Source organism: Neofelis nebulosa, chromosome 3 (genome assembly GCF_028018385.1).
Source record: "Neofelis nebulosa isolate mNeoNeb1 chromosome 3, mNeoNeb1.pri, whole genome shotgun sequence".
NCBI lineage: Eukaryota > Metazoa > Chordata > Mammalia > Carnivora > Felidae > Neofelis > Neofelis nebulosa.
The window spans coordinates 54,402,111-54,474,199 of NC_080784.1; the positions used below are offsets into that span (position 1 = coordinate 54,402,111).

Here is a 72,089-nt window from a genome sequence, read left to right on the forward strand (position 1 = left end):
TCCAGCCAAAGTTTGTGGTTGTGCACAGCTTCCAGTGGGGCAGGCCACCTGGTTAGTCTAAAGGAAGGATTTCAAAATGTTGCCTGCCAGCTCCAGGATCAGCATAGCAGAAAAATACAGCAAAAATGGCTGCTACCAGTGTCTCAGTCCCCAAGGGAGTCCCAGTCACCTCCTCCCACTTCAGCAGGTGCTCCAAGATTAGTCAGGGGGTCTTCATCACCTATGGTCTATGGGTGTTTCAATATGGTGTTTTAATGCTGGTTTCTAGGTTGAGGGGGTCTGTGCCTGAGTCCTTTAAGAGTGGGGTTTCCTTTCCTTTCAGTTTTATAGTTTGCCTGGATATATTCCCTGTTATTTTTCAAATCCATGTGTTTTGGGTTTTTTTTCCTCTCCTATGCAGAGGCTTAAGGACCCCCTTTCACCTCTCTAGGTGCTTGCTGTCCTTTGTTTGAGAGGCTCTATTGATTCAGTTTCTTAGTTCCCTTCAGAGGGAATTATTCCATATGTAGTTGTGGATTTGTTGGGTCTGTGAGAGGAGATGAGCTCAGGATTTTCCTACACGACCTTCCTGAAACCTGTCCTCATTCACTGAATTCTTCAGCTCCAGAATTTGTTGGGTTCTTTTTACAGTTTCTATATCTTTGGTAATGAGCCCATTTTGGTCATGTATTTTTTTCCTTATATCATTGAGCTGAGTTTTCCTGTAGCTCATTAAGTTTTTTTTTCAAAACAGCTATTTTTTGGTTTGATTTTTCCAGTTTTATTGAACTATAATGTACACACATCATTGTATAAGTTTAAGGCATACCATGTAATAGTTTTGCTTACATATATTGTGAAATTATTACAATAAGTTTAGTTGGTATCCATCATCTCATATAGACACAATAAAAAGAGAAATAAAGAAAAATTCTTTTTCCCTTTTGATGAGAACTCTTAGGGTTTTCTCTCTTAACTTTCCTGTATATTATACAGCAGTGTTAACTGTTGTACATTACATCCCTAGTAATTATTTATCTTGTAACTGGACGTTTGTATCTTTGAACAAGCTTCCTCCTTTCCCTGTCTTCCTAGTTTCCTGCTTCTAGTAGCCACAGATCATATCTTTTTCTGAGTTTGGTGTGTTTTTTCCTTGCTTGTTTGTTTTAGATTCCACATATAAGTGAGATCATACAGTATTTGCCTTTCTCTATTTTACCTAGCATAATGCCCTCAAAGTTCATCCATGTTGTAGCAAATGGCAGGATTTCCTTGTGTGTGTGTGTGTGTGTGTGTGTGTGTATGTTTTATAATGGCTAAATAATATTCGCTTGTGTCTATTTGTACCACAATTTCTTTATCCATTCATCAGTTGATGGACACCTGGGTTGTTTCCATGTCTATGCCTATTGTAAATAATGCTGCTGTGAACATGAGGGTGCAGATATCTTTCTGAGTTAGTGTTTTCTCAAAACAGCTATTTTGAATTCTTTATCACCTAGATCACAATGTTCCATGGATTTGAACTCAGTTGTTGTGAATTATTATTTTCCTTCTGGTGATGGCATACTTCCTTGATTAGTCTTATTCAGATGTGGCACCGTTCCTTGTTGTTGCTTTTCTGGGGCTGTTTAGGATTTGCGTGGGTAGACCTGCTCCACTCCTGTCTGCCTCTTGTAGCAGAATTCTAAATTCTTTATGTATCCTCGCGTTCTTACAATTTACCAGGCTGGCTGCTAGGAAACTTCTTTTTGTTTTCCAGAGGGTGGCACTAAAGCACCAGTTTACTGCAGAGTTTTCCCTTGCTGGGAAACAGACCCTGGTCGGTTTTTCTGAGAGCATTCTAGTTACCAGACCTGCTCACTGCAGTACCTGGGAGCAAGCCTGAGTTGGGGGAAGGTTTGGGTTTAGCACTCAGGTGTTGGGGATGCCTCTTGTGGGGGGTGATCCTCGAGTGACTTACTCCCAGGGTCTCGTGTACAGACTTCCTGTTGAAGTCCTGAAGCAGTCAGCAGGGGCTGTGTCCCTTTAATGCCCTTTGAAATTTTTATTTGCTTCCTTTTTTTTTTTTTTTTGCCCTCTTCTCCTCAGACATGGAGGTCATGCCTCAGTCAGTACTCTGATTGCTGCTGGAGAGAAACAAGAATTCGACTCTAACTATGACCAGCACAGCTGGGAAGACAACCTCAGTATTGGAAAATTATTATTTTCTTTTTGTGATGACACGTTTCCTTTATTTTTCATGTTTCTTGTAGTTTGGTATGACTGTCTTTACATTTGAAGTAGCGGACACCTATTTAAGTCTTTGTTAGTTACCTTTTGACAGGGTATTCTGTTTGATGGTGTTGTTATTGACTGAGGCTTCCTTTTATCATATCAGCACACCTACACCGCTCTTCCTGTGTTCTTTTGGCAGAATTCTTAAGCTTTTATGTCTTCTCTGGTTCTTGCAACTCACCATGTTGGCAACTGGAAGCCTTTCTTTTGTTTCACAGAAGGTGGTGGTCTAGCTCAAGTGTTTGGTTCCTCCCTTGCCCGCAGACCATGGCTCGTTTTCTGAGCACACACCCTGTCCATGCTTCTGTGTTTCGTAAATATATGGGGGAAAAGTGTACACCGAACAGGAAAAATGCACCTCCTTTTCTAACTAAGGGGGTCAGTTAAAGAATTATTGGGAAAGAAGGAAAAAATATAGCCTTTCCACTTAGTGCAAAATTAGTTGCAATAAATACCTAAGCAATGTCACAAAGCAGTGACTTTGAAATTATATGTGATTCCTATCAGAGCTTTAAAATGGCGTTGTGTTTGATTCTAGAAACTACCTGACCGAAGCCTTCTACATCTTCTGCAGCCATTGTTTCGTCTGTTTAAGAAACAGAACCAATGACGAAGCTGAGCCTACAGAAAAGATTGATGTTAGCTCACAGGGATCAAGCCCTGAGTAAGAAACACCTTGACAGTGATAATGTCAGGGGCTCCAGTGGCTTATGCCAAATATGCTTTCAGCAACTTAGAGAGATTTCCTCGTATCTCTATCTGATTAGGATTTTGTTAAAGGAGCATAGGTTGCATTCTATCAATTGCAATTTCAGTATCTATTAAGATGATCAGAGGCTTCTCTCCTTTAATCTGTTGATATTTGTTCGTTAGTTCTTTTTCTTTTTTTTAAAGTTTATTTATTGATTTGTTTATTTATTTGGAGAGTAAGGAGAGGCAGAGAGGGAGAGAGAGAATCCCAAGTAGGCTCTGCTCTATCAGTGTGGAGCCAGGCAAGGGGCTCAATCTCATGAATCATGAGATCATGACCAAGAGTTGGATGCTTAACTGACTGAGCCACCCAGGGGCCCTCCTTAGTAGTTTTCTTAATAAATTGCAGTCTTTTTGCATTTCTAGCACGAAAACTTTCTTGGTCTCAATACCTTAGGCTTTCAATATAGTTCATGGCTCACTTTGCTGATGTTTATATAGGGGTTTTGCCCGTATTTTAAATACCAAATTAACCACTACTTCATGTGTTATTCTTTAGGTTTCTTCTCCTTCTCCTCCTCCTCCTCCTTCTCCTTTTTAAAACTTTTTTTTAATGTGCATTTGTTATTGAGACACAGAGAGAGACAGAGCATGAGCATGGGAGAGGCAGAGAGAGGAGACACAGAATCCGAAGCAGGCTCCAGGCTCCGAGCTGTCAGCACAGAGCCCGATGCAGGGCTGGAACTCACAGACCATGAGATCATGACCTGAGGCCAAGTCGGAAGCTTAACCGACTGAGCCACCCAGGCGCCCCTTCCTCTTCTTATTCTAAATGGAGTTAAAATACACGTAACATAAAATTTACAATCTTAACCATTTTTAAATGTACAGTTCAGTGATGTGAAATATATTCACATTGTTGTGCAACCATCACTACCATCCATTCCCTAATTCTTTTCATCTTGTGAAGTTGAAACGAAGCTGAAACCATACCCAGTCTCCTCTTTCTCCATCCTGGAAACCACCATTGTACTTTTTGTCTTCATGATTTTGATTACTCTAAGTACATCATATAATTTAGGTGTATAAGATATCCCTACCTTATATAAAAAGTGGTTTGTTCTTCATTTGACTCGTTCTCTAAAATGAGTATGACTGTATAACACAATGGCATTACTAGGAAATATTATGTTCATCCTCCAGTAAAATTCTGTATGCACAAATCAATAGTCAGTCTTAATCTGAGAAAAATATGCTCTATAAAAAATGTTCACACCGTACACTAAATTAAATTCAGTTTTGGTAATGTTTTCGTTTCCAAAATGAAGAAACATTTTCTTAATCTAAAAAAAAGAACATTTGGGGTGCCTGGGTGACTCATTTGGTTGGGTGTCCCAACTCTTGATTTTGACTTAGGTCATGATCCCAGGGTTGTGGGATCGAGCTCCATGCTGAGCATGGAGCCTACTTGAGACTCTCTCTCTCTCTCTCTCTCTCTCTCTTTCTCTCACTCCCTTTCTCTCTCTCTCTCCCTTTTCCCTTTTCTTCCACTTTTCCACTCTCTTTAAAATAAAATTTAAAAAATATAAATAAATAACATTCAATATTTATTTTCTTAAGTGTTTAATTTTCTTTAAGTGTAACAAATTTTGAAATTTAGGGAGATTAATGACTTTTCTATCCTACATCATTTAACTTGAGTTTTTAACCTAATATTCTGCTTCTATTATGAATGTTTTAAAAACATTCTTCCATATGGGTGCTTTTATTTAATCTTATTTTGCCTGTCTAGTAAGGGTTTGGGACTTACCAATATGTTTGTAGAAGATACTGCTAGCTGTTTAACAAATTGACATTGGGTTCTTCTTTGGGCTCATAATTAGACTGTATATCCAAGCCCCAAAGCAGGTAGGTGAGGCCATTTCCCTGAGTTCTAGCCAGAGACTGTGAACGAAAGTGGTAGGAATCCCTTTCAGGCCTGGCCATAAGAAAGTTCTATGTCTATACCTTCGCGTTCTTTTTCTCTTCCTATTGAATGGGGGTAACAGTGGCATCTGTTTACATCGAAAGCCACATAATGGAGATGGCAAAGTCTCAGTTAGCTGGGTTCTGGAATGACCACCTGGAGGTAGGCTCAGTCTGCTGGAGTCACCTTTCCTAGACTGTGCATGTCAATATGAGATTAGGTTCTATGCATATGAGAGATTCCACAGCATATTTGTTACTCTCTATTATAACTAGTGTTACTGATTAATACCAGGATTCATAATTTGAGGTAAGACAAAAGGAGAAAGTAGAATAGGGTGGGGACAATAGATTAAGAATTAGGCAAGAAAACCAAAACCAAAAAACACCACACTATTGTAATCTCTATACTTACTATGAGAGTGGTACAGATTTGGTTCTAAGATAACTGGCAATGCATGAGACTAAGGCATTCTGATTAATAAGCAAATTACCATATAAGAAAATTAATGTGAGCAATTTCACAAGATGAAGTATGAAGTATGATAATGTAGGGATTTCTCTTGCCATTCAACCTAAAGTAGTAATTATGTAAAAGTGTTTCCCACAACTTTTGGGTCAATATTCTTAAGTGTTTCAAAGACTGTTTTAATAATCCCCAGTACATGTTGATGTCATGACACTGGAGCTCCTTTTAAGTAAAAATAATTTGGATGGGGTAAAAATGAAATAGTTTGAATTCACATTTCTCGATTGATCTAGACTGATAGAGGAGTCTATACAATATTATCTGGTCCAGTGGGCTAGTCTCTGAAAACTAACTTCATGCAGCTAATGCCAGCTGAATTCACAAGCATATGTCATATATGATGTGTGAGTAGAGTTAACATTCTTTTATGAACGCTGAGAATCCCAGCAATCATGGGTGCCATATCAGAAGGTCTTCCTCTGGTCAAAAGGATGTCAAAAGAGGAACAGATTTTATGTTTTAAGATTTTTTTAAAAGTACAAATCTCTGAACATTTATTGAGCATACATTACATGCTTCACACTGGACCAAGCTTGATATCATAGCAGTTTTTCTTGTTTAGAATTTATAATCTAGATCAGATGTCGTGGGGCCTCTTAAGAGAGGACTCTGTACCACATTGTAACGTCAGGAAGCTACACTCAAGTTAAACTCTAAAAAGTTCAGAGAAGGACACCAGAAAAGGTCATTTCAGGCAGAGAGAAAAGCATAAGAAAAGGCACAGGCAGGAAAGAAATAAGACCTGTTACCTCCTTAAGGAGCTATAAATATCTCCTTAAAACCAAAAGACAAAGTGAGAGGTGGGTTGAAGAGGTGACAGAGGTAAGAAAGGAGTCAGGTTACCAAAGACCAAATATACTACTCCCAAGAGTTAATTTTATCTGAATGAGGAACCACTGAAGATTCTCAGCAGGACAGAGCCACGAAATTTATATTTGAGAAAGAGCAATCTGAAGAGGATGGAGGACAAGAAGGTCAGTAGCCGAGAGATCAATCCTAAGGCTTAATACAATCATCGGTGGAAAATGGTAATAATTAGAATAATGGTGATAATAATAGCTAACCTTTATTAGGCTGAAAGCCTTTATGGATTATTTCATTTTGTCTTGTGACAAACCTTTGAGATAGGTGCTATTATTTCATGTTTATCCTACAAATAAGGAAAATGAACCCTTGTCAAATCACGCTGCCAGCTAACAAGGGGCACTGTGGGTATTTGGTCCCAAAGCCTTTCACTGAGGCCCATAGTGTCTACTGGGCATCTGAGTATGAACCAATCCATCAGTAAGTCATATTAGCTCAACTTCAAAATGTATGCAACCAGCTGCTTCCTCCTTCCTCCAAGCTACCACCCTGGCCCAGCCACCATTATTGTTGGCTTGAATTATCACAGGTGGCTCCTAATTGGGCTTCCTCGCTGTCACCTGTCTCTGTATTGTTCATTGTCACAGAGCAGCTTGAGTAATCTTTTGAGTTTTAAACTGTGTCACTCTCCTGCTTACTGCCCCAGTGGCTTCCTATTGCAAGACCCTAAGTGTGCTGGCCTCCACCTACCTTGAGGCAAGCTTACTTCCCACCCACAGCTTTTACACTGGCCGTTTCCTCTATTTCAGGAATGCTCCTTCCCCTTGTCTTTCTATGGCAGGTTTCCTCTCATCCTTGAGCCCTCTGCTCGAATGACCATTCTCTCTTGACTAACTTCCTACATGGAACCTAGAAGGGATGAAGATGTGCGTGTATTTATATGTGTGAAAAGGCAACTTATTTTTGCATTTCTCAGTTTACACTTTCTTACCTTACATATTTTATTCTTCCTTAAGACTGGTCATTTCTGACTTCATCTGTTATTTTTGAATTTTTCATAAGTTCAGTCTCTGAATATAGTTTCCGAGTCTCGCAGCACTATTTCCATCATAATTCCTACGCTTTGATAATAAAGCCGAAATTAAAAGAAATGAAGTGAACTGGCCTATCACTGAGGAGCAGGGCTAGATTTTAACCAATTTCTAGTGCTTTTCCCATAGGCATGGATATGCTTTTCATGAAAAGCAAGTACATAGTTGTTGGTCAGTGGTTTAGTAGGGGGCAAGTTATGTGTTAACTTCAAATTCAGACTAACTGGTATTTATATTTATGAGCACCATTCAAAATAATCTTTTAAAAGCAATTTTATATTTATTTTCCCATTTTTCCCTTAAAACTGTCAAGGTAGGCAAGAGGTCACATCAGCCCCATTTTATAGATGAAGGAGACGTAGAACTAGGTAATTGCTTGAAATGGCAGTGTTGCATTCTAGGGGTAATACTTTTTCCATTAAACTGCTGTCTAGTTAACAAAATAACAATATTTAATTAAAGTATTGGTATCCAAAGGACCTGTGGCCAAATTAAGAACAGTTAAGAGTAGAATAACTATATTTTTCAATGAGGTGGGGTTTGTTTAAAGGCTGTCATAGAGCTATCACATTTATGGGAATTCCTCTGTCTAAAAAGGTCAAGAACATGGCACAATTACAGAATTACAAAAGGTGTGGCTAAAGGAAAACCTGAACCAATGAAACACTGAAAATTTGAACATGGCAGTTCTTTGTATAGGATGTAATACATTTATAGACTTAGTATTCAAGGATGGTTATAGAAACACAGGTGTTTTTGAAAGCTGGCATAGATAAATTTTTGAATGTCCCAGACACATTGATATTAATAGAGCTATTAATAATTGGGATATATTTAATCTTCAAAATGTTAAGGAGGCCACCAGTTTCTTCCATAATGATGGAATCCTGGAAAAGATGGAGTACATGTGTGATCATCAATTCCATATCCCTAAGATCAAGGCAGAAGTCTTAAACATTTATCCAATAATTCAGGGTAAACTAATCCCTTTTATTTTTATATCCTGAAGGATTTTTTTTACCCTAGTAAAAGATTACACTTCGGAAACTGCACCTGTCCTATGAGTATGCTTCATCCATTTCCTTGGGATTGATTTTGACTTACAGAAAACAATCATTAAAGTTTCTTTCTTATGGAAGTATTGAATCACTATAAGTGAAACTAATATAAAGTAAAATAACACTATGTTAACTAACTGGAATTAACATAAAAAACTTAAGAAAAAAACTCTTTTTCTGTTCCCAAGATTTAAAAAGATAGTCAAGCATTAAATGAAGATACAGAAAGGCCTATATCAAGTAACAAATGAAAAATATAACTCCAGACCATGTATGCACACCGATAGTAAGTGCGTCGGTATGTTCTCTACAGTGTGATGCTAGAGAGTTTACAGTTGGTGATGTCAAACAGTGGTTTCCAAGGAACTTATTTAATCAGTCCTTTAGAGAGCTCTAGAAACCTTCATTTTTAACAATTGCCCCTGAGGATTCTAGGCTTTGATTAAAAGTGTGGTTTGGGGAAGCACTTTTTAACCTTCATTGTGTGTCAGATTATGTACACAGTAAAATTAAAGTGTAAATCATGTAGTTGAACAAAAAATAATTTTCTTATAAACTATTAATAGACACCTAAATGCACTGTGATTTAAAAATGAAATCATGTATATTTTGCTGTATTCATAAAGAGAGTATGCTAATGAAAAACTTGTAACAATGAAAAGCAAAACAGCAAATCCAAATCCAAATGAAGGTATTTCTCTGAATTCCATGTTTTGTTGAGAATCAAAAGCCACCAATCTTTTAATTCTTTTTTTTGTACGTTATTCTGTATGCATGTTCTCTGCATCCAACTGCATCCCAGGATTTTATGTCATTTTCTGTGTGACATTTCCCAGAGATATGTGTTGTTGGCTGCTGCTTTGGGGTTGAATATCCTTCTGAGTGTCCATTGTCCATCCCCATGTAGCATGGAGACACTTCTCACTTGGCACTTACAAACAGATTCTGGCTTATCACGGTGTGGCCACGATCCTCTCTTTTTACCACTATTGCAAAATTGTCTTCCCATCACATTTCTCATAGAAATGCAAATCCAGATATTTTCACCATGACTTTTGTCATGTTCATGCAATTCCAAACAATAAAGGTAAATCAGGTATTTCAGTATAATAGTAAAAATCCAGTGAAATTCTCTGGTTTTGTTTATGCTTCTTATAGTCTCAGTCGAAATAGAAAACATTGTTTTTAAATATAAGTTGATAAAATCCCAGGACTTTTGGACATTGAGGTAATGGAAAAAAGCCTATATATCAGATACTCCTCTATAAAGTCTATAATAGGCAAATTATGTAGCAGCTTATAGTTCAAAGCAGACAGAACAAATCCTTTTCTTTTTTATGTCAATTGGTTAGTTGCTAAGGAAACTGGTTGAAAATTATTTATTTCCTTTATCTCACCTATTTTGATGTTCTGCAGTAAGTTATCATTGTCAATTCATTGTGTTTCTTGAAAAATGCCTACCCTTCTATATACACAAAACATTAGTCAACTCAGATCAGTTATTTGTATATTTGGTTATAGTAGAGTATACTTAAATTGAGTAAACATTTGCACTGTGACAACTTCTGTTTTTTTTTTTTTTTCTTCTTCTTGATGTTGAACAGTTTTGACTGCTTTTAAAGGGCACACAGCTCTAGCTGTCTTCATTTGGGCTACGTCAAAGTCATCACTGTCAGGGTCATTACTGCATTTTATGTGTTGGAATAGTTTGTTTGCGGATTTGGCACTGTGTCGAGCACAGACTTGGAGTTCTAATTCTGTTGAAAACAACATGCTGTGAATGCCCAAACCCCAAAAAGACAAAATGTGACTTGGAGTTTGGCCACATGCTGAAATCTCAGCATTCATGTATTTACAGCTGATATCAAACATTCACAACACGGACTTTGGTATAAAATGTAGAATGACTGACGATCAAAATATGATGTTTAATATTATTAAATAATTTAAAAATTTCTTCTTTAAATTCAGAGGTGGTGGCCTCCAAGTAAGATAATACTTTTAATGTTTGAAATTGCCATTTGACACATGTCACATTTATATAATCCAATCTCTCTTCACAGGAAATAGAATATTAAGCCTGGGTTTTAGCTGTCAAAGAATATTTCCCTATGATAACTTCTGTCTCTAGAAGTGAAAAGAGATGTGGGAATATGAAGTCAAGAATAGCTCCATGACTTTGAATTCTAAAAATGTAACAAAGAAAATGAATTTAAAAATAACCTTTATATTTTTTTAAACGTGTTGCTATAATCCTGTCTGAGAAAAAGGCATGTAGTAAGGTCAGCTAAACCCATCAGAGGCAAAATTTGAATTTCCTGTATCTACATGTAGAGTTGGTTGGCCTAACCGCCTCATGTTAGTTAAAGTAAGAGATAGCCATTTATTTCTCTAGTAGGCATAAAAGCTCCTATATGATAAGGCACTTGTATAATATTATCACTTTAAAAAATAATTCTAAGTATACTTGTTCTATAAAAACCAAACTGAATTTATGAAGGATAAAGAGTCATTTAATAATAGAGGGAAGTCCTCTTTTATTATACTTGAAGAAAATGCTCTTGGATGTTAAGTTCTTGATCAAAGTTTATATGATGATGCATTTTTTAGGGGCTGAGGGTGTTTGGAAGGCTTTGCTTATTGTTCATACCAGTATAATGTTTCAGAAATTCTTGGAATCATAGCAGGCACTATTTCACAGTATGTTTCTTATTTTTTTGTTGTATGTAAGGAAAACGATCTCAATGTGAATTTTATTTCGTATTTACCTGTAAAGAATATACTCATGTTTCCTTTATAAATACTTCTGTTTTATTAATTAAATATACCACCAAATTGAACAAAAGTTATGGAGGCTGATAATGTTCATATGTATGTAGCAAATTCTAATTAGGATATAATGGCCCAGAAATGCGGTTAGAAAAAAGCTAAGGATAAGCTACTCTTTTTTTTTTAACTTTTTAATTTTACTATTTTTAAAAATTTGTTTATTTAAATTCAAGTAAGCTAACATACAGTGTAGTATTGGTTTCAGAAGCAGAACCCAGTGATTTATCATTCACATATAACACCCTGTGCTCATCCCAACAAGTACTTTCCTTAATGCCCATCACCCATTTAGCCCATCCACCCACCCACTGCCCCTCCAGCAACCCTCAATTTGTTCTCTGTATTTAAGAGTCCCTTATGGTTTACCTCCCTCTCTCTGTCTTATTTTTCCTTCCTTTCCCTTATTTTCATCTGTTTTGTTTCTTAAATTCCACATATGAATGAAATCATATGATATTTGTCTTTCTCTGACTGACTTATTTCACTTAGCATAATACACTCGAGTTCCATCTGCATTGTTGTAAATGGCAGGATTTAATTCTACTAGTCATTAAAGAAGAGTTAATACCTATTCTTCTCAAAATGTTACAATAAAATAAAATAAAATTGGAAGGAAAGCTTCCAAACTCATTCTTTGAAGCCAGTGTTACCTTGATTCCAAAATCAGACAAAGACCCCACTAAAAAGGAGAATTACAGGCTAATATTCCTGATGAACCTGGATGCAAAAATTCTCAACAAGATACTAGCAAATCGAATTCAACAGTACATTAAAAGAATTACTTACCACGATCAAGTGGGATTTACTCCTGGGTTGCAGGGTTGGTTCAATATTCACAAATCAATCAGCGTGATACACCACATTAATAAAAGAAAGGATAAGAACCATCTGATTTTCACAATTGATGCAGAAAAAGCATTTGACAAAGTTAGTTTTTTAAAAAAATAATAATGTAGTAGAGCAATTTACTTATCACTGAGCTTCTTGGAATCTAAGGCAAAACAATGAGTAAATGTAAATCTATAATACTTTTTTTTTCAAGCAATCTGCACATTATTTTTCCACATTTCATAAGCTAATAGTAAACCCTCATAAATAGTAAATACATTTTACCAACTCAGAGTTTAAACAGTAAGGGAAAAAGGTTAAAGCAAGTTGTAAAGCATATGTCAGATCTGTCTAAACCAGAAGCCTTGCTAGATAGAAAAGCACGTGGAAATTTCATCCTGACTCCATAATTTCAGCAAAAATATTTTAGACAATACACTTGTCAGAAATCTCCCATTTTTCTCTAACTAGTGAAAAACTGAACAGGAAATTCAGAATTAGGTCATTAAAAGGAAGGTTATTGTTAATTGTAGGGGATCCCAAACTCCAGCCATTATTTTTCAGATTTAAAGAAAAAAGGCAAGCCAGAATTGATCCTAGATGTGCATGAGAAAGAAAGAAAGAAAGAAAACCTAACAGATTTATCAAAGGAGTCCACAGAATAAAGGAGATAGGAATAGGATAAGAAGATAATTTGGAAAAGATCTCTATAGAAAGGAAACAAGCAAGACATACTTACTTGACATCTATTTTTAATTCTCATGAAAATGAAAGTAATATAAATTCTGAAAACTGCTTATGACTTAAAAGACAGTAAGTCTGGAATATTTTAAGGAAAAATTTTACAGAAATAACTATAGTTAACACTATAAAAATGTAGATAATTTGTGGATAATTTTGTAATATTTAGGGCAGTAACAAAGATGTAGCTGTAGGTCCCTTGTGCTATAGGAAACAGATTCTTTAAGGTTACACAAATAATTGTAAGGTTAATCTATTTTTTTTGAATTTTTTTTAACGTTTATTCATCTTTGAGAGACAGAGACAGAGCATGAGTGGGGAAGGGGCACAGAGAGGTAGACACAGAATCTGAAGCAGGCTCCAGGCTCTGAGCTGTCAGCACAGAGAGCGACGCGCTCGCACTCATGAACTGTGAGATCATGACCTGAGCCGAAGTTGGACGCTCAACTGACTGACCTACCCAGGCACCCCAGGCTAATCTTATTATCAAAGTATATGTGAAAAGGAAGTCAGGCTTCTTGGGAAAAGAATAGACACAAATCAGTCCTAATGAATAAAAGAGGAACCTCAGTGCAAGTGGACTTTGCAAAAACTAGGAAGTAATTTTGTCATCTGATCAACAAGATTTAATTTGTACTTAACTATATGAATAGGGTTCTCCAGAAAAACAGAGTCAATAGAGTGTGTGTGTGCGTGTGTGTAAAGAGATTTATTATAAGGAATTGGCTTACATAATTATGGAAGAGAGCAAGTACCATCATACGTAGTGTGAGTTGTTGGCAAGCTGGAGACCTAGCAGAACTAAAGGTTTAATTCTAGTTGGAGTTGGAAGTCCTGAGAACCAAGAAGAGCCAATGGTTCAATTTAAGTTTGAAGGCAAAAAGAAAACTAATGTTCCAGTTCAAAAGAAGTCAGGCACTTGGGGAAGAGAGTCATCCTTTTTGCTTATTTAGGCCTTCAACTGATTGGATGACGCCCACCCACAGTAGGGAGGACAATCTGCTTTACTTGGTCTATTGATTCACATGTTAATTTTGTTTAAAAACACTCTCACAGAAACACCCAGAAAAATATCAGGAGCTATTATTGTGCAAATGGCTTTTATAGAGGTGAAATATTGAAAGTCCATTTGAAAAATATTTTTGTATTATATACATTTTTCCTTTTTATTATATAAGTAATAAAAATTCATAATACAGTAATTTTATGTATCAGCTTGACTGGGCCACAGGGTGCACAGCTTTTTGATCAAACATTATTCTATGCTCCTTTCATGAGTTTAAAACTTATGTCCACACAAAACCTGTAAAACCCAGCTTTATCCATAATTGCCAAAATCTGGAATTAAATAAAATATCCTTTGATATGTGAATTGGTTAATGTGATATATCTATACAAGGTAATATTATTTGGTGATGAAAGGAAATGAGCTATCAATCCACACAAACACATGTAAGAATCTGTAGCCTTAGAGTAAATCTTGAAATCAGATAGTATGAATTCTCAGACTTTGTTATTCTTAAATATTGCATTGGCTATTCTGGGTCCTTTGCCATTCCATATAAACTTAAAATCAGTTTGTTGATATTCACAAAACAACTTACTGGGATTTTGTTGCACCTATAGATCAAGTTGAGGAGAACTGACATCTTAACAATAATGAGTCTTCCTCTCCATGAATGTGGAATATCTCTTCTTTTTTTAAAAGTCTTCTTTGTTGTGTTTTTAATTTCAGGTTCCAATGGCTCATTGCTGGCATATAGGAAAGCAATTAACTTTAGTATATTAATCTTGTATTATGCAACATTACTATAATTGTTTACTAGTTCTAGAGTTGGTCTACTTTTTATCCATTTTTGAACCATATTAAATTACTATACAAATGTTAACTGGGGCTCCTGGGTGGCTCAGTCGGTTGAGCGTTCGACTTCGGCTCAGGTCATGATCTTGTGGTCTGTGAGTTCGAGCCCCGCGTCGGGCTCTGTGCTGACAGCTCAGAGCCTGGAGCCTGCTTTGGATTCTGTGTATCCCTCTCTCTGCCCCTCCCTCACTCATGCTCTGACTCTCTCTGTCAAAAATAAATAAAACATTAAAAAAAAAGTTAACTGATATTCCTATTATTTTAAAATAGGGATTAAAAATCTCTCATGCTAACCTAGATTTATAATGAGTTTAACATTATTACATATTAAATTAGATATTTATTTAATATACATAGTTAATAAAGAACTATGCTCAGTATTGTTCAACAAAGTAAAACCACGTCGAATCCATTTAAAGCATTTTCAATCCAGTGGAAAAGAAAAACATACTGTTTCAGGTATCTCTCAAATGCATAACAATCCACCTGAAATCTTAGTGACTTAAAACAATGGCTTATTTTGCATGATTTTGTGAGTTGAGCAGATCATTGTTTTGCCCTGGGTGGTAGGAAACTGGTGAATGGGCTGGGCTAAAAGGTTGAAGAGGCTGTATCTCATGTGTTTGGGTCTTGGTGATGACCATAAGTTAGAGCACTTCATTTTTCTTTAAGTGGTCCCATTTTATGACCAGCGATGTTGCCAGGGGCATTGTAGGAGAACATGAATATAACATAAGACATGAAGAGTGTGAATATGCCTTTAGTAAGGCAGCATTCATTGGACTGCAATGTAGCAGTTAACCATATACCTGTAACTACAATAAAAAGGGAGAGTGGATTATTGTTTTCTAGTGGGATTAAAAAGTCAGGAGGGATTATCTCTAATAGGGAATAATGTAGGCCCATGATGAACATGAGACTTGAGATTGATAAGATTTTAAATTATAGACTCAATAAGTAGTTTTGCAAGTGTTGATTTCAAGTGTTCATTTCAAGTAGAAAAGCTTAAAAAAAAAGCATGAAAACCCAGGCCTGCTAACGGATTTGCAAGCAGTCTGGTTTGAATGCAATATAAAAGCAATGAGAGAGGACAGTAAAAGTTAAGATCTGGAGGTAGGTGGAGCCCAGATGTCTGAGAACCATGAGTGTGATCTTGAAGAGTTTGAATTTTATTGTGTAATACTTCTTGTGCAGAAGAGAAACAGGATCAGATTTATTAATTCGAAGATTATTCTAAAAGCAGAGGAAATAACTGAATGGTGTTACTTGGTTGTGGTGGAGTTGGAGGAAGAAGGATTCAGAAGTTCCTGAGAGGAAGTAAGAGCTATTGCATACTACCTATGTTGTCTCCATACTTGATCAAATTTTAGCAAATCTGACCAGGGAAAAGTAAGCAAGATTTTTTGGGAGGCATGCATTTGGAAAGAAGGGAAGTCGTGGTAGATGGATCTCCAATTCCAATTGGGGCTCCTCAGTACTTATTCAACACAGTTTAGGACTGTTTCTCTTAATTTGTCTAGTATGATCATATGGATGAGTTTATACTTGGGGCTTAATGAGAAAGAAATGACTAACGTGTTTTTTTTCAAGTATAGCAAGAAGGGACAAGGGACATCTTATGGTGGACTCTATCCATGTGGGGGAAAAAAGACCTTACATAAAAATGACCTTACATAAATGTGGAGTACTTTTCCATGTTGTTTGATACAGAGACCCTAGAGGGAGAGATTAAATTTGTAGGACAAATATCCAATATTATTTTCCCCTAAGAAATAGGAGAATGGGCAGTGGTAGTGTGGCAAGATGCTAACAGAAGAAGAAAAATGACAACAGGGGTTACTGGGTCACCAGCATGATTTCCTTTGAGATGTAAGAAGGATGTTTATATTTCCAAGATAGTTACAAATCTAGTTCCTAGGTTTTCATGATGACAATTAAGCTAAGGTGGACAAAAACATCCTAAAGCCTTCAGAGTTGAGTTAAGCCTAACTCTATAGGGAAAGAGAATAGGGGAGAGGATTTGACCATGAACTTTAAGATGGTAGAGAAGCCACAAAATAGTGCTTCTTTCTTCGTATGTGATTGTCACTTATTTTCCTAGTAGAAGAAGGTTATAGGTGGATAATGATAAGCGGGAACAGTTGACCCTTGAACAATGAGGGCATTAAGGACACCAACCCTGACTCAGTAAAAAACCCTCACATAAAATTTGATTCCTCCACAACTTAATTAATGATAGACTATTGTTGACTAGAAACCTTATCAAAGACATAAACAGTCAAACCGTTTGTATGTTATAAACTGTATTCTTATAATAAAGCAAGTTGGAGAAAATAAGATGTTATCAGGGAAATCACAAGAAAGAGAAAACAAATTTATAGCACTGGACTGTAAAAAAATCTATGGGTAAGTAGACCTGAGCAATTCAACCCTGTGTTGTTCAAAGGTCAACTGTGTATGCACCTGCTAATTCTTCAGGGGAGAGTAATCCCTTAAAATGATTTGATTTGTTAACTGTGATAATGAGTGAAAATTCCAGAAAATGAGAGAAGGAATGCTTCTTGTAAATAACTGAGAAAGACCAACTAACAGCAACTCTATGGTCATTGGGGAGGGCGTAGAAGCATATTTGAATAGAGGAAGATATAAGGGAAAGAACAAGTGAGAGGGAAGAGAGGGAAGGAAGGTTGAAGGAGGAAGACTTGAGAGAAGACAAAAAAACAAGGTGAGATATTTTACTTGAGAGAGCGAAAAAGGAGAAAAGTCACAATTGGCATAGTGAATATAATTATGGGATAAAAAAGTTCTTGTAGAGCAATTATAGAAATATTCTGGTGTGATGTAACACATATCATTCTCCTCAACCTCTCCTGGACATTTAAAAAAACTACATTTGAATGAATAAGTATTCCTACTTTTATTTTCCCTTTCCTTTTAATGAAGTCACACAAAAATCTGGTGGTTTAACCGTGGCAAGACTTGGACTTCATCTCACATCCAGGAAAGTCAGTATATACTATTCCAGTCTTGATATAGTGAAACAAAGATGGGTTCTACTAGGATTTTAAAAGACTTGTATATAAAAAAATATTTTAAGTCAAAACAAGGGTCCCTACTTTGAAAACAGAGAAAAAAGAGAAACACCAAAGGAAAGTAGGCCATATGGCAAAATTAAAAAAAAAACAAGATACATTCCTGTGCATAAACTATACAAAAGAATTAAGTCATATAACACTTACTAAGCTAGATATAAAAGCTAAATTCACTGGTAGAAAAATGGAAATGCCAAGATTTGCCAAACATAATATAAAAATAAAAATTATGTCAATATGAAGTGGATATGTTCTCCATCTTCCTAAAAACGTGAGAAATAAAATACATGATAGAAGTGTAATAGGAAAATTCAAACAAAAGACAAAAACAAAATGCAAAGGTCCCAACATTAATATGAGAAGCAGGATAAATTTAGTTAAAAAAACAGTAAGAGAAAAATCATATCTTATAATAGTGATAAATCACACATTTTACAATAAAGATTTAAAAGACACAGCTTGTCACGTGAGTTTTGGGTCTCCAATAATAGAGCAGAAAAAATTACAAATTGAGATTTGGTTAAAGTATAAGAATATATTGGTGAAAAGCTAATAATAAAATCAGAATGTATCTCATGTAAATTAGGTAGAAAAAATACCAGCATAACTATTCTGACTCCTGTATTTTAAAATTTTTCCTTGAAATATTAGATAATACAATAGGAGATATTGAAAACTGGGAAAGATGTATATAGCAGGTATATATCAAATAAAAAAATAACATAATTCAATAAATGAAAATGTCATGAGAATCAATTAACTATTAGGAAACCATTTAAAAATTAAAAAAAATGTTTATTTACTTTTGAGACAGACAGAGACAGAGCACGAATGGGGGAGGGGCAGAGAGAGAGGGAGACACAGAATCCAAAGCAGGCTCCAGGCTCCGAGCTGTCCGCACAGAGCCCAGCACGGGGCTCGAACTCACAAACTGAGAGATCATGACCTGAGCTGAAGTTGTACGCTTAACTGACTGAGCCGCCCAGGAGCCCCTAGGAAATCATTTTAAATAATTACATAATTAATTTAATATCAAAAGCAAAATACTTTGGAAAAGCATGCTTGACTTTTATAAAACAAGTATTATAAGAAATACAAAAGAAGCCTGGAGAACTATTTTCCTTGTTACAGTGACTTTCATAAAGATGTGTATTTCCCACCAAATTCCCCAAGATTTAAAAAATATGCTATTATTTATATTAATTAAGGGGTTTTAAAGCAATTATCTATCATAATTACGATGACCATCAGAAAGAGTTTCAAGTTGGAAGGGGGCAGAAACTAGGAAAAACCACCTTTGAAGCAGAAAGGCAATTGGGATGAGTTTGAAAAAGATAATCCAAAATCCACCCCGGAGAGATACTCAGGGCAGTGGCTCTGAGGGTGTTTCAAGCTTGGATGTGGGGGTGGGGGGGCACTGGAGTGATATAGGAATCTGGACTATTAGCTAGGTGTTGTTGGGGATAGCATGAAATAAACTCTCTTGCTCTGCAATACTGATACTGACCAAGTATTTGTCTGTAAACAAAATTATTTTTGTACAATACTCTCTATTGCCCCAGAGAGAAGCAGTAAGCATCTGCACTATAGCTGGAGACACAGATTGAGACTTCCCTGAAATCTGGTGACATGCAGGAGGAATGGGGCGCTCAGTGCTCCGCTCAGGCTGGTTCGCCTTTCCCCAGTAGCCTATCGTGCTCCTCACCATCACTAGAAAGACACAGACTTTACAAAAACATAAATGGGAATTAAAATTTATAGGTAAGAATACCATCAAGAATTATATCCCCCCAAATGAAATAGAAAGATATAGCACTAAACTTATAAATGGAAAGATTTTACAACTACGTATTGATAGAACAAATATAAAAAGATATGAGAATGTTCTTTGAGTTGAGAAAAATGGAATCCATATTGGCATACTTACCAGATTTATGAGTTATTAACTTAAACTGGAGATACTTGGAGATCATAGCTAGTATGTTGGGAAAATGCTACATGGCACAATCAAGGGGCACCAGGGCTTTGGGGGTGCCTGGGTGGCTCAGTTGGTTAAGCATTTGACTTTGGCTTAGGTCATGATCTCATGGTTCATGAGTTCCAGCCCTGCATTGGGCTCTGTGCTGACAGTTCAGAGCCTGAAGCCTGCTTCAGATTCTTCGTCTCCCTCTCTGCTCCTTCCCTGCTCACACTCTGTGTCTCTCTCAAAAATAAATAAATATTAAAAAAAAAAAAAGGAACACAGGGCTTTTTGGTATTTCTGTCTATGAGATATTTTTGGCCTGAGTAAAGCCAGCAAGGCAAATTCTAAATTATGACAGGATGCCACTCAGGCATCAGAGTTTTTGTGGGAAACTTAGTTTCATTTGGAAAAACAAGCAGAACCCTCCAAAGTCACACTTTTAAGATCCAGAAATCTGAATAATTATCCTTCAGTATTTTCATAAATTGCCCTTAAAAGGGATCCTTTTGCATTTTATTAAAGACAGATTCATAATCTCAAAAATGGATTAATTAAGATACAGATTTGGTTGTTATAACAAAAACTCAACTCATAACAAAGAAGTTAGAATGGATAACACAGAAAAGTGAAAGAAGTTACATAAAAATCATACATGAATTTCTTCTCCCAAGGATGATCACTGTTTTCATTCTAATGCATTTTCTTCTGTTCATTTTTCTGTGTGTGCATGTGAGCATGAAGTGTAAATTAGAAACTTTATACTTTTTATAGAAAAGGATTATACTGCATGTACAATTTTGTATCATAGATTTTTCAATCTTGAGCACATCCATGGAATTAATGTTTTTAGTAAAATTTTGAAATCTTTATAATTGTTTTCTTTACATACATATCTCAATTTACTAGGGTATTTTCACAATATAATTTTCTTCCAGTGTCTCACTATTTTAATTAGTGGCAGAATTAATATTTTGATTCATAAGTCAATTTACATTTGAAATTCTGGCAGCAGTATTTAGCAGCATTCTTCTTGGAAATAGAGTTATTGATGAGGAAGATTTTTATGGCTCCTGATTTCTATTGCCAATTTGCTGTTCTGAATGTTTGTTGCAGTTTACACAGCCACAAGTGCCTAGGTTCTTATATTCTTTGCAGGCCATGAGTTTTATAGTATTTTTAGAATTTGTTTTTTGAAAATTTTATTTTTATTATTATTATTTTTAAATGTTTATTTATTTTTGAGGGAGAGAGAGAGAGAGAGAGAGCATGAACAGGGGAGGGGCAGAGAGACATGCACACACAGAATCCAAAGCAGGCTCCAGGCTCTGAGCTGTCAGCACAGAGCCCGACATGGGGCTTGAACCCATGAACTCTGAGATCATGACCTGAGTTAAAGGTGGATGCTTAACCAACTGAGCCACCCAGGTGCCCCTGAAAATTTTAAGTAGCTCCCTTAATCCTTGCCTATTTTATGCTTTACAGTCCTTTATAAGCTAACTAGAAAATTTATATTGTTTCAGAAAGTAGTAGAGTTGTAAATGAGTTTTCTATTTTTAACTGGTCTTGAATTTGTTCTCATTATCTTTTTTTTATCAAGATGGATTCATGACTTAAGTATAAAAATAAAACCTCTGACACTGTAACACAATAAGTCAATATTTTTCTGACAACTAGATGAGAAGGGAAATTAGAACTATGAATAAAATAAATCCCAAAGGAAAATCCACATTTATGATTAGAAAACTTGTATATTACAAAATAAATAATAATTGGGGAAACATGCCTCTAATATGTTTGTATATTAATGTATATGTGTGAGTATGTAATCAATAAAATGTGTATACACCCATACGCACCAATACTACGATGTATTTGACATTCTATATGTTAGTATTTTCTCATTTTCTCACTTCTAGTTTTATTTATATTATTTTAGCTATTTATTTCTACTTATTTAATATTTTAAACAATATTACACGGCATATTTCCATTTGAGTTGGGTAGACTTTTTTATGCTTGTCACCAATTAATACTTATTACCAATATTTTTCCTCAAAACTTTAGTGCAGCTTAAAAGATACAGGTAAATCTTGGTCTTGGTTTTCAGAGATAATGTGTTATAACTGTAATAATATGATGAATGATGAGTCTTGACAGCTATCACTGAATCTCTAGTTACTCAACAAAAGGCAAGTGAAGAAAAAAAAAAGCACTTATAAAGTTTAAAAATTGCTTATTGAATTATTATATTTTTTTCTGCTAACAGTATTGAGTAATTCTATTGCAAAAAAATCTCATGATGTTAAAAATATTTAATATTTTAAATTCCATACTGAAGGATTAAATTCCAGCAATAAGATTTTGCCATACTTAATATTTCCTTAACCTACTAAATTATTTTGAGTGTTAATGAGAAATTTAATATGTTAAGTGAGAGGGGCTTGTTTATAACACAACTGACTTTGAAATAGCACAATAATAGACTTGAAAGATATTTTGGACATAATCTAGTTCAGCATGAGGAAAAAAGTTTTAGCAGATGATTTGTACTCGGTTCCAGTAACCTAGGGCTCTTGGGGGAAAATGACCTGATCAAATCACCTTGTAAACATGCTTCCTGATGCTATTTATTGATGGAAAGATAAAGGACAGCTCTTATTTGTAGAATGTTTTCAGCAGGATGTAGATGTTTGCTTGGATTGTTCACAGCAAACAAACCAGGAGTCTGTGGATTGATGAGTCCTGATTCACTGGAAAATGTCAGTGTGAACTGCGTAGTTATAGGATTACAAAATAGAGATATTTCATGATTAAAAGAGCTTTCATTGTACATATGAGGCCCTCTTTGGTTTACTTAGAGACCTCATATATTAAATCTGGAGTATATTCTAGAGTATATTCTAATATATCAAGAGTATATTCTAGATAGATGTATATTCTAATACATCAAGAAAAGACCCAGACAGCTAGTTTGATAATGCCAGAAGTTTCCACATTTGCCTAAGTTTCACAGCCACCACTATCCATTGATTTATCAATACAAAATGACACTGGATAAGAGATGTGACTCATGTAAGTGGTGATTTAAAATCCAACCTTCTGTATTATCTTCAACCTCTTTATTCACAGTTGACAACAGAGGCAGAAATGGGGTAAATAACTTTCCCAGGGGTGCTCTATCTGTGGAGCTCTGACACTCATTAGATGTGTGACCCTGAAGAAGTTACTTAATATTTTTATGCTCAGTTTTTTCACTTGTTAACTGGAAATAATAATAATATCCATCTCATAGGTTATTGTTTAGATTAAATGAGCTAATTTAAGGCAATGCAATTAGAATATTTCTTGGAACTATCATAAAAATGATGTGTTTATTGTATTATTATTTAGTACATTAGAATTGTATGAATTGGAGTTTAATTTTTGGTTTCTGGTCAAGCACTCTGTTTTTATCTTCTAGGCTTCATGAATTTCTCTATTACTGAAGAAGAAAATCTTTTCATTTTTTAAATGTTTATTTGTTCTTGAGAGAGAGAGAGACAGAGACAGAGCTTGAGTGGGGGAGAGTCAGAGAGAGTGGGAGACACAGAATCCGAAGCAGGCTCCAGGCTCCGAGCTGTCAACACAGAGCCTGACATGGGGCTTGAACCCACGAACAGTGAGATCATGACCTGAACCGAAGTTGGACGCTCAACCGATGGAGCCACCCAGGCACCCCACTGAAGGGGAAAATCTTAATGAAACAAATATTTCAAAATGTTCTCTTAGTTCTATAAAACAATAAATAATTAGAATTCTCTCTTTCAGGACTGTATAGGCAATGCTTTTGAAGATCAAATTATTAGTGCCTAGAAAAAGGATTAGTAGATTCTATAATTTAGAATAGAAACCATCACTCTAACCATAGTCAAATTTACTTTTCCTTCTGAACAAGTACAATGCAAATTAATAATAGGTGAGAGAGGGATATCTCTATTATAGATGGTTCGTAACTTTAGAAATTTATATGAGTGATACATTTTGGGGGAGGTCCTGTGTCTAACTATTAAGGTTTGCTTATTATGTGACAAATACTCTGCTAAATGTGTTCACATAAACTCATCTCACTTAATAAGCATGATAATTTAATGAGATAGGTATCTTTATTGCCCTTATTGTAAAGAGGGTGATATTGAGCAAGAAATGTTTAATAAGTTATTCAACTTCCTATACCTGACTAGTGGTTGCCCGGCTATTAAAGACCAACAATCTTATCTAGTGTCAGACTTCTTACTCATTCCTTTTTTTTTTTTTTTTAAGTTTTTTTTTTTTCAACGTTTTTTATTTATTTTTGGGAGAGAGAGAGACAGAGCATGAACGGGGGAGGGGCAGAGAGAGAGGGAGACACAGAATCGGAAACAGGCTCCAGGCTCTGAGCCATCAGCCCAGAGCCTGACGCGGGGCTCGAACTCACGGACCGCGAGATCGTGACCTGGCTGAAGTCGGACGCTTAACTGACTGCGCCACCCAGGCGCCCCTACTTCTTATTCATTCTACCATACTGGGCAAATGAGTTCTCTGAGTCTCCATTTTCTTTTCAGTAAAATAGTATAAAAATGAGATAAAATATTCAAGGCAGTTAGTGGAGTGCCTGACATATCATCATAGCCTACTAAATTAATAAAAAATAATTGGTGGTCGCACAGATAATGAACAACAGAATTAGAATCAATCCTGATCTATCAAAGATCATTGTTGCTTACAGAATTGAAGGGAATACTTATAAAGATGGCAATTATTTGGCTAATTTGTTAATTTTGATGGATTTATTTTGCTTTAACTCTTGTTGAACATAGTTCTTAAAAACAAAACCTCTTGCCATCACAATATTAATGATTTTCCTTAAGAACTGAGTGGTAGAGTTGGGGAAAGCTAGGGTAAATAAAAGGAAATGGAGAAAGGAGGCAAAGAAATTTAAAAGGCACTCTAGTTCATTTGTTCCCATTTAATTTTACAGTAAAAGATAACTCCATTGAAAATAATAAGATAATATACTCCCTTATGTAAGAAGATGTCATTTTACTCTTTTTTAAAAAAGTAATCTCTACACCTAACATGGGGGTCAAACTCACAACCCTGCGATCAAGAGTCAGATGCCCTACTGACTGAGCCAGTCAGGTGCCCCAGAAGATGTTATTTTAATGTATTATACATATGTATCTTTTTATATGAATGGGATAACAAAATACAAGATTACAGATATTAGTGTTTTTATTAAGAATATGTACTTCTGCATGAGATAGGAAGAAAGTGGAGTTAGGCAAAATCAGTAATCGGAGACAGAAATATAATTTGTAAAACAATTTTTTTTTTCACCAGACTAAGTACCTTTCAGTTTTTGCGTGTTGGTGTTGTATGATTCATTACTCATTGCTTTGAACATTTCATTTTCTTGTCATATATGTTAAATAAGAAATTACATCTTTAATTATAGTTCAAGAAAGCACAACTTTGAGAACAGCGTTTGTATTTCAAACACACACTACTTTCCAGTGCTTTCAATTTACAACAGAAGTATCAGTTCTTGTCAAGTATATATCAGTGAGTCTCATAGATTAGGTGTTGTACAGAGTTGATAACATCTATCTTCACAGAATTTATGGTTTAGAAAAGTAGAAGAGCCATAACACAACCTGCATAAAAGTAGTCTATAAATGCTTCATATCTCAGTACATTTTACTGTGACTTGTTTCCTTGAGTATCAAGAAAATATTTTTATGAAGACTTACAGAGTTTGATTCAAGTGAGCAAATATATATTGCTGGTAAAAGTCAGCGAGAACTTAAAATCCGATCTTCAAATAGCAAATTCTGCCTCCTTTCCTTAGATGATATTGTTTTTTTTCCTAATAAGTACTGTTAGAGGTAATATAAGCAAAATAAAAAAATATTATTTTCTTGGATCACTTTAAACATTGTTTACAAGATTTTAATTTAGTTTAATTAATTAATTAGTTAATAATTTTTTTCAATATATGAAGTTTATTGTCAAATTGGTTTCCATACAACACCCACTGCTCATCCCAAAAGGTGCCCTCCTCCATACCCATCCCCCACCCTCCCCTCCCTCCCACCCCCCATCAACCCTCAGTTTGTTCTCAGTTTTTAAGAGTCTCTTAATAATTTTTTTTTGAGAGAGATTGAGATTGGAGCCTGGTGTGGGCTTGATCCCACCACCAGGAGATCATGAAGTGAGCCAAAATCAAGAGTATGGTGCTCAGCTGATTGAGCCACCCAGGCACCCCAAATTTAAAAAAAAATGTTTTAACGTTTATTCATTTTTGAGACAGAGAGAGACAGAGAATTAATGGGGGAAGATCAGAGAGAGAGGGAGACACAGAATCTGAAACAGGCTTCAGGCTCTGAGCTGTCAGCACAGAGCCCAACGCAAGGCTTGAACTCATGGACCACGAGATCATGACCTGAGCCGAAGTCGGACGCTCAACCGACTGAGCCACCCAGGCGCCCCTACCCCAAATTTAGTATAACTTAAATTCTAGTGTTATGTTGGTTTCAGGTGTACCGTACAGTGATTCAACAGTTGTACAAGGTTTTTTTTCTTGTTTACATTATTTTGCATATTTAAAATTTTTGATAGATTTGCATTGTATTGCAAGTGGAATGGTAGCTACATATTACTTATGAAGGAGTTTATCAGTTCATGAATAAAGCCAAGTTAAATGTTTAAAAAAATTTTTAAAAATGTTTATTAATCAGAGAGAGAGAGAGAGAGAGAGAGAGAAGCGCGAGCAGGAGAGGGGCAGAGAGAGCTCTAGGTTCTGAGCTGTCAACACAGAACCTGACATGGGGCTCTAACTCACGAACTTTGAGATCATGACCTGGGCCGAAGTTGGACACTTAATGGACTAAGCCCTTCAGGCACCCCAAAGTTAAATGATTTTTAAAGATTTCTACATAGAAGTTATTAACCAGGATCAATTAAAAAAACATTAATACTGAATTTCACTCAGTCCACCTGTCTGTTCTTGGATCCCGGTGGTTGTTATTCTTTTTGCTCTTAGATTTGGCTTTAAATGCTAGAATTTTGGGGGCACTTTGAAAAATTAAAAGTATCTAAAGGATGCAAAACATAGGCCACAGTTGTGTCAATCACTGTTACGATGTATAAGTATCTTTTAAGCCATAAAAATTCAGTCAAAGCATTATTTACTCAGTTGCTTAATTTTTTTCCTTATCACTTTCAAGATTTTCTCCTTGATTTTGGTTTTTGGCATTTTTATTATGATGTGCTTGACGTGCTGTCTTCCCATTTATTTCTTAAGATTCTGCTTCTTGGATATGTAGATTCATGTTTTCATAAAATTTTGGAACTTTTTAGTCTTTATTTATCTCAGTCTTTTATCTTCTCTCTTTCTCTCTTCCTGCACTACTATTGTGCATATATTGGTACACTTGTTGGTTTTTATACTGAAGTCTTTTTTTTTTTTTAATATTTTTTCTTTCTGCTTTTCAGATTACATAATCCCTATCAATCTATCTTCAAGTTTACTGATTTTTTTTTCAGTTATTATACTTTCCAACTCCAGAACTTCTATTGGATTCTTTTTATAATTTCCATCTCTTTATTGATATTCTCTAGTGGATTAGATATTGTCATCATACCTTCTTTTATTTCTTCTATTTATTTATTTATTATTTTTTTGATTAATTTTTTTTAACCTTTATTTCTTTAAGCACTCCTTCAGTTCTCTGAACAGATTTATAATGGCTGCTTTGAAGTTTTTGTTAAGTTTGACTTCTGGGCCCTGTCACAGGCGGTTTTTGTTGTTTTTTTCCCCCCTGTATAAGGGACACATTTCCTGTTTCTTCTCATGACTTACAGTTCTTTGTTCAAAATTAGACATTTTAAATAATGTATGGTATCAAACCTGGGTACTGATTCTCCCACAAGAGTTTTTTTTTAAAGTTTATTTATTTATTTTGAGAGAGAGAGACAGACAGAATGCAAATGAGCAGGGGAGGGACAGAGAGAGAGGGAGAGAGAGAATCCCAAGCAGGCTCTGCACTGTCAGTGTGGAGCCTGACGTGGGGCTTGAACTCCTGAGCCATGAGATCATGACCTGAGCCGAAATCAAGAATTGGATGCTTAACCGACGGAGCCAGCCAGGCACCCCTGTGATCACTGATTTTTGATGTTACTGTTGTAATTGTTTTGGGGTGCTATGAACTGCACCTATATAAGACAACAAACTTAGTAAGTGTTGTGTGTGTTCTGACTGCTCCACTTGCCATTTTGTTTTCTCTCTCTCTCCTTCTCCTTGGGCTAGTCCCTGAGACACAACAAGTCAATTAATAGCCCTACGATGGCCTCTAAGTGTTCAAGTGAAAAGAAGAGTCACACACCTCTCACTTTGGATCAAAAATTAGAAATGATTAACCTTAGTGAGGGAGGCATGTCAAAAGCCCAGGTATGCCAAAAGCTGAGCCTTTTGCACCAGTTAGCCAAGTTGTGAATGCAAAGGGAAAGTTTTTTTTTTTTTTAATGTTTATTTATATTTGAGAAAGAGAGAGAGACAGAGTGCAAGCAGGGGAGGGACAGAGAGAGAGGGAGACACAGAATCTGAAGCAGGCTCCAGGCTCCCAGCTGTCAGCACAGAGCCCGATGCAGGCTCGAACCCACGAACTGTGAGATCATGACCCAAGCCAAAGTTGGATGCTTAACCAACTGAGCCACCCAGGTGCCCCAACAAAGGAAAAGTTCTTGAAGCAAATGTTAATTGCTACTCCAGTGAATACACAAATGATAAGAAAATGAAACACCTTATTCTGATATGGAGACAGTATGAGTGGTCTGGAGAGAGGATCAAACAAGCCATAATATTCTCCTAAGCCAAAGAATCATCCAGAGCAAGGCCCTAACTTTCTTCAATTCTATGAAGATTGGGAGAGGTAAGGTAGCTGCAGAAGGTTGGTCCTTGAGGTTTAAGGAAAGAAGCCATCTCCATAATAAAAAAGTACAAGATGAAGCAGCAAATGCTGATGTAGAAGCTACAGCAAGTTATCCAGAAGATCTAATTAAGATAATTAATGAAGTTGGCTATGCTAAACAACAAATTTTCAATGTAGACTAAACAGCCTTCTACTGGAAGAAGATGCTATCTAGGACTTTCATAGCTGCAGAGGAGAAGTCAGTATCTGGCTTCAAAGCTTCAAAAGATAGGGGCACCTTGGGTGGCTCAGTTTTTGGAAAAACTCAGACAACTACATATTTCCAGGAAACCCAAGACAAATATGGATACTAAATTTACTTAACATATCCGATATTAAATCATATTAATTTACAAGGTTCAGAACTATAAGGGAGGTACACTGAGAAACTTAACTCTGGTGCTATTAATCTCTATTAAAGTCCTTACAGAAAGACTATGTGAAGGCAGAGTGTAGAGAATTTGGCCACAGTACTCCATGGTATTGTTGTCTTGGCACCCATTTTGAATGGCTAAATGGCCTGCAGGAATGTCAAACTGACTCCAGCTTCTCCCGCAAGCTCAGAGAAGAGTCACAAGCAAATTTAAGTTACTGGTAAGACTTCCCCAGCAGCCCATGGAAACAATAGTCTCCCCTACTTCTCAGGGCCTTCCCCTTCGGTATCCCTTTCATAAGACCCCCTAGAAGCTTACCAATGCGCCACCCTTTGAATTGAATACCTTTGAATACCAACGTGCCAGATTTGAATTGGCCAATCTGGTCTTAGCTGGGGAACCCAAAGCACTTTACCCATAGGCCCTAATAAAGGCATGTGCCCCAGGTCCTGACTGTCTGTCTGCACTCTGCCTTGACTTCCCAAAGTGACCCCCCAAGGCATGTTGTATACTTCTTCCAAGACCTGTGATCGATAAACTTCGTTATTTCATTTTGTCTCTCCATCTTTTGGTCTTTTGTTGAACCATGGCTAGCCATTCAATGCCATAGTCTCTGCTTAACAAATGTTAATTTACAAAGTCACAACACTGAGAGAAGATAACCAAGTGAAGGTGGGCCACAACAAGTTGGAAGAGGCAAGGAAGGATCCTTTTCCCAAGGCTTCAGACGGAGCATGATCTGTGAAAGGAATCTATTCAAAATACTGCCATACCCCAGCCAAGCTTTCAGTAAAAACTCACAGGTGTCTGAACTTGGCCCTAACTCTTTATTTTTCTAGGTCACAGTGCCTTCCATTCTTGGAAGGTAGACCACAACTACAAAACATATCCTTCTCTGGCTTGGATGACAACCCACATCCTGGACGAGCCCTGGACAGAGCTCCTTGAAAAACCTTCCACGTACTGCTGTACCTGGCCAAGAGTCGACCCCCTCCCCAGGTCCTTATCCCTCCACCATGGGCACATCTGCAACCCTCTCACATCCTTCAAAACCCCTTAAAAGGCCCAGCCTGACAGAAACTCGGTGCTGACATCTCTCTTGATATCTGGCCCGTCTCCTCCCTTGGAGAGTGAATAAACTCCGTCCTGCTTGTTGCTTTCATTTGTGCAGTTCTTTGCTGCCTTCATCACTGGCCACCCTAGCAATATGTGACTTCTTTGATTTCAATCGTAGAGCCTCCAGAATGGGAGAGAATAATTTTCTGTTTATTTATTGGTTTAAGACCCAATTTGTGATACCTTGTTATCAGCCCTGGGAAGTGAATATAGGTAAGCTATTTCTTTTGGTTTTGGCGAGCCTGGAAACCACTGCTTCATCTTATGCTTTTATTTGGGCCACCCTGCACGAAGTTGAGAAAGTGACATTGCTAGGAAAATAGATTTATAGAATTTAAGGAATGTAAGTACTTAAAAGTAACTTCAAACCTGAATATCAAACCATTCACAGACCAAGAGGGGAAAAACATTTTCATAAAACCATTTCTATTTCACTTCAGGAGAATTGACTGAGACAAATGTTGCTTTGTTGTCTAAAGCTAGAAGAGATGTTTTCAGTATCTAGACACTGGACAGACAGTGAAATCTATCAATCATGTTAAATATGCTGTGTATCTCTGAGCAATTTCTGTAAATGGAAAAAAGTATAAGATATAACCTTGCTTCTCCAAGAAATGATGAATGATTCTACTTGTTCTCATTCTAATCTAAAATATTAATTTTTGGGTGCCTGGGTGGCTCAGTTGATTAAATGTCCAATTCTTGATTTCAACTCAGGTCATGAGCTCACGGTTGTTTGGCTCTTCCCTGACAGTGTGGAGTCTGCTTGGGATTCTCTCTCTCCCCCTCTCAAAAATACATAAACATTAAAAAATAATAAAATATTAATTTTTACATATTTGTCTCCCTATTACATTTAAAAATATATTTAGCATTCCAAAACTATTACCCAAAATATATCATTTGAAAAGCAATAAATATCTACTCAGATTAATGATTTCTTGAATCATAGATTTAATAATAAATCCTTTATAAGTCTAATTAAATGGATTAACCCAAACAGACTAAAATAACAAAAGCCACTCCATCCTTCACTAACCAGCCAAAATGGATCAAGACAGAAAAGAGAAGGCCCAGTCATGAAAAATAGGAGCAGATAACATCCCTTAGACACATCCTTCCTTCTTCCCAAAGACCTTAAAATCACAAATCTCTGCTACAAATTAGCTTAGGAGCTCACAGCATCTAGAGAAAATACTCTGGATGTTGTTTTCTTTTGCATTGAAATGTGGGGTCATCTAGCAATGCAAACATTTCTACACCGGCCTTTCTTTGCTTTCCTTCTTTTATTTTCATCCACTGGTACAATTTATCAATCAGATGTGAGCTTGATGTAAATATCATGTAAAAAAAAAGTTCTGATTTAGGGGAAGACTTGCCATTTTGACATTTCTTATGCTACCCTTTCCTAGTTTGGCTCTATGATTTTCTTCTCAACTTCTTTAAGCATTCAGGTTTTAGTAAGATTTTCTGGTGAGCATCTGAAAGCATAGCCAGTGATATACAGTAGTTGTTAAAGTCAATTGAGTAAGCAAAGTATTCAGGCTTCATTTTCCTTTATATATAGAAGTCATTGGGATCACCCATCTGCAAGAGATAGTTTTCATTTCCTTTGGTTCCAAAACCCTAAAATGAATTGTTTTTAAATGTTATATAAAAAATAATGGACTTTGCAGCACTGTAATTCTCTGCCATAAAAAAGCAATCAAATTGGTGTAGATAACACTGGTGCCTGAACAATGCAAGCTATTATGTAAAATTGGAAGGAAATGTACAATAAATTATGCACTATGCACTCATGCTTGCTAGAGGCAGAATCTCTCTTACTCTCTCCTTTTGAAGCAAGCCCTTGCATGGCTATAGTTTTCCTTTATGCATTTTACTTTCTATATGTGTATTATCTTGAATATTGTGTGTGTCTGTGTGTAGATAATAGATCAATAATAGATGATAGATAGATAGATGATAGATAGATAGGTAGATAGATAGATAGATAGGTAGAAAAACACCTAATATAGGATGGAAGCTTAGAAATCATGACACCACTTCTACACCCTACACCAAATAAAAAAAAATTCTTAGCACAAGATCTTTCAAAAGTGCTCATGAATGCTTTAATACATTCATTTATTTCCATAAAAGTAACATTCATTGAAGGTTGTACCAATTTATATGACCATCAACAGTGCACAAGAGTAACTGATTCAAGGAACTATTTTCAAGTTTTAAAAATTTGACAATTTGATAACATGTGAATAGTGCTTTATTGTTGCTTTATTTTGTGTCGTTGATAACAAGTTTCATTATTTTACTGCATACTTAATAATCATTTATGTTCCCTTTTTTAGGGAGTAACTGTTAGAATTGCCTTTTATGTTTTACAATCAGATTTTTATTATTTTCTTTAACTTATTTGGTAGAATACTCTTACCAAATGTTTTCTTTTTTGTATATATTTTAAATATATTTCAGTTTTCAGGTTATTTTTAAATTATTTTTGTGATTTCTGCCATATTGACATAACTTTTTATATTTAAATCTATCAATTTATCCATTTCTCATTTCTTATATATAAACAATACCCAACTCAAGATCAGATAAGTATCCATGTATATATTTTACAGTTGTCTCATTTAAACAGATTAACTATTAAATCTTTCTGTAATTCATTATATACATAGGAATATTTTCTAATATATGTTTGTCCATTTGCTAACTAATCCTCTTACCAGTGATTTAAATCTTATCATTGCACGTATTTCCTTCTAATAAGGTTTATTTTGTGATTTTATGTTATGTTACAATGATTTACGTAGTCTAATTATAGAATAGTATTACTAATTATGTGTTCCATAATAACTGGTGGTAAAATCAATCTCTATTATTCTTCTGAATCAAAACATTGTTGAAGATTCTTAAAATATAATTTACACTTAGTTTTTTTTTTTTTTTTTTTTTTTTTTATTATTTTTTTTTTTTTTTTATTTTTATTTTTTATTTTTTATTTTTTATTTTTTATTTTTTAATATATGAAATTTACTGTCAAATTGGTTTCCATACAACACCCAGTGCTCATCCCAAAAGGTGCCCTACTCAATACCCATCACCCACCCTGCCCTCCCTCCCACCCCCCATCAACCCTCAGTTTGTTCTCAGTTTTTAACAGTCTCTTACGCTTTGGCTCTCTCCCACTCTAACATCTTTTTTTTTTTTTTTTCCCTTCCCCTCCCCCATGGGTTTCTGTTACGTTTCTCAGGATCCACATAAGAGTGAAACCATATGGTATCTGTCTTTCTCTGTATGGCTTATTTCACTTAGCATCACACTCTCCAGTTCCATCCACGTTGCTACAAAAGGCCATATTTCATTCTTTCTCATTGCCACGTAGTATTCCATTGTGTATATAAACCACAATTTCTTTATCCATTCATCAGTTGATGGACATTTAGGCTCTTTCCATAATTTGGCGATTGTTGAGAGTGCTGCTATAAACATTGGGGTACAAGTGCCCCTATGCATCAGTACTCCTGTATCCCTTGGATAAATTCCTAGCAGTGCTATTGCTGGGTCATAGGGTAGGTCTATTTTTAATTTTTTTTTTTTTTTTTTTTTGAGGCACCTCCACACTGCTTTCCAGAGCGGCTGCACCAATTTGCATTCCCACCAACAGTGCAAGAGGGTTCCCGTCTCTCCACATCCTCTCCAGCATCTATAGTCTCCTGATTTCTTCATTTTGGCCACTCTGACTGGCGTGAGGTGGTATCTGAGTGTGGTTTTGATTTGTATTTCCCTGATGAGGAGCGACGTTGAACATCTTTTCATGTGCCTGTTGGCCATCCGGATGTCTTCTTTAGAGAAGTGTCTATTCATGTTTTCTGCCCATTTCTTCACTGGGTTATTTGTTTTTCGGGTGTGGAGTTTGATGAGCTCTTTATAGATTTTGGATACTAGCCCTTTGTCCGATGTGTCATTTGCAAATATCTTTTCCCATTCCGTTGGTTGCCTTTTAGTTTTGTTGGTTGTTTCCTTTGCTGTGCAGAAGCTTTTTATCTTCATAAGGTCCCAGTAATTCACTTTTGCTTTTAATTCCCTTGCCTTTGGGGATGTGCCGAGTAAGAGATTGCTACGGCTGAGGTCAGAGAGGTCTTTTCCTGCTTTCTCCTCTAAGGTTTTGATGGTTTCCTGTCTCACATTCAGGTCCTTTATCCATTTTGAGTTTATTTTTGTGAATGGTGTGAGAAAGTGGTCTAGTTTCAACCTTCTGCATGTTGCTGTCCAGTTCTCCCAGCACCATTTGTTAAAGAGACTGTCTTTTTTCCATTGGATGTTCTTTCCTGCTTTGTCAAAAATGAGTTGGCCATACGTTTGTGGGTCTAGTTCTGGGGTTTCTATTCGATTCCATTGGTCTATGTGTCTGTTTTTATGCCAATACCATGCTGTCTTGATGATGACAGCTTTGTAGTAGAGGCTAAAGTCTGGGATTGTGATGCCTCCTGCTTTGGTCTTCTTCTTCAAAATTACTTTGGCTATTCGGGGCCTTTTGTGGTTCCATATGAATTTTAGGATTGCTTGTTCTAGTTTCGAGAAGAATGCTGGTGCAATTTTGATTGGGATTGCATTGAATGTGTAGATAGCTTTGGGTAGTATTGACATTTTGACAATATTTATTCTTCCAATCCATGAGCAGGGAATGTCTTTCCATTTCTTTATATCTTCTTCAATTACCTGCATAAGCTTTCTATAGTTTTCAGCATACAGATCTTTTACATCTTTGGTTAGATTTATTCCTAGGTATTTTATGCTTCTTGGTGCAATTGTGAATGGGATCAGTTTCTTTATTTGTCTTTCTGTTGCTTCATTGTTAGTGTATAAGAATGCAACTGATTTCTGTACATTGATTTTGTATCCGGCAACTTTGCTGAATTCATGTATCAGTTCTAGCAGACTTTTGGTGGAGTCTATCGGATTTTCCATGTATAATATCATGTCATCTGCAAAAAGCGAAAGCTTGACTTCATCTTTGCCAATTTGGATGCCTTTGATTTCCTTTTGTTGTCTGATTGCTGATGCTAGAACTTCCAGCACTATATTAAACAGCAGCGGTGAGAGTGGGCATCCCTGTCGTGTTCCTGATCTCAGGGAAAAAGCTCTCAGTTTTTCCCCATTGAGGATGATGTTAGCTGTGGGCTTTTCATAAATGGCTTTTATGATCTTTAAGTATGTTCCTTCTATCCCGACTTTCTCAAGGGTTTTTATTAAGAAAGGGTGCTGGATTTTGTCAAAGGCCTTTTCTGCATCGATTGACAGGATCATATGGTTCTTTTCTTTTTTTTTGTTAATGTGATGTATCACGTTGATCGATTTGCGAATGTTGAACCAGCCCTGCATCCCAGGAATGAATCCCACTTGATCATGGTGAATAATTCTTTTTATATGCTGTTGAATTCGATTTGCTAGTATCTTATTGAGAATTTTTGCATCCATATTCATCAGGGATATTGGCCTGTAGTTCTCTTTTTTTACTGGGTCTCTGTCTGGTTTAGGAATCAAAGTAATACTGGCTTCATAGAATGAGTCTGGAAGTTTTCCTTCCCTCTCTATTTCTTGGAATAGCTTGAGAAGGATAGGTATTATCTCTGCTTTAAACGTCTGGTAGAACTCCCCTGGGAAGCCATCTGGTCCTGGACTCTTATTTGTTGGGAGATTTTTGATAACCGATTCAATTTCTTCACTGGTTATGGGTCTGTTCAAGCTTTCTATTTCCTCCTGATTGAGTTTTGGAAGAGTGTGGGTGTTTAGGAATTTGTCCATTTCTTCCAGGTTGTCCAATTTGTTGGCATATAATTTTTCATAGTATTCCCTGATAATTGTTTGTATCTCTGAGGGATTGGTTGTAATAATTCCATTTTCATTCATGATTTTATCTATTTGGGTCATCTCCCTTTTCTTTTTGAGAAGCCTGGCTAGAGGTTTGTCAATTTTGTTTATTTTTTCAAAAAACCAACTCTTGGTTTCGTTGATCTGCTCTACAGTTTTTTTAGATTCTATATTGTTTATTTCTGCTCTGATCTTTATGATTTCTCTTCTTCTGCTGGGTTTAGGCTGCCTTTGCTGTTCTGCTTCTATTTCCTTTAGGTGTGCTGTTAGATTTTGTATTTGGGATTTTTCTTGTTTCTTGAGATAGGCCTGGATTGCAATGTATTTTCCTCTCAGGACTGCCTTCGCTGCATCCCAAAGCGTTTGGATTGTTGTATTTTCATTTTCGTTTGTTTCCATATATTTTTTAATTTCTTCTCTAATTGCCTGGTTGACCCACTCATTCGTGAGTAGGGTGTTCTTTAACCTCCATGCTTTTGGAGGTTTTCCAGACTTTTTCCTGTGGTTGATTTCAAGCTTCATAGCATTGTGGTCTGAAAGTATGCATGGTATAATTTCAATTCTTGTAAACTTATGAAGGGCTGTTTTGTGACCCAGTATATGATCTATCTTGGAGAATGTTCCATGTGCACTCGAGAAGAAAGTATATTCTGTTGCTTTGGGATGCAGAGTTCTAAATATATCTGTCAAGTCCATCTGATCCAATGTATCATTCAGGGCCCTTGTTTCTTTATTGACTGTGTGTCTAGATGATCTATCCATTTCTGTAAGTGGTGTGTTAAAGTCCCCTGCAATGACCACATTCTTATCAATAAGGTTGCTTATGTTTATGAGTAACTGTTTTATATATCTGGGGGCTCCGGTATTTGGCGCATAGACATTTATAATTGTTAGCTCTTCCTGATGGATAGACCCTGTAATTATTATATAATGCCCTTCTTCATCTCTTGTTACAGCCTTTAATTTAAAGTCTAGTTTGTCTGATATAAGTATGGCTACTCCAGCTTTCTTTTGGCTTCCAGTAGCATGATAAATAGTTCTCCATCCCCTCACTCTCAATCTAAAGGTGTCCTCAGACCTAAAATGAGTCTCTTGTAGACAGCAAATAGATGGGTCTTGTTTTTTTATCCATTCTGATACCCTATGTCTTTTGGTTGGCGCATTTAATCCATTTACATTCAGTGTTATTATAGAAAGATACGGGTTTAGAGTCATTGTGATGTCTGTATGTTTTATGCTTGTAGTGATGTCTCTGGTACTTTGTCTCACAGGATCCCCCTTAGGATCTCTTGTAGGGCTGGTTTCGTGGTGACAAATTCCTTCAGTTTTTGTTTGTTTGGGAAGACCTTTATCTCTCCTTCTATTCTAAATGACAGACTTGCTGGATAAAGGATTCTCGGCTGCATATTTTTTCTGTTTAGCACACTGAAGATATCGTGCCAAGCCTTTCTGGCCTGCCAAGTTTCAAAGGAGAGATCAGTCACGAGTCTTATAGGTCTCCCTTTATATGTGAGGGCATGTTTATCCCTTGCTGCTTTCAGAATTTTCTCTTTATCCTTGTATTTTGCCAGTTTCACTATGATATGTCGTGCAGAAGATCGATTCAAGTTACGTCTGAAGGGAGTTCTCTGTGCCTCTTGGATTTCAATGCCTTTTTCCTTCCCCAGTTCAGGGAAGTTCTCAGCTATAATTTCTTCAAGTACCCCTTCAGCACCTTTCCCTCTCTCTTCCTCCTCTGGAATACCAATTATGCGTATATTATTTCTTTTTAGTGTATCACTTAGTTCTCTAATTTTCCCCTCATACTCCTGGATTTTTTTATCTCTCTTTCTTTCAGCTTCCTCTTTCTCCATAACTTTATCTTCTAGTTCACCTATTCTCTCCTCTGCCTCTTCAATCCGAGCCGTCGTGGTTTCCATTTTGTTTTGCATTTCATTTAAAGCGTTTTTCAGCTCCTCGTGACTGTTCCTTAGTCCCTTGATCTCTGTGGCAAGAGATTCTCTGCTGTCCTGTATACTGTTTTCAAGCCCAGCGATTAATTTTATGACTATTATTCTAAATTCACTTTCTGTTATATTATTTAAATCCTTTTTGATCAGTTCATTAGCTGTTGTTATTTCCTGGAGATTCTTCTGAGGGGAATTCTTCCGTTTGGTCATTTTGGACAGTCCCTGGAGTGGTGAGGACCCGCAGGGCACTTCCCCCGTGCTGTGGTGTATAACTGGAGTTGGTGGGCGGGGCCGCAGTCCGACCTGATGTCTGCCCCCCGCCCACCGCTGGGGCCACAGTCAGACTGGTGTGTGCCTTCTCTTCCCCTCTCCTAGGGGCGGGATTCACTGTGGGGTGGTGTGGCCCGTCTGGTCTACTTGCACACTGCCAGGCTTGTGGTGCTGGGGAGCTGGCGTATTAGCTGGGGTGGGTAGGCAAGGTGCACGGGGGCAGGAGGGGCAGGCTTAGCTCGCTTCTCCTTAGGTGATCCACTTCAGGAGGGGCCCTGTGTCAGCGGGAGGGAGTCAGATCCGCTGCCGGAGGTTTGGCTCCGCAGAAGCACAGAGTTGGGTGTTTGCGCGGAGCGAGCAAGTTCCCTGGCAGGAACTGGTTCTCTTTGGGATTTTGGCGGGGGGATGGGCGGGGGAGATGGCGCTGGCGAGCGCCTTTGTTCCCCGCCAAGCTGAGCTCTGCCGTCCGGGGGCTCAGCAGCTCTCCCTCCCTTTGTCCTCCAGCCTTCCCGCTCTCTGAGCAGAGCTGTTAACTTATGACCTCCCAGACGCTAAGTCGCACTTGCTGTCAGAACACAGTCCGTCCGGCCCCTCCGCTTTTGCCAGCCCGACTCGGGGGCTCTGCTTGGCCGGCGAGCCGCCCCTCCGCCCCGGCTCCCTCCCGCCAGTCCGTGGAGCGCGCACCGCCTCGCCGCCTTTCCTACCCTCTTCCGTGGGCCTCTCGTCTGCGCTTGGCTCCGGAGACTCCGTTCTGCTAATCCTCTGGTGGTTTTCTGGGTTCTTTAGGCAGGTGTAGGTGTAATCTAAGTGATCAGCAGGACGCGCGGTGAGCCCAGCGTCCTCCTACGCCGCCATCTTCCGGAACTCCCAACACACTTAGTTTTTCAAGTCCAAAAATATGACTTGGGTACTTGTTTGAAATTACTTTATATTTATTAATGCAGAAACATGGGTTATGTGGCATAATGTTGAGCCCAGAGCAGGAGCCGGGAGACAGACTGCTCAAGTTCAAATCCTGGTTTTATCGCTTCCTGTCTTGGTGGTCTGTGCCCCAGTTAGGAACAGAATCTAAGCTACTTAGCTTCTCTGTGCCTTAGTTTTGTTCATCTATAAAAGGTAGAATGAAAGTAACTCCTTGGGCAGTAGTCAGGATTAAATAATATAATATTTACATAGATTATGGTCTGGTACACAGTGTTATTTAAGAATTTCTCTCTTTTTTGAAGTTTATTTCTTTTGAGAGAGAAAGAGAGAGAGCAAAAAAGGGGAAGGGCAAAGAGAGAGAGAAGAGAGAGAGAGAGAATCCCAAAGAGGGTCCATGCTGTCAGCATGGAGCCTGACTTGGGGCTCAATCTCACGATCCATGAGATCATGACCTGAGCCAAAATAAAAAGTTGGAGGCTTAAGTGACTTACCCATCCAGGCACCTCAAGAATTTCTTATTCAAAACTACTTTTGTATCTTTCAGTAGAACATTTTTACTAGATTTATAGAAGTATTGCATTTTTCTTGTTACACTGAGTTCTAATTCTAACCCCTACCTCTAGCTCTCAGTGGCTTTATTTCCTTCCTTTTTTCCCTTGGTTTAGCTTTAAGATATTTTTCTTTTCTTTTTTTCTTTTTTTTTTTTTTAAAATTAGGTCAAGTTCTTATCATTGTTTCCTTTTACATTGTAAATTATTGACTAACATTACAATATCCAGTATCAACAAAATTTGTTATTTTACAAATATATTTATAGATTTTGTATCCAAAGAGTAAAGGCAGGAAAACTAATTGCCCATAGATTATGAATGTTAACTCCAAGTCAGGTTGTAAGCAAATTACTTATGTGATTACAATTTCCATTTTGCAAGGGTGTCACATTTTAGGGTTTTTAATATGGAATACAGACATAGAATTTTATATCCCCACGTTCCAGTTTCACTTCTGTTACGGGTTGAAACTCTACAAACAAGATATGAGTATAAAACTGTACTGTCAACCTACATATTCCCACTCTACAGTTAACCATCAGATGTGATATTATAATACTTTTCCTTTTATGGAGAGGGATAGCTTCAGAGAACTGCTGCAGAAACAGAGAAAAGATGTCTCTGGATTAGACCACAAAACTTTCGATCTTTGTGATTATGAATTTTGGAGACTGTCTTCTGTAGAATAGCTTAGATTTCTTTTCTGTAATAATAGCTACCATAATCCATCTGGTTTACTATCCCCCCCCCCCCCTGCTTTATAGTAGCAATTCATCAAAGACAGAGGCTGTTGTATCTGTCATATAGTAGGTACTCTATAAAAGGCTTCCTTGCTGAATAAATGAATTAACGAGACAGTTTTCAGATTAAAAAAAATTTTTTTTAATGTTTATTTATTTTTGGCAGAGTGCAAGCAGGGGAGGGGCAGAGAGAGAGGGAGACACAGAATCCAAAGCAGGCTCCAAGCTCTGGGCTGTCAGCACAGAGCCCTATGTCGGGCTTGAACTCACAGACCACGAGATCATGACCTGAGCCGAAGTTGGACGCTCAACTGACTGAGCCACCCAGGCGCCCCTCAGATTTTTTTAAAGTGGACTTTATGGAGCACTTGGGTGGCTCAGTCGGTTAAGTGACTGACTCTTGATTTCAGCTCAGGTCATGGTCTCACAGTTCATGAGTTTGAGCCCCGTGTTGGAGTCTGCACAGACAATGCCAACTCTGCTTAGGATTCTCTCTCTCCCTCTCTTCCCCTTCTCCACTTGGTCTCTTTCACAATAAATAAATAAACTTAAAAAAATTAAGGTGGGCTTTATATTTTAGGGTAGTCTTTGGTTCACAACAAAACTGAATGGAAGGTACAGAGATTTCCTTTGCACTCCCTGCCCCCCACACATCACAAGCTCCCCCCACCATCAACATTCCCCATCAGAGTGGTACATTTATTATAATTGATGAATCTACATTGACGTATCATCATCACCCAAGGTCCACAGTTTATACTACAGTTCCCTCTCGGTGTTGTATCTACCATTATAGTCATTAGAATAGTTTCACTGCCCTAAAAATTCTCTGTACTTTGCTGATTGATCCCTTCCTCCCTCCCCCAGCCGCTAACAACAGCTTATCCCTTTACTGTCTTCATAACTTTTCATTGGATTCATTGGAATCATACATCATATAGATTTTCAGTTTGGCTTCTTTTACTTAGTAATATGCATTTAAGTTTCCCGTGTCTTTTCATGGCTAGCTGGCTCATTTCTTTTCAGCACTGCATAATATTCTGTTGTCTGGACGCACCACAGTTTATTCATCCACTTAGCTACTGCAGGACATTTTGGTTGCTCCCAAGTGTTGCCAGTTATGAACAAAGCTACTATGAACAACTATGTGCAGTTTTTTTTGCATAGACAAATGTTTTTTAACCTCTTTGGGAAATATCAAGGAGTGCAGTTGCTGAATTGAATGGCAACTGGTACGTTTAATTTTGTAAGAAACTGTGTCTTCCAAAGTGTCTATACCATTTCACATTTCCATCAAGCAATGAATGAGCATTTGTTGCTTCATATCCTTACTAGTGTTTATGTGCTGTCAGTGTTTGGGATTCTGGCCATTCCAAAGCTGTAAGGTAATATTTTAATTTGTGGACTCCTACTAATAATGATTATCACCAAAGATTTTTTTTTCTTTACTTTCCTATAGAACTGGAAAATGGAAGATGAAATTCTTAAATTTCGTTTTGTGGTTTTTAACCTTGAGGCATGTTTCAACAGCACAAAGAGGATGTTGATCTTTGTACATGAATCTTCCTATTCTGAATATTTTTATCATATTTGCTCTTCTTAAAAATCAACTGAAACTTAGGGTGTTTGGCTCAATCTGAGTCATAAATTAAAAGATAATTTTTCACAGATCTTATGAGTTTTTAACATCTACATTTATTTATATTACCCTGAAGGTGAGCATAAGGTTTTCTGGATATGAGACATCATTACTTAAAGCAGTAAGTACAGGGACCTACAACTGCAGAAAAGGAACCTGAAATTACGAATCTGCTAATTCCTATAGGCTACATGCTGTCTGCTTTCCTTCCTAAGTGAGACCTTTGCTCCCTAGTCCTTTCCAATCCTCCAATAATGTAAATGATGGATTCTGCAGATCAGAGTTTCATTCCCCACTTGAAAAGTGAACAGACTCTAAATCTCTCATTGTCTGTGGCTGTTCAATCACCTCTAAATTTCAGGTTTATTTAAGACAATTTTTTAAAATATTTATTTTTATTTTTGAGGGAGAGAGACAGAACACGAATGGGGGAAGGGCAGAGAGAGAGAGAGAGAGAGAGAGAGAAAGAGAGAGAGAGAGAGAGAGAGAGAGAGAGAGAGAGAGAGAGAGAATTTGAAACAAGGTCCAGACTCTGAGCTGTCAGCACAGACCCCCACGTGGGGCTCAAACTCAGGAATGGGGAGATCATAACCTAGGCCGAAGTCAGATGCTCAACTGATTGAGCCACCCAGGCACCCCTCAGGTTTGTTTTTAACCAAGATTCCAGTGTCCTTTCCTCAGAAAACACTTACTTGACAGAAACAAGAAAATGGTCTCTCCAGAGTAACACAAAGTTAATGGCCAAAATAATGTTATGTTTCATGAAAGTTGTTTTTTCTTCCCTAAGAAAGAAAAGGTAACTGATCTAAGAATAGATTTCAAATGCCCTGCCTGAGTTTTCAGAAGAAATAAACTGGTGACTGTCCCAAATCTGAAGCTGCATCCAAGTGAGTGTGGCTTCAGCTAGAAGCCAGATTTATTTAGACTGACAAAACTGGAGAGAAGCAGAGGAGAAAAAAATTGCAAACAAATCATAACAGACCTCACCTTTAACTTAAATTTCTCACGTGTAATGTCATGTATTTGGCCATGACACAGGAGTCACGAAAGCATCAAAACTGTAAGTTTATGTAACCTCTAAAAACCACGACCAGACTCAGCAAGTTGTTCTATTATGAAGCCAGGAGGACAGGATGGAAGTGTTGGGTCAGATATACCATTTTGTCCTTTTACATTTAGTGCTGACATGCAGCGAATGGCCTTTATGTATTTAAAAATATTTTCTCTTCAAGAGTGCTAATTTAGTTCAAACTTATTTGTAGGTTACGAAGATATAAAATAATATAGTCTGCTACAAAATTACTGACACGAACTCAGAAGCCATCTGTACTAAAACACTCACTCTTTCACATGACATTTTATGGCTCCCTTTTAGCAGCCTTGTAGTGGCCCTCAGCTGCCACTCCAAAAATACTAGTCAAGTAAAATGAGCTCTGAAAATGCTGCCTTAGGGAGTGAGTGAGATTGTGAGTATTTTTTTTAAGGCAGATTTGTAATAAAAAAAATGAGCTAAGTTTCCTCTCAAAAAAATATGAGACTTCGAGGGAAAGGAAACATGATTAAACACAAGTGGTTAATGTAGTGATGGGCGGAAGGAAAAATGTGAGTGTCAAATAGAAAGGAAGCAAAAAGGAGCAAACAATAAAAGGCAATGCTCAGAATATGAAGTACAATATCTTTTCCTATTTTGACCTTCCCACATACAGGAAAAATAAAATAAATACTGGAGTAAAACAGGCAATATAAAAAAAATTCAGGAGCACATTTCTTAGGAGGAAATGCCAAAGAAAGAAAAGATCGGCATGGGCTAATACCGTTGAATGTGAGGTCTCTGCTGGCAGTTTATTTGAAGAAAGTCTAGATGGCAAAGCAAGAAAGTCAAACTTCTCTCCAAGAGTAGTAGATTCTTTTTAGCAACTTGTAGCAACTTGATGGTGGGCAAGGCCTGTTACTACACCCAGGGGGCCTCAAAGCACCAATGGCCTGGGGCTGCTAATGAGCTCTGACTTCAAGTTGGCCAGGAATGCCATGGTCTGAGTCGTGTTGCTTTGGGCTGTGGTTTTATACACAGTTTGAAGATTGACATCAGAAGTCAAATCTGAGAGTGTTCTAACAATGCCAGAGTGAAAATGATAAGAAATTAGAGTGTTAGGCATTTTTTTCCTACAACTTCGTTAAGACGTTTAAAAATCTATACTTTTGTATACCCATTTATTTTCTTCACACTCATTTGTTAAGGTCGGAGATGCTCAGAAATGCTTTCGGAATCCTGGAAGAGAAGCAAGACTCCCCTATACCCATTTATTTTCTCCACACTCATTTGTTAAGGTCAGAGATGCTCAGAAATGCTTTCGGAATCCTGGAAGAGAAGCAAAAGTAAGGAAAATATACGAATAAGAATAGAAGAGTTTGCTTTTGAATCTAGGAGTCTGTTTAGTAGCTACTGTGGAAGGAATTTAGGAGAACTGAGATGGATTTCTTAGCCATACATGTCCCAGCATAGGAAGAACTCTAAAAATATATCCCTTAGAGTTTGAGAGTAATCGGGAATAAGATTCATAGAAGGATTACAGGAAGTGGAGGACCATTAAATGATTCTACAGCAATATGAACACAGTAGATACAGAAAGGCAAATGCCATATGATTTCACTTTAATCTAAAAAACAAAGCAAATGAACAAAAAGCAGAAATAGACTCACAAATACAGATATCAAACTGGCAGTTTCTAGATGGGGTGGAGGAGGCAGAAATACAGGTGAAATAGGTGATGGGGATTAAGAGGTACCATTTTTCAGTTATTAAAAAAAATTCATGGGATGTAGTATACAGCATAGGGAATATTGTCAATAATATTGTAATAAATTTGTACGGTGACAGATGGTAACTAGGCTTATTGTGGTGATCATTACATTTATAAATGTCGAATCACTATGTTGTACACCTGAAACTGATATAATATCATAGGTCAATAGAACGCACACACACACACACACACAGACAAACACACACACACACTCTCAAACTCAAAAACTGTGGGGGTTCAGGGTTTATGACTGTCAGGTGTTGGGAATAACACATTCTAGGATTCAAGATGTGCATTTTCATTGAATAAACTTCTTTCATATTTTCCTGAGTTTCTAATCAAGCAAAATTTCTTTTCTAAGTAGAGAGGAGTTTAGGAGTTGCTGCGACTTTCTGTCTCTATTTTATGTCCTTCCTGATTATTTTAACTCATTTATCATTTTGTTCACTGAGAATACATAAAAAATTCATGATGGTAATCCAAAATGCTACTTGATAGCAATTATATTTAAAAATATGATTTTTGGACATAAGAGGGGGTAGATGTTTCCTAGTCTAATCCCTTTATTTTATTTTTATTTTTTTTTTTAAGGATTTTTTTTAATGTTTATTTATTTTTGAGGCAGAAAGAGACAGAGCATGAACAGGGAGGGGCAGAGAGAGAGGGAGACACAGAATCTGAAACAGGCTCCAGGCTCTGAGCTGTCAGCACAGAGCCCGACGCGGGGCTCGAACTCACGGGCCACGAGATCATGACCTGAGCCGAAGTCAGACACTCAACTGACTGAGCCACCCAGGCGCCCCGCTAATCCCTTTATTTTAAAGTATCTGAAGTCTCAGTGGTTAATTTAGTTACCCAAATCACACAGAACACTGGTATTTTAAGGATTCATCTCAAGATTTACTTACTAATCATAAAAATATTGTCTGGCTAGTGTAAGAACTAGCTGCAAAATTTTATCACTGTACTGTTTATCTGGAAAGTTTTGAAACACTTGGGTAACATAAATAGCTGCTATTTTTATTACGGTCTGATGTTATGAGTTATATTTTCTTGTTACTTCACCTTGATCCTTTTTATTTTCTTACTCTTTGGCTTTTCTCTTTTGCTATAAAACTTTGGAAGAATGGGGATCAAAATAGTCCAATATATGAGTGACATTTTTATCTCCTGGAAAATAATTAAGCAGCCAAGGAATAATACCATATTAATTGATAATAACATTAATATATACTGAGCACATGCTGTTTTCCTGTTCCTGTGTTAATTATATAACCTGTATTATCTTATTCAGTACTTGTAATGGTGTTATATAAGAGAAAATTTTGAATTATTAGGTCTAACCCTCCTAAGTAGATTTTGTTTGACTTAAGCAAAAAATAAATGACTTGAAGTGATGATGGGAAGCTAACAGAATTCCCCAGATGGCTAGAAATCCAGCCTTGGAGGATATATATGTAGGAATAAAATTTAAGCATCCGTAATTCCTATGATAATAGCAGATAACTGGTCCAGTGGGAAAACGGCTGTCACAATAGCTATCGAAACCTGTGTGGCTGGTGCTCTAGGCACTGCTGCCTGAGGAATGGGACTTGGTTGTAACTGCCTCTACTCTCAGAGACAATTATCCGAGATCTTTAGACCAGAGCACGTGCCTCATCAAATTAGAGTAGCAGCTGACATTTTAAGCTTCTACAGTGACGGGAGGACTCTGTTCCATTCAGATTCATATGGTGGGGGATTTTATGAAGCTTAGAAGATTTCGATGCTTAGCAGCCTAAACGAACAAACAGTAATCATTTTACAGGTAAGAAAATTGAAGCCCAGAATGGTTGTATAAGCTGCCACAAGACACACAGTTCATAACTGGCAGAGCCTTGATTGGAAACCAGGTCTGTATGATTCTCAGATCTGGGCTCCTGGCCCCAGTGTGTTCAGGTAGTATCCTATCATCCATTTCTAGTTTGGCTCAGCTATTCCCCTAGTCGTCAGCTCTGTTTCTTAGAAATCTCAAGTGTACACTTTTCATTATTCTCTCTCTGTCTGGTGGCTGAAGGGTCCCTGCTACTGTGTGTCTATTTCATGTTATGAATCAAAGGGAACATCAGTTGGAGTTGTCCTGTGTTACTCATTCTAATAGCAGCTTCAAGATTTTTTACACACGTAGTTCAACCTCAGGCACACAATATTTTCTTTTCATATGTGAATTTTTAGTTCATTTTATATATTATCTCCTATGAGGCTATATACAGATTTGATGACCTTAAATCCAAGATTTTAGACATTGATTAATAATTGAGTTTCTAAAATAAAATTTTTTTGAAAAGATGAGTGTAGAGGATGCAAAGATATCAGAGAAATATTCATAGGCTGTAAACATGTTTGAAACAAAGGGAAGAAGTTTTAGGCATTGTCAGTTGCTAGGAAACCATCTCTCGATGACATAGTTTCAAAATTATTGAGTATCTCTTGCCTTCCTCTAAGTCCATGGAGTACTAATAGGAACAAAAGAAAATGTGATACAATGAAATGTTCATTTTCAGCCTTTAAAAATGATGACTGCCAAAACAATTAATTGGAGAAAATGTACCAGTCTTAAGGTTCAAATCATATATTTCCCATTATTTGGAGACCTGGGCTTAAGCTGCTATAAAATCTAGGAAGTTATATGAGAACATGAATTAATTATTTAAATTTTTGGAGGATTAGGGGCACTAATTTAGAATTATAGATGCTATTAACTATTTCACAGGGTTTCTGCATAAAATCAAAAATAGTTTTTGGTAGCATGTTGTATAATATATAACAATGTATTTAGTATATAGTATCTGAACCAGAAATGCATTTATTTTGTATGTACTCAATCTGGATGAGCCCTCATGCAGCTCCTCCCTGTCTGCTCCATAATCTCTCATTAGGTTTATGGCAATAACCTTATGACTAGTCTGCTGGTCAACAGTCTTCCTCTTGGAGCTGGCTATCTTTCCTCAATGAAAACCTCATTCTCTGGGGAAATACAGTTACATAAAACAGATCAATAAACTTCCTTCCCTAAAATTCGATAAGGTAAACCAAAATAAATAGAAGCAGTAGAACACAAATGAAAGAAAGAGTACAAGTTCATTCTATAAATTTTGAAAATTGTCATCCAAAGACAGAGTTTTCCATGAATTATTGAGTGATTCCTCCCCAGTTTCTTCTGAAACAATATAGTGGCACAAAGCAAGTGGACACATTTCTGAAAACTCCTACAATAACAAATTTAGAAGGAAGAGTTCAGGATAGGCATACAGAGTGGAGTAAGTGGGCAGAGCAGGGACAAATGAAAAACGTAAGCCCTAGTCCACCGTTTTGGGTGAAGAACACTTAACTCGGTCAGGGAATTTCAGGGTTTATCATGCTTATTTTTCTCTAGAAAGGAAGAAAGTGGGAGTGGCCTGGTAAAAAGTCTCTATATTTCAGAACATCCAGAGATGTCAGAGAATGGAGAAAGCAAAGACAAAGATATAAGAAAATTAAGAACTCGTAGAGATACTGATGACCCAGAGAAAACATGAACAGAAATCTCAGTTTAGCATTCCTCTCTCATGCTACAGATAAACAACTGGAAATGAAGCTACTTCTGACTTTTTCTTTTATCTCAAAAAGTACCTAATACTGTCCCTGAAATATCAGTTAATAAACACACTTAGAAAAGAGAATGAGTGACACAAATAATGGAAACTCAGAGGAAAATTATAATCACCAGTAATTTATATGACAGAACATTTCAAATTGCAGGGGAATTCACTGAAAATGGAAACATGGAAAGATGCCTAATTAATATAGCAGGTTAGGGGCACCTGGGTGGCTCAGTCAGTTAAGCGGTCGACTTCAGCTCAAGTCATGATTTTGTGGTTCATGAGTTCGAGCCCTGTGTCAGTTCGTGCTGACAGTCCAGAGCTTTGGAGCCTGTGTCTCCCTCTCTCTCTGCCCCTCCCCTGCTCACGCTCTGTCTCTCGAAAATAAAGAAATGTTAAAAAAATATATAGCAGGTTGTATCAATAATATCTCAAATCAAAGCATTACCAGTACAAAGCTAATAAGAAAATATTAAGAAGAAAACATCACATTTGCATTAAGAGTATGAACAATAACATGCCTAATGATAAATTGACAAGAAATATGTGGAAACCAAATGTAAATACAATTTTTGAAATAAACTAAGGCACTTAAAAGAAGATTTGAATAAATTAAAGAAGTTGCCTCATTCTTGAAGACTCCATATTTTAACTATATGGATTTTCCTTAAAAGGATCTGTAGGCGAGATGTAAATCCAGTAAAAATACCAAGACTTTTCAGAGTGGTGAGTGAAACTTCACAAAATTATTCTAAAGTTTGCCTGAAGAATAAAAATAAATGAGTAGCCATGGAGGGTGAGGAGGGAGGGACTAACACAGAGTAGAGAACAGCAAACACAGTAAAATGTATCATGACAACAAAATAATAGGAAAGAGAGGGAAGCTGGGTCTATACTTATTCCTTATATCACAATACATTTAACATGTAATGTAAAAATTAAAATCATGTAAGTCTGAGAAAAGTACATGCATTAATATTTTTAATGGGAGAACATTTTTTGATTATGCTATAAAACCAAGAACTCCAAAATGAAATGATTCCTGAATTCTACCTGTGAAAATTTAATCTTTATTATGACAAAAATAAAAATAATAAGCCTGCATAATGTCAATGTCAAAGTAAGGAAAAAGAAAAATGAAGCCACTTTGGGAAAAAGTACTTGTCACATATAAGAAACCAAAAAATTTTGATATATAACATCCTTATGTATCATTGGGAAAAAATAAGCTGATAGAAACAATGGCCAAATTATATAATAAGGCATTTTACAAAGTTGGGTAAAATAAAAAATGGGCAAAAAATTTCTTTAAAAGCTTCAATTTCATTTTTAATTTAAAAATACAGTCAAAATAACAATTAACTTACCATTATCCACTTATCAGATTAACAGGAATTAAAATGAATCAGTTAAATCTCTTTGTGGAAATATGGAGAGTGAAGATTATACGAGAACAAAATTAGCACACGTAATCAGCCACTGTGTGTTCTACAGTATGGGGCATGAAGCATTCCAGAGGGCCTTCTCAGTGCTAACCTTAGAGGAGCACGTGGCATTAACAAAAGCATCTATATAATTTAGGTCTTGCAATTTTCCCACCCCCAAATCTGGCCCTTAGTAGGTATAAATTTCTGTCCACAAGGTTGCGTTCACAGGAAACGCAACTTTAGTTTCTACACTGTATTTCATATTTCAATTCCCTACTTCGTATCAGTTCAGAGCTTTTTCCCCTTTATCCCGGGCTTGCCTTTGATTCTAAACCATTGATATATGATCTTAGTCAATTTCAGTCCTTGCTGACATTTGCTGACATTGTCTCCTTTGGACATCCATTAGTGGTTTGTGCATATTGCAAAGGCACCTCTTCAGTGTTTTCCTGTTTTTGTTTGGGAGTCTTAACATCTCCTACAATTCTACTTGGTTGTCGGGTAGCTGGTTGGTGGGGAGGGTAGAGCACAGATCCCATTTGCAATCAGATTACACAAAGTTACTTGTATATTCTTTTGTACCTTTCTCATTGGGTTTGACAGCTGTAGGTGTGGTTGCATTGGGTTCTCTTACTCTTTTTCCTTACTATTATCACTCTATTGACAATAATGCTTGCTCTGATTCAAGAGGCTGTTTTTCTATCTATGGAGTCCCTTTAAGGGTCCAGATCAGAGTTTTGGAACTCATGAGCCTTTTCTCTGCTCTAGTATTTCTTTCCTGAGGCAATACATGACACGTGACCCAGTACGCATTTGGGAATGCTTAGTGAGAAAAGTTGGTAATATTTAACAATATCTGATGACAGCTCTTCTCAACTTGTAACTGATGCCACCTGCAAAAGATAGACAGTGACAGAAATGTGTGATGACACAAGAAGGGGGTGTGGAGACAGTTTAGAGAGATGGGCTGGGCAGAAAAATAATACCTTTTCCTAGCAGAGAAGTATCTGAGCCTCTTTTGGAGAGTGTGAGGGATGGTGATTGGGAGAAGAAGGGAGGACAATTTATGGAAAACTGATGTGTATATTTTGAGCCAGAGAGTGGCTTGAAACAGGCTGAACGTATAAGCAGGGACCAGGTGACGAATGTGATGATTAAGAACTCACACTTTTTGCTGTGGATTATGAGAAGCCAACAGACATTTTAATCATGAGAATAACACTATTTTTTTTTTTTTTGCATTTGGAAAGATCAGTTGGGTGGCAATGTTTTTCATGAATTTTATGGGAACAAAGCCAGATTTAGGCAGGCAAATTAATACACTGTTTCCATAGTTCAGGCAAATGGTTTGTCAATGTCGGAACTTAAAAAGACAACCTTGAGCGATATTTAGATGGTGTCTTGTGAGAAATTGGATGTGGGGGCTCCTGGGTGGCTCTGATTAAGCGTCTGACTCTTGATTGGCTCAGGTTATGTTCTCACTGTTCGTGAGTTCCAGCCCCATATAGGGCTCCTTGTTGACAGTGTGGAGCCTGCTTAGGATTCTCTCTCTCCCTCTCTCTCTGTCTCAAACAATAAATAAACTAAAAAAAAAAAAAAGAAATTGGATGTGAAGGGTGAGGAAAGGGAAAAAAATGAATTATAGCTTTTATGTTTTTGACTTTGTACTCTTGAAGTACAACAAACCAAAAGAGAGTGAAAGAGTAGGAGAAAAGAAAGACTCTGGAGATACTGAACACTGAAATTGGAATAGACATTAGGTTATTCTGAACCTGAAACTGTTGAATGTTAAGGTGGTCAGTTTTCTCTCTTTTCCCATTATTCACTTCTTTTAAAAATTGGATTTCGATATCTGAAATAAGAGAAGATAAGAAGAATCAATATTTTTGAGACGAAGTGTTGAGATTGAAGAGTTGCTCACTTCTACAGTTTTAAAGTACCTACTAAAAAATACAAATTATTTAGTTATTTGGTTTTTCCCCCAGCCTAAATTAATACACTTAAAAACATAAAAAGCTGTGTATGAGCTGATCAAATCTAAAGAAGCTAAAAATTATGCCATGCAAAAAAGAATCCACCTGTTTCAATGAATTCACAGCTGTAACACATTTTACTGACATTGGCCCACATCAGTAAAACCGTTTTCTGCTTACTTCTGGTTTTAGAATGTGCATCATCTGGCCTCCTTATAAATTCTATGCTCTTTTTATGTTTTTACTATTAATTAGTGCTGATTTTCCTTTATTTAAACTCCCAAATTGTGAACTCAGAAATAAGTCTGAGGCTTTTAAGTGTCCCAAAGTGTAATCAGTAAAGTTAAAAAAAAAATCAAGATGGTAACAACAATCATAGCTTGCCTCTACTCAACTCAACTAAAAACGGACAATGAGGGTCTGTGGTCTGAACTGCTGTCTGACTGAAATTAATGAAAGTGTTATCACCAAAGTCAGCTAAGAAATACCTCTGTGCAAGCATGGCTGGAACCAGGTGCATGGGACTTAGAGAGCTAGAGGGTAAATATATGTTCAGTATTAGGTAATGCCACATTGTTCTCCAAAGAGCTTCAAATGTACACTTGTACCAGTTGGGAATGAGATTTCCTATTGTTCTGAATCTCAAGAGTTGATTTTTTTTCCAACTTGTAATGTTTTGTAAGGAAAACTTGTGGTTCTTTATTTGTAAAAATAAAAAATGCCATGTTTTGCCCACTTTACTATTTTGCAAATATCTTGTCTCAATATGTGGCTTATTTCCTCATTGTCTTTATGATATCTCCTCAGGAACAGAATTTCAGTGCATTAGAATGTATTAATACTTCCATTTGTAGTTGGTACTATGTTTTATATTTGTTTCTCTGCCTTGATGTCATAATCTCCTAATTTCCTTCTAAAATTATATTCATCTTTCCTTTAAAAAATTTTGTTTTAACATTTACTCATTTTTGAGAGACAGAGACAGAGCACAAGTGGGGGAGGAACAGAGAGAGGGAGACACAGAATCTGAAGCACACTCCAGGCTCTGAGCTGTCAGCACAGAGCCTGATGCAGGGCTTGAACGCACGGACTGCGAGATCATGACCTGAGCCGAAGTCGGACGCTTAACCAACTGAGCCACCCAGGCGCCTCCATCCTTCCTTTTCAAATTATGATCCTGGAATTTATTTTTGTGTATAATCTTCTTGAATTTGTTGAGATTTGTTTTGTCACCTAACATATGATCTATCCTAGAAAATGTTCTGTTTGTCCTTCAGAACAATGCGTATTCTTCTGCTGTTGGATTGAATGTTTGGTGTATGTCTGTTAGGACAATTTGGTCTACAGTTTTGTTCAAATCTTCTGTTTCCTTATTGATTCTCTGTCTGGATGATCTATCCATTGTTGAGAGTGGGGAATTGTGACCATCTTTAGGAATAAGAAATAATATGAACACAAATTTATGTTCAAAAGTGAACTTTTCATTCAAATGAGAATGAAATCAAAACAAATTATGAATTTTGAAAAGCATATAGATGTCTCAAACATCATATAATTCTGAAAAATAATACTCATTAAATTATAAACATTTATATTTAATATAAATGTGTAATTAAATAAAGTAATCTTGAACATTTTGTTAATAGCTGTAAAATTTGGGAAAACAGATTTCAATTTTTTTTTTATGTATGTGAGCTATAAGATTTCAGTGCCTTTGTCATTTTCTTGTGATGTGGAATCTTAGATACTCTGAATTGAACACGTTCACTAACCAGTTGGTCACAATGTTATTGTTTTCCAAAAAAGTGTCATTCCTCTTCATTAACTGGATTATCCAAGAAATTACTCAGCTATAAACAGGACGAGATTTTTGCCATTTGTGACAACATGGATGGACCTAGAGGGTATGAGTGAAATAAGTCAGACAAATACCAAATACCGCATGATTTCATTTATACGTGGAATGTGAAAAACAAATAAGTTAAACAAATCAACAGAAAGGAGACCCAGAGCTATAAATACAGAGAACAAACTTGAGGAGGGGGTGGGGGAATGGACAAAATGGCTGAAGGGGAGTGGGAGGTACAGGTTCCCAGTTATGGAATGAATTGGTCACAGGGATGAAAGGTACAGGACAGAGAATACAGTCAATGATATTGTCATAGTCTTGTATGGTGACAGATGGTGGCTACACTTGTGGTGAGCATAACACAATGTATAGAGTTGTTGGAGCATCATGTTGTACACCTGAGCCTCATGTAACATTGTGAGTCATATACTAAATTAAAAAAAAAAGTCACTATGGCCCTCCTATATTCACAAGGAAGGGAAGAAGTCTCCGCAACTTGATAGGAGTGAAAAGGTCACACTGGAGAAGAGCACATGACAGGAGATTACAGTTGTAACCATCTTTAGAAAATGCAGGATGCAATATGTCTTTCTCACAACATATTATGACAAGTGTTTGTACTTTTTTTTTTTTTTTTTAAATTTTTTTTTAACGTTTATTTATTTTTGAGACAGAGAGAGACACAGCATGAACGGGGGAGGGGCAGAGAGAGAGGGAGACACAGAATCGGAAGCAAGCTCCAGGCTCTGAGCCATCAGCCCAGAGCCCGATGCGGGGCTCGAACTCGTGGACCGCGAGATCGTGACCTGAGCTGAAGTCGGACGCTTAACCGACTGAGCCACCCAGGCGCCCCGTGTTTGTACTTTTTAAGCCATGATTTACTCTTCACAATTTCTTTTCTTTTTTTTTTTCAGGAATAGAATTTAGTGGTTTATCACTTACGTATAACACCCAGTGCTCATCCCAACAAGTGCCCTCCTGAATGCCCCTCACCCATTTAGCCCATGCTCCCACCCAACACCCCTCTGGCAACCCTCAGTTTGTTTTCTGTATTGAAGAGTCTCTTATGGTTTGTCTCCCTCTCTGTTTTTACCTTATTTTGCTTCTGTTTTCTTACGTTCATTTGTTTTGTTTCTTACATTCCACGTATGAATGAAATCATAAGATATTTATCTTCCTCTGACTTATTTTATTTAGCATAATACACTCTAATTCCATCCATGCTGTTGCAAATGGCAGAATTTCATTCTTTTTGATTGCTGGGTAGTATTCCACTGTGCGTATGGTGATTGATAGACATATGGGCTCTTTCCATACTTTGGCTATTGTCGATAATGCTGCTATAAACATTGGGTTGCATGTGCCCCTTTGAATCAGCACTCCTGTATCCTTTGGATAAATACCTGGTGGTGCAATTGCTGGCTTGTAGGGTAGTTCTATTTTTAGTTTTTTGAGGAACCTCCATACTGTTTTCCAGAGTGGCTGCACCAGTTTGCATTCCCACCAGCAGTGCAAAAGAGATCTCATTTCTCCGCATGCTTGCCAACATCTATTGTTGCCTGAGTTGTTCATGTTAGCCATTCTGACAGGTGTGAGGTGGTATCTCAGTGTGGTTTTGATTTGTATTTCCCTGATGATGAGTGATGTTGAGCGTCTTTTCATGTGCCTATTAGCCATCTGGATATCTTGTTTGGAAAAGTGTCTATTCATGTCTTTTGCCCATTTCTTCACTGGATTATTTCTTTTTCGGGGGTTGGTTTGATAAATTCTTTATCTGATATGTCATTTGCAAATATATTCTCCCAATCTGTCAGTTGCCTTTTAGTTTTGTTGATTGTTTCCTTTGCTGTGCAGAAGCTTTTTATCTTGATGTGGTCCCAATAGTTCATTTTTGCTTTTGTTTCCCTCGCGTCTGGAGATGTGTTAAGTAAGAAGTTGCTGGGGCAGAGGTCAAAGAAATTGTTTCCTGTTTTCTCCTCTAGGATTCTGATGGTTTCCTGTCTCACATTTAGGTTTTTCATCCATTTTGAGTCTATTTTTATGTATGGTGCAAAAAAGTGGTCCAGGTTCATTGTCTTGCATATCCCTGTCCTGTTTTCCCAACACTATTTCCTGAAGAAACTGTCTTTTTTTCCATTGTACATTCTTTTCTTCTTTAAATTTAGTTGGCCATACATTTTTGGGTCCCTTTCTGGGTTCTCTATTCTGTTCCATTGATTTATGTGTCTGTTTTTGTACCACTATGTACTGTCTTGATGATTACAACTTTGTAATAGAGCTTGGCGTCTGGAATTGTGATGCCTCCAGTTTTGGTTTTCTTTTTCAACGTTACTTTGGCATATGGGACCATTTGTGTTTCCACACAAATTTTAAAATTGTTTGTTCTAGCTCAGTGAAGAATGCTGTTATTATTTTGATGGGGATTGCATTGAATATGTAGATTGCTTTTGGTAGTGTAGACTCTTAAACAATATTTTTTCTTCCAATTCATGAGCATGGAATGTTTTTCCATTTCTTTGTGTCTTCAGTTTTATTTCATAAGCTTTCTATAATTATCAGTGTATAGATCTTTCACCTCTTTGGTTAGCTTTATTCCTAGGTATGTTATGGTTTTTGGTGCAATGGTTTAGATTCCTTGATTTCTCTTTCTGTGGCTTCATTATTGGTGTATAGAAATGCAACCAATTTTTGTACATTGATTTTATATCCTGCAACTTTCCTGAATTCATGCATCTGTTCTGGCAGTTTTTTTCGTGGAGTCTTTTGGGTTTTCCATGTTTGGTATCATGTTATCTGCAAAGAGTGAAAGTTTGACTTCCTCCTTGCCAATTTGGATGCCTTTTATTTCTTTGTGTGGTCTGATTGCCAAGGCTAAGACTTCCAACACTATGTTGAATAACAGTGGTGATAGAGCGGACATCCCTGTTGTGTTCCTGATCTTAGGAGGAAAGCTCTCAGTTTTTCCTCATTGAAGATGCTGACAGCTGTGGGTCTTTCACATATGGCCTTTATGATCTTGAGGTATATTCTTTCTATCCCTACTTTCTTCAGTGTTTTTATTCAAGAAAGGATGCTGTTTTTTTTGTCAAATGCTTTTTCTGCATTTATTGAGAGGATCATGTGATTCTTACTCTTTTATTGATGTGGTGTATCACATTGATTGATTTTTGGATATTGAACCCACCCTGCATCCCAGGAATAAATCCAACTTAACAGAGATGATTAATTCTTTTAATGTCTTATTGGATCCAGTTTGCCAGTATCTTGTTGAGAATTTTTGCATCCATGTTCATCAGAGAAATTGGTCTGCAGTTCTCTTTTTTAGTGGGGTTTTTGTCTGTTTTTGGAATCAAGGTAATGCTGGCAATGTAGAATAAGTTTGGAAGTTTTCCTTCCATTTCTATTTTTTTGGAACAGCTTCAAAGTAGTAGAAATATTTGGTAGAATTCCTTAAATATTTGGTAGAATTGCCTTGGAAAGCCATCCATCTGGCCCTGGAGTCCTCTTTGTGGGGAAATTTTTGATTACTGATTCAATTTTACTGGTTATGGGTCTGTTCAAATTTTATATTTACTGCCATTTCAGTTTTGGTAGTCTATATGTTTCTAAGAATTTGTCCATTTCTTCCAGATTGCCCAGCTGTTGGCTTATACTATTCTCTTACTGTTATTTGTACTTCTGCGGTGTTGTTTGTGATCTCTTCTCTTTCACTTGTGATTTTATTCATTTGGGTCCTTTCCTTTTTCTTTTTGATCACTCTGGCTAGGGATGTATCAATTTTGCTAATTACTTCAAAGAACCAGCTCCTGGTTTCATTGATCTGTTCTACTGATTTTTTTTAATTTTGATATCAATGATTTTTGCTCTAGTCTTTATTATTTTCCTTCTTCTGTTGGTTTTGGGCTATATTTTATTGTTCTTTTTCCAAGTCTTTTTAGGTATAAGTTAAGTTGTGTATTTGAGACTTTTCTTCCTTCTTCAGGAAGGTTTGGATTGCTATATACTTCCCTTTTATGACCGCCTTTGTTGCATCCCAGCGATTTGGGACAGTCATATTTTTATTTTCATTGGCATTTACATACTCTTTAATTTCCTCTATAATTTTCTGGTTAACCTATTCATTCTTCAGTAGGATGTTCTGTAATCTCCAAGTACTCATGATCTTTCCAAATTTTTTCTTGTCGTTGATTTTCAGTCTCATAGCATTATGGTCTGAAAATATGCAAGGTATCATCTTGATCTTTTTGTACTTGTTGAGGTCCGATTTGTGACCCAGTATAAAGTCTGGAGAATGTTCCATGTGCACTCGGGAAGAATATGTATTCTGCTGCGTTAGGATGAAATGTTTTGAATATATATCTGTTAAGTTTATCCAGTCCAGTGTATCATTCAAAGCCTTTGTTTCCTTGTTGATTTTCTTTAAGTCCCCAACTATTTTGGTATTATTATTAATGAGTTTATGTTTGTGATTAATTTATTTGTATATTTGTGTACTTCCACATTGGAGGCATAGATATTTACAATTGCTAGATCTTCTTGGTGGATAGACCCCTTAATTGTGATACAACACCCTTCTTCATCTCTTGTTACAGTCTTTATTTTAAAATCTAGTTTGTCTGATCTAAGTATGGCTACTCCAGCTTTCTTTTGACAACCATTAGCATGATAGATGGTTCTCCATCCCCTTACATTCAATCTCCAGGTGTCTTTAGGTTTTAAAAGGGCCTCTTGTAAGTAGCATATTGATGAGTTTTGTTTTCTTATCCATTCTGATACCCAATGTTTTTTTACTGGAGTGTTTAGTCCATTGACATTTAGAGTGAATACTGAAAGATATGAATTTACTGCCATTGTGTTTCCTGTAGTGTGGTGATGTTTCCAGTGATGTTTTCTGGTCCTTTCTAAGTCTTTGTTGCTTTTGGTCTGTTTTGTTTTATTTTGTCTTTTCTCCATTCATAGAGTCCCCTTAAAATTTCTTCCAGGGCTGGTTTAATGGTCACAAACTCCTTTAGTTTTGTTTGTCTGGGACACTCTTTATCTCTCCTATTGTGAATGACAGCCTTGCTGGATAAATAATTCATGGCTGCATCTTTTTCCTATTCAGAGTGTTGAATATATTCTGCCACTCCTTTCTGGCCTGGTGAGTTTCTGTGGATAGGTCTGTTGTGAACCTGATCTGTCTTCCTTTGTAGGTTAAGGACTTTTTTCCCTTGCTGCTTTCATAATTCTTTCCTTGTCTGTGTATTTTATAAATTTGATTCTGGTATGCCTTGGTGATGGTCAGTTTTTGTTGATTCTAATGGGAGTTTTCTGTATTTCTGGTATTTTGATGTCTGTTTCATTCCCTAGATTAGGAAAATTTTCCACTATAATTTCCTCGCATGAATCTTCTGCCCCCTTTTCTCTCTCTTTATCTTCTGGGACTCCTATGCTTCGCATGTTATTCCTTCTGAATAAGTCACTGAGTTCTCTAAGTCTTGTTTTGTGATCTTTTTATATTTGTTTCCCTCTTTTATCCTGCTTCATTATTCTTCACAATTTTATCTTCTATATTAGTGATTTGCTGCTCTGCTCGTCGATCCTTGCTGTCCTGACATATATTTGAGATTGCATCTCAGTTATAGCATTTTTTATTTTGGCATGACTAGATTTTATTTCTTTTATCTCTGTATAAAGGGATTGTCTAGTGTCTTCTATGCTTTTTTCAACCCCAGCCAGTATTCTTATAATCAGTTTTAAATTCTAGTCCAGATATCTTACTTGTATCTGTGTTGATTAAGTCCCTGGCCACTATTTCTTCCTGTTATTTCTTTTGGTAAATTCCTTCATTTTGTCATTTTGGAGGAAGTAAAAAATAATAAAATAAAAAATAAATATTAATAACTTGAAAACAAAGCAAGAAATCAAATAAAGGAAGCTAGAGCCTAGCTGTATTTCTGTCTGCTTGTGGAGAGAAACTTGATAGAATAGAGAAAAAAGGGAAAAGAAAGAAAAAAATAAGTAAAAAAATTAAAAATTAAAAAAATTCTATAACAAAACAATAAAATAAAGAAAATGAAATGGAATAAGAAATTTAAAAATTAAAGTGAAAAAATAAAAATAAAAATAATTTTTCTCTTTCTGTATCCAAGAAAGAGAAAGAAAAAGAAAAAAGAAAAAAAGAAAAAAGAAAAAAAAAGCAATAACAGCAAAGAAATCGAACAAATAAATGAACCAGCAAACAGAATGAAACCTGAATGAAGTTACATCCACTTCCCCTAGAACTGAAACTATGAAGCACTGTATAGTCTGTACCCTAAGCAGGTGGGGGTGGGGGGGGGAACTTGTGCTGGTCTTCTGGGGGATGTTCTTGGAGGGTGCAGCTGGGCAGGGTCTGGAGTAATGGCTCCTTTCTCCACTAGGTGGCACTGGTTAGCTTACTGGGGTGGATCCGCTAGTGTGACGGTGTGTGTGTGTGTGTGTGTGTGTGTGTGTGTGTGTATGTGTGAGAGGTGAAAATGGCTTCACCCAGCTCCCTAGTCTCTGTCTTCATCCAGCTCCCTAGTCTCCCTTGTCTCTAGACTAGTCTCCTAGTCTCTCCCTGGTCTCTCCCTAGTTGGTAGTCTCTCTCTAGAACTTCATGCTTTCACTGACCCCCCCACCAAGCACCCTTCCTTTGTTTCAGGCCTCCATCCACTCCCTGCCTCTACCCTTTTTTGTCTAAGCTATCCGCCTGCCAGGTGGCACCTCCTTCCACTCCCCCTCCAGATGGGGTTGTGTTTCAAAACTCCACACTTCAGAGACCCCTGTGGCTTCGACCTGTGATGAATCTCTGGGGGAGGGTCTCACTGAGCAATAGCCAGTGCTGGCTTGTCCCAGAAAATGTTCATTCAATCACGCGTTGGCAGAGGTTCAGAGATTATGGCAAATCACAACATACAGCCAGTACCAGGTTTCACCCTGCTCTGGCTTCTTTGTCCCAATACCAGCAAACATGACTGTTCTCTGCTGGGATCTTCACCTGTGGGGAGGCCATATGGCCTCTACCCAATGCACTTCAAGCAGGGTAACCATTTCTCCCCGTGTGGCACACAGACCCCCAGACCATTCTGTCTTCTCCTGGGGATTCTCCGTACTTCCTCACCAGGGCAACCCAGGCACCGAGCTCCAAAACTTCAAACTCAAAACTCTCCACTCCACTGTTTATAGAATCCTGGTGGTACTAAAACCCTCTCCTTTCTCCCCATCAGTAGTTTTGGGGAACAGATTTTTTTGTTCAGTCCTCTGTGAGTGTTTTCACCCTTTCTCTCTCTTTCTCTCCAGGGGCTTTTGGTGTGAGTGCTCTCCTTGCACGATCCCGATGTGCCTCACTATCCCTTTTCTCTTTCTCTGTCCTCTTTCCATGAAAATGGCTCCCCACCATCTGTGGCTTTTCTCTCCCCCTGTTCACCTCTCGACACCATGTACCTGCCGAGTTCTGTGCTCAAGTTATGCAGATTACTGTGCTAATCCTCAGATCAGTTTCCTAGGTGTGCAAAATCGCTTGGTGCAGATCTAGCTGTCTTTCCGGGACAAGATAAGCTCAGGGTCTCCACACTGCCCTACCATCTTTGTGAGTGCTCTTCACAACTTCTAAAAATAAAACTATGTGCATATAAATATAATAATAATATTCTAAAAATCCCGGAGACTGTTGATTTCTTTTCCTTTAAATATATTTCTTGATGACTGAAATAAAAAAATGTTTTATGTACCTCCCTAAATCAGAATAATCAGGAATTGTTCCATTGCTCACATTTATTATTTTTGTTTCATATTCCATTAAATTCTATCTGAGGTTTTTTTTTGCCCTTTGATAAGTTAGTTTAAAGATAGCAAAATAAGAAGATATTCATACATGTCATCAGCTTATAATTACCGCTTGTTTTATTAAGACTTTCCAACATGTTTAAAAAAAATTTTTTTAATGTTTTATTTATTTTTGAGAGAGAGAGAGAGCGAGAGAATAAGTGGGGGAGGGATCAGAGAGAGAGGGAGACACAGAATCCGAAGCAGGCTCCAGGCTCCGAGCTGTCAGCACAGAGTCCGACGCGGGGCTCAAACTCATGAGCCCTGAGATCATGACCTGAGCTGAAGATGGACGCTCAACTGATTGAGCCACCCAGGTGCCCCGCCAACATGTTTTTTAATGCAATGAAAATAGTATATTTGAGTAACTTGTTTAATACAACTCTGCATCCTTTGTATATTTGGATTTCTCCTCTGAGTTTTCACATATACATGTTAAAGTTCTTAAAATGTTGGATGGCTTAATCAGCTTTATAATGGATAGATCTTAGTTTCTTAAAACAGTGAAAGTGCATGTGTGTTTAAAATATTTCAAACATGGGGCGCCTGGGTGGCTCAGTCGGTTAAGCGTCCGACTTCAGCTCAGGTCACGATCTCGCGGTCCGTGAGTTTGAGCCCTGCGTCAGGCTCTGGGCTGATGGCTCAGGGCCTGGAGCCTGCTTCCGATTCTGTGTCTCCCTCTCTCTCTGCCCCTCCCCCGTTCATGCTCTGTCTCTCTCTGTCTCAAAAATAAATAAACGTTAAAAAGATAAAATAAAAATAAAATATTTCAAACAAAGATGAAATTGGAAAGAAAACATGTGTATTGCATATATATATATGTATATATATATAGGAAATATTAAGTTATCCAACAACTTAAAATCTTGTAGATATAGCTTGTTTATTTCTCTGAAGGCACATATTTTTTGTACATATTAATGCATTCAAAGGATGTTGTAGTTTTTAGTTCTCACTTTTCAGTTTGACAAAAGACAAAATTATTCTTTAGTAGGTTATAGGCATCCCATGCTTGTGCTTGTGCTGAATAAAGTCATATATTGGTATGGCAAAAAACATGTTAAAATAGCTGCAAATACTTTCTATTAAAACAGTTATGTATAATAATCATCAGATCAGTGTTGGCCACGTAGTATTTCATGTGGTGATGTGTGAGTAAATGTATGTCAACTGAATACTCTTTCTTGACTCTTTGATGAGATGTTGACCTAGTTTGTTATTATTTGATTTATATACATTCCAAGTAAACATAAATTTCTCATGCTCTCTGGAATCTTCATGACCTTTAAGGAGTGTCAAGATATTTTGGTCTGAGAATTCATCACATTTGAATAAGAAGTTTCTTATTGAAAATAGTTTAGAAAAAATGATGTTATGTAGCCTTTAGTCTTGCAATAGGCTAGCTAGACTTTCAAAACATTTTGATTATTGGATTAAAAAGATATCAGTTTGAGAAGCATTAATTATGTCAATTGTCTGTTCTACATGATTTTCTGTAAAAATTATTGGGAGTGTAGTGTTGATTTTGAGGAAAATAAGCTGTCTTTCAATAACAGAACTGAATAGAATTATGGTTCATTGTAACAAACCATAATGAAAGACCACAGTGCATATCAAGTTAATGCAGTCACCAAATGAAGCTGCTACTGACCTTCGGGTGGTGTCCTTTTTTTGCACAAATGGCGTATCTTGAAATTTCTATGTTTTACTGAGCTATATGATTGTGGATTCAGATTACTTTTATTCTGAATACACTGTATTATTGATGAACATGTGTGTGTTTTGTCATCTGGAAATTTGTTTCCTAAGGCTGTTTTGCTGTGTTAGCACGACATTGAATGTCATTTAACGCCATCAGAGTTGTCAGGGCCAATGTGTCAGATTTGCTAAGATGCCATCCGATACATTGGTGTGAATAAAACATGAATAGTCACACACAGGAATACCTGTGGCTTAATCACTGTTATAAGTTTGTAGCCTACAAACGCAAAAATTCTGATAAATTCTCTTTCATGTGATTCTCATTAAAAACTGTGGAGCATTTATAACTTATAACTGTATTTATTGAATTAGTAAGTATATTTTCACTTGCCTTCAATTTCTGCTCTAAGTATTCATTAATTCCTGGCTCTAAGTATTCCTTAGTTTCCTGCTGGTGTATTGATTCATTCAAGTAGAATCTTTAAATATCTCTGTTGTTATTTTAAATCAGCCTTATGGGGGTGTAATTGATATACAAAAATTTAATTGTATACACTTTGATGAATTTGGAAGTAAGCATTTGCTCATGAAGCCACGATCAAGGTAGCAAACATATCCATCACCTCCAAAAGTGTCCTCTTGCCTTCGTTTTTAAAAAACACCTAACGTGGGATTTAACCTCTTAACTAGCCTTTAATGGGTAGAAAGTAGTTTCAATATGCAAGATGAAAAATTTCTAGAGATCTGCTGTACTACATAGTGCTTATAGTTAACAAGTACCGTACTCTTAAAGTTTTGTAAAGAGGGTAAATTTCATGTTAAGTGTTCTTTATTTTGGGGGGGAGGGGAGTTAGTTAATTCATTGACTTTCAAATTTTTATTTAAATTCTAGTGTAACATTGGTTTCAGGAATCGAATTCAGTGATTCATCACTTACATACAACACAAAGTGCTCATCATAACAAGTGCCCTCCTCAATACCCATCAGCCGTCTAGCCCATCTCCCTTCCACCTCCCTTCATCAACCCTCAGTTTGTTCTAGATCTTTAAGAGTCTCTCATGGTTTATTTCCCTCTCTCTTTCCCACCCCGACCCCCATATGTTCATTTGTTTTGTTTTCATGTCAAGTGTTCTTAACACACACACACACACACACACACACACACACACACACATCTTACTCACTGTGTTTGGGTAATTTCAAGTGTAGCGTTCAATGTTTTGTAATTCCTGATGATACCAGAACTAGAAGTGCTAAATTAGATTATTCTCACATTTATTCCTCCTTGTTTATGATTTCAGTTTCTTCCCACCTCTATTCTCAATGTTATCTATTTATAAACATGGTGACAAACCTGGATTTGCTCTATTGACTGAATATAATGTTTTGTTTTACTTATTGTTCATGTCATATTTTAATTTGCTAAGTGCCTTCATTTTTCAACTTAGTGCCTTTCGTAAGTAGGGTGCTCAGTTAGTTTTCTTTCAAAACTTCTTCGCTATTAACATTTATTGCCCTGAAGTATTTGCTTTATTTTTACTACTTCTCTTCCTCTTGTCTTGTATTTAACATTTATACCACTAATATATGCTTTAGTCTTTCCAGGCTAACATAATACCACAGAATAGCTAGCTTATCAACAACAGAAATTTATTTCTCACAGTTCTGGACTGGGAAGTTCAAGATCAAGGTACCAGCCTGGTTGGATGAGGGCCTTCTTCATGGTTTACAGCAGGCACCTTCATGTCTTCACACGGTAGAAGGGACAAGTGAGCCTCTTATATAAAGGCATTTATCTCACTAATGTGGGCTCTGCCTTTATGGTTAAATCATCTTTCAAAGGTCTCACCTCTTAATATCATTGTGTTTGGAGGTTAAAATTACAACATAAAAATTTTAGGGTGAATAAACATTCAGACCATAGTAATATACAAAAAGATTAGATTGTTATTGTGCTCAATTCAAATCATTAAAATTTTTTATTTGGCGACAAATTTTGTGTCTTATAGACCCAATTTGAATTGTTGAAGCATATTCATCAAAATGTAAAAACTAGTTTCCTCATTATTTTAATTATAAAGATCACCACTGTCACTGCACTGACTTTTTAAAATAGCAAATAAATCTTGGTTTTATTAATAATTCATTGTTATAATAGGGTCTCAAGAAAAATTTAAAAAATTGAAGCAGTATGTTCCTCTGTCAAATGTCTGGATGTCCTTTATAACTCAATTGAAGGGCATAAATTTGAGTAATGAGGCAAAACAAATGGTTCTCAATAATTAAAAACATCGATTTCCATGTAGCAATTAAGATATTATTTTCTCGACTCCAACTCTAAATTAGTTACTGATTTTTTCTTCTTCCTGTTCCTCTTCTCTTCCTTTGTATCACAATTTATTTCTTTCACTTTTCACAATTCGTGATATTATCTTTAATTTTGTTTGACTTCTCCAATATCTTCTTCCCCATTAGATTCTAAATGGATGGAGTGGGCACATATATTGGTCACCTATTAATTTGTAGCATCTTGCACTAAAGTTGGATGGCTGAGTCAGTTTGTTAAGCAGCTACTATTGTCAGGCAAGGTACTAGGAAAGCATAAAAAATAAAAGTGGCAGCACCTGCCATTAAGAAGCTCAAAAACTAGTGGGAAGGAAAATATAAAAAAAAACCCCCAAAAACAGCAACAACACTGGATTGAGTTTAGGGTTATAATTGAGACTTGAATGCATGCTAAATTAGTAAAAAGGAAGGTCATTTTAACACTATAAAGTCAGAAAGGATTTATGAAAAGAAGTGTGTGAGCTAAGATTTGAAGAATGAATTCACATGGACTAGAAGGGAGAAAATGGTATGCAAAATGGGAACATAATATAATAAATAGAATTTGCAAAGAGGAGGAAAGCAGGAGAGAATATAACACTTTAAAGATATTGTTTGGTTGTCTTTGGACCTCTATTGCATTTGATGTAATTTATTATTATTTTTTCCTCTGGCTACCTTCAAGTTTTCCCTTAAGTTTTGATTTTCAGTAGTTTAACTGTGGTGTGCCGAGGTATAGCTTTCTTTGTGTTTATATTGCTTGGGTTTTGCAGAGCTTATTGTAATTGTACATGTATGTTTGCAACCATTTGGTGAAATTCTCATCTATTATTTCTCCAAATATTTTCTTCTGTCTCTATCTCTCTGGCAATCCAAGTATTTGTAAGCTAGACTGCTTCCTTGTAGTCTTTTTTATTTCTCTGTCTTTAGATTAGTCTCTATTGACCTATTATCAGGTTTGCTGGCCTTTTTTTTAACCATCTGCATTTTGCTACTGAGTCTATCCAGTTCTATTTACATGGGGCAAGGCATGGAAGCAACCAAAGTGTCCATGGACAGATGAATGGATAAAGAAGATGTGGTATATATATATATATACATATATATACACATATATATATACACAATGGAATCTTACTCATCCATAAAAAAGAATGAGATCTTGCCATTTGCGACAATATAAATGTCAACCAAAGTGTCCATGGACAGATGAATGGATAAAGAAGATGTGGTATATATATACATACACACACATATATATATACATATATATATATACACACACATATATACATATATACACATATATACACATATACATACACATATATATACACATATATACACATATACATACACATATATACACACACATATATACATATATATACATATATATATACACACATAAATATACACATATATATACATATATATATATATATATATATACACACACAATGGAATCTTACTCATCCATAAAAAAGAATGAGATCTTGCCATTTGTGACAATATAAATGTCAACCAAAGTGTCCATGGACAGATGACTGGATAAAGAAGATGTGGTATATATATATGTATATATATATATATATATATATACACACACACACATATATACATATACATATACATATATATATACACACATATATATACATATATATACACATATATATACATATGTATATATATATACACAATGGAATCTTACTCATCCATAAAAAAGAATGAAATCTTGCCATTTGTGACAATATAAATGGGCCTAGAAGGTATTATGCTGAGAGAAATAAGTCAGAGAAAAACAAATATCATATGATTTCACTTATATGTGTATTTGAAAAAAATAACAGATGAATAAACAAACAAGCACACACACACAAAAAGCAGAAACAGAACCATAAATACAGAGAACAAACTGATGGTTGCCAGATGGAAGGAGGTGAAGGGATAGATAAAATGGGTGAAGGGGAATGGGAAATACAGGCTTCCATTTATGGAGTGAATCAGTCATGGGAATGGAAGGTACAGCCTAGGGAATGTAGTCAGTGGTATCGTAATAGTGTTGTATGCTGACAGATGGTAACTACACTTGTGGTGAGCCTAGTATAATGTATAAAGAAGTTGAATCACTATGCTGTACATCAGAAGCTAACGTAACATTGTGTGTCAGCTATACTTCAATAAAAAAAAGAATAAGTGAAAAGAAATCCAGAACATTTTTTTATGTCATGTATTGTACTGCTTTAGTACTAGAATTCAAGTTGTATTCTTTTATACTGTTTCCATATGTCTGCTGAGATTCCCCATTTGTTCATTGAATAGGATTTATTTTCAGTCCTAGAGCTATTTTAACATTCTTGTCTGCTAACTCCAATATATGAGCCATCTTGTGACCTATTGTCTGTTTTTCATCTTCTCATTTTTCTGTTTCTTTGGCTGTCTAGTAATTTTTTATTGTATAATGGACATTGGGGTTTATACATTACAGAAATTCTAAGTTCTGTTTTCTTCTTTTGAAGAGCATAGTTTTTATTGTAACAGGAGTTTAGCTTAGTTGAACTCAGACTTCAACGTTTGTCTCTTGCTTTGGCAGCAGCTGAAATCTGTTCACTTCTTCCAGGTTTCTGGCTATTTTTTCTTAGAACCTATAGTCTTATAGTCTTCTCTGTGCAGATACAGTTAAGAGGTCAGTCACGTCTTTGGGCCAATTTTATGCATAGATTTTAAGGATTCCATTTCTAATATTTTTTCTTGACCCCTTACCTTCTAAATTTTTTTTTTCAACGTTTTTAATTTATTTTTGGGACAGAGAGAGACATAGCATGAACGGGGGAGGGGCAGAGAGAGAGGGAGACACAGAATCTGAAACAGGCTCCAGGCTCTGAGCTGTCAGCACAGAGCCCGATGCGGGGCTCGAACTCACGGACCGTGAGATCATGACCTGAGCTGAAGTCGGATGCTTAACCGACTGCGCCACCCAGGCACCCCAGACCCCTTACCTTCTAGCTATCTGACTCCCTTTATTTATTTATTTTTTTAAATTTTTTTACTGTTTATTTATTTTTGACAGAGAGAGGCAGAGCATGAGCGGGGGAGGGGCAGAGAGAGAGGAAGACACAGAATCTGAAGCAGGCTCCAGGCTCTGAGCTGTCAGCACAGAGCCCGACGCGGAGCTCGAACTCACAGACCTCGAGATCATGACCTGAGCCGAAGTCAGACGGTCAACCGACTGAGCCACCCAGGCGCCCCAATCTGACTCCCTTTAAAATCCATTCTGTTTCCTTGAGCCACTAAGACTACAGCGTGTCCTATGAATGGACTAAGGAATGATCTTAGGTAAATGCTAGTCTTATCTAGTGTAGATCCCTGATTACGGTGTCAAATTCCCTCCATCTTCGGCCTGATTTTGTTCTTTATCTAATGTCTCTAGCTATTTTCTTTTAGTATATAAGTATTCTGGAATTTTTAATTGTTATTTCTGTGAGAGTTTATTAATGCAAGTCCTGCCTTTGTTGGAAATAAAATTCTCTATTCTGGAGTGAATCAGTCCAGTCTCTATTCTGGTATATATTGGAGGAAACACAAAAAAAATTACTAAAAATGTTTCAAACACTAATTTAAAAATTTATGAAAATGTTTGAGATACCACCTAGTCTTTTTTTTGTTGCCTTTGCCTGTCCTCTTGCTGCCTCCTCATATTGTTGTCCCTCTGTGGGGACGCACACCCCTGGTGTCTCCTTTTTGTGTTCAAATTTCTTCTTATAAAGATACCAGTCAGAATACTTTAGGGCCAATGATAATGACTTCATTGTAATTTAATCATATCTTTAAAGAATCTATCCCCAAATACAGCCATATGATGAAGTACTGGGGATTAGGATTTCAACATAAGAATTTTGGGAAGACACAATTCAGGTTTCAACAGCCCACTAGATTTGAATTTACCAGAAGATATAGATTGTGTCTGTTTTTTGTTCATCAGCATATTCCCAGCAACTAGCATGCACAATAGAAATTTAATAAATATTAAATGAAAGAAGGCATGAATGAATTAAATATTGAATATGTACTTAAAAGAATTTTTTAATGTTTATTTGTTTGAGTGGGTGAGGGGCAGAGAGAGAGAGGGAGGAACAGAATCTGAAGCAGGCTCCAGGCTCTGAGCTGTCAGCACAGAGACCGACAGGGTTCGAATTCACAAGCCATAAGATTGTGACCTGAGCCAAAGTCGGAGGCTTAACCGACTGAGCCACCCAGGCACCCCTGAATAGGTACTTTTTAATGTTTATTTATTTATTTTGAGAGCACATGCATAAGTAGGGGAGGAGCAGAGAGACAGGGAGAGAGAAAATCCCAAGCAGGCTCCATGCTGTCAGTGTAGAGCCCCATGAGAGGCTCGATCTCACAAACCAGGAGATCACGGCCTGAGCCGATGTCAAGTTGGACGCTTAACTGATGGAGCCACCCAGACACCCCTTGAATACATAGTTTTGAAAAAAAATAGTATTTTGGGGCTCTTTCTATTTCATGTGAGTGGTATCATGTTATATACTTCATTCTGGTTTTGCTTTTTTTTTTTTAAATAAAACTCAACTTTGTTTATAAGATAGATCCATTTACATCTATTCAGTCATTCTTTTTTTTTTTTAATATATGAAATTTACTGTCAAATTGGTTTCCATACAACACCCAGTGCTCATCCCAAAAGGTGCCCTCCTCAATACCCATTACCCACCCTCCCCTCCCTCCCACCCCCCATCAACCCTCAGTTTGTTCTCAGTTTTTAACAGTCTCTTATACTTTGGCTCTCTCCCACTCTAACCTCTTTTTTTTTTTTCCTTCCCCTCCCCCATGGGTTTCTGTTACGTTTCTCAGGATCCACATAAGAGTGAAACCATATGGTATCTGTCTTTCTCCGTATGGCTTATTTCACTTAGCATCACACTCTCCAGTTCCATCCACGTTGCTACAAAAGGCCATATTTCATTTTTTCTCATTGCCACGTAGTATTCCATTGTGTATATAAACCACAATTTCTTTATCCATTCATCAGTTGATGGACATTTAGGCTCTTTCCATAATTTGGCTATTGTTGAGAGTGCTGCTAGAAACATTGGGGTACAAGTGCCCCTATGCATCAGTACTCCTGTATCCCTTGGATAAATTCCTAACAGTGCTATTGCTGGGTCATAGGGTAGGTCTATTTTTAATTTTCTGAGGAACCTTCACACTGTTTTCCAGAGCGGCTGCATCAATTTGCATTCCCACCAACAGTGCAAGAGGGTTCCCGTTTCTCCACATCCTCACCAGCATCTATAGTCTCCTGATTTGTTCATTTTGGCCACTCTGACTGGCGTGAGGTGATATCTGAGTGTGGTTTTGATTTGTATTTCCCTGATAAGGAGCGGCGTTGAACATCTTTTCATGTGCCTGTTGGCCATCCGGATGTCTTCTTTAGAGAAGTGTCTATTCATGTTTTCTGCCCATTTCTTCACTGGGTTATTTGTTTTTCGGGTGTGGAGTTTGATGAGCTCTTTATAGATTTTGGATACTAGCCCTTTGTCCGATATGTCATTTGCAAATATCTTTTCCATTCCGTTGGTTGCCTTTTAGTTTTGTTGGTTGTTTCCTTTGCTGTGCAGAAGCTTTTTATCTTCATAAGGTCCCAATAATTCACTTTTGCTTTTAATTCCCTTGCCGTTGGGGATGTGCCGAGTAAGAGATTGCTACGGTTGAGGTCAGAGAGGTCTTTTCCTGCTTTCTCCTCTAAGGTTTTGATGGTTTCCTGTCTCACATTCAGGTCCTTTATCCATTTTGAGTTTATTTTTGTGAATGGTGTGAGAAAGTGGTCTAGTTTCAACCTTCTGCATGTTGCTGTCCAGTTCTCCCAGCACCATTTGTTAAAGAGACTGTCTTTTTTCCATTGGATGTTCTTTCCTGCTTTGTCAAAGATGAGTTGGCCATACGTTTGTGGGTCTAGTTCTGGGGTTTCTATTCTATTCCATTGGTCTATGTGTCTGTTTTTGTGCCAATACCATGCTGTCTTGATGATGACAGCTTTGTAGTAGAGGCTAAAGTCTGGGATTGTGATGCCTCTTGCTTTGGTCTTCTTCTTCAAAATTACTTTGGCTATTCGGGGCCTTTTGTGGTTCCATATGAATTTTTGGATGGCTTGTTCTAGTTTCGAGAAGAATGCTGGTGCAATTTTGATTGGGATTGCATTGAATGTGTAGATAGCTTTGGGTAGTATTGACATTTTGACAATATTTATTCTTCCAATCCATGAGCAGGGAATGTCTTTCCATTTCTTTATATCTTCTTCAATTACCTGCATAAGCTTTCTATAGTTTTCAGCATACAGATCTTTTACATCTTTGGTTAGATTTATTCCTAGGTATTTTATGCTTCTTGGTGCAATTGTGAAT

At 36.8% G+C, this 72,089-nt stretch overlaps 1 pseudogene; it reads right to left on the reverse strand.

Annotated features, from left to right (window-relative positions):
• Nucleotides 1-4,918: 4,918 nt before the first annotated feature.
• LOC131507972 (DNA-directed RNA polymerases I, II, and III subunit RPABC4-like) lies at nucleotides 4,919-9,283 on the reverse strand (annotated as a pseudogene).
• Nucleotides 9,284-72,089: the final 62,806 nt, after the last annotated feature.